Below are 72,089 nucleotides of genomic sequence, written 5' to 3'. Positions count from 1 at the left end.
ATTGAGAAATATTGTTCTTTCTTGTTGTGTCTCTTGTTGCTGCTCCCTGCGACTTTATGTCTCTTTGCTGTTGATAAAAAGGAACAATTTAAATATAGTGAGATTGACCGTTCAAATTTTAACAAAGAAAATCTGAGAATTTATCTCAGAAGTCATAATTAAACGAAGCACGCTTTTAATGACAACATTCTTGGTCGATGTTCCATCCTTAAGGGAAACTTTGGCATTTCCCTACATCTTTCCTCGGCTAAGAGCCACATATAGTTGTCCATGCTGAAATACCGGTTTGTCGAGGTAGATCAACATCTTCGGCATTGTTTGTCCTTGTGCTTTATGGATCATCATAGCATAACTTAATTGAAAGAGGAATTGGGTCTGCTGAAGGGGAATGTCTTCACCTTCTGTTAAATTGAGTGCATACACTGCTCTCTGCTCAGCATTCAGCAGTGGCCCATTCTCCTTAAGAAGTTGCTGTTATTCAGTTCGGTGAGGGATAAGATGATTAAACCACCATCAATGTGAGGGGCCGAGTGATTGTAGTCGCCGACCTTGTGATGGGCCGAGGAGCTGGAATCACCAAACTTGTGATTCGAACAAACAGTCAGACCTTCAGAGCTGTTGATAACATTGTAGAATAACAAGATGAGGTAAGGAATGTAGCTGACAACACAGAAGCTATTCTTTAGGTCAAAGGCAATTAAATCGGTTTGGCCAACAGATACTGCGCATGCTTAAACGGTTAAATGAATATTAACTTTACGCCCCTCATGACAAATAACCTAATTTAAATGTACATGCGATGTATGATGTGGGAGGAGAGGGAATGATTGATGACGCACGGAGGGGAGGGTTGGAAGATTGTGAACCTCGGTACCCTGATTGGAAGGGGTCAGAAGGGGAGGCGTCCGATCAATAAGGACGGTATACTGAATTGTATAAAACTAGACGGTTTTCCTTTGCTCGGTGTGTCTCAACTTGGAGAGGCACCCGATTCTGCAGACTCGCAAATAAAGCATTTCTTGTTTCCACGATTTAGTCTCTGAGTAGTGATTGTGAGCACAAACAATATATCTCACAAGTTGGTGGCTCGTCCGCGATCGCCACTCCGGCCGCTTGACGGAGGCACGAAAGGAAGGGAAGGTGCACCCTGCTGGTTTCAGCAGTCTCTGATCTCCTTGCTTGCCGTCAGCGGTTTGAGCGAGTGATATTCGGACAAGAGACTCTGGAAACAAGAGGGAATCCGGTGAAAGGGATCAATCAATCGAGCAATTTCTGTGCACAGGACTCGGGTAAGAATATTGACTATTAAGTATTACTCGGGCGATTGGGTTCTGTTGGACGGGAAAAGGTCTGACAGGGATGGGTAACCGGAACGGGCAACGTAAGGGCCCGGGGGAAAAGGCTCAAACTGGTGAAGAGCTGCACATTCCGCCTGATAGTCCATTGGGTCGGATGTTGCACGGATGGGGTGGGGGGGGGGGGGGGGGGTGAGGTGTGCGTCTGGCTTATTGAGACAACCGAAGAGTTGTCGGATTGAGAAATAAGTGGCGTTGGAACCCAAACCAAAGAACCCCCGTGGTCAGGGCATCTGCTCCTCCCGTGAGGGGGGGGGGGGGCGAGAACCAGGGACCCCAAACTTTCAAAGAAGAGAAAGAGGAAGGGGTGAATGGAGGGACCAATGTTGGGGTCCCCCGGGAAATAAAGAACAAGGATCAGGGGGATGGCGCACCGGGCCATCCCGGTGTTATCATCGTCACAAAGAAGGACACTTTAAAAGAGAATGTCCAAAGGTAAGGCATGAAGTACAATCGTACACACTGATGGAGGAATAGGGGGGTCAGGGATTCCCCTCCTTGGGGTGTGTAGGAAATACACGGGAACCCTTGGTAAACTTAAAATTAGGTCCCCAGGGAGAAGACACGGTATTTATGGTGGATTCGGGGGCGGAAAGATCAAGTGTAACCAGGATACCGGACGGAATGGGATTAGGGGAAAAGCAAGTCAAAATCTCTGGAGTAGGGGGAACGGTAATGACAGCTCCCGAGATAGAAGGAGTAATGGTAAGATATGAAAATCGAGAGGCCATGGAAGACTTAATCCTGGTGCCTCAGGCAGGAATAAATCTGATGGGAAGGGACTTACAAGTTCAATTAGGAATGGGCACCGCTCCCGTAGGTGGACAGATTATAGTACAACTATATAAATTGACGACCGAAGATGAAGAAAGAATAGTCTCACAGGTGTGGGCAAGAAAGGGAAATAGGGGAGGGCTAAGAATACCACCTCTGAGGATAGCCTTGCGAGAAGGAAGTGAAGTAGTACAAGTAAGACAGTATCCGATTTCAATGGAAGGAAGAAAAGGGCTGCAGCCAATTATAGAAAACTTACTGAAGGATGGAGTATTGGAGAATTGCATGTCCCCCTACAACACGCCAATACTCCCTGTAAGAAAGACTGACGGAACGTTCCGACTGGTCCAGGACCTAAGAGAATTGAATAGGGTAGTTCGGGCTCGACACCCGGTAGTCCCAAATCCTTATACCATAATGGGACGTATATCCCCTAACCATTGGTGGTTCAGTGTGGTAGATCTGAAAGGCGCCTTTTGGAGCTGCCCCCTGGCTGAGGAAAGTAGAGACCTCTTTGCATTCGAGTGGGAAAACCCAGACACACTGAGGAAGCAACAGTATTGATGGACTGTGCTCCCTCAGGGATTTACTGAATCCCCGAACCTGTGCGGGCAAATATTAGAACAAGTATTAGAGGATGTTCCCAGGACCTATGGGACACAATTACTGCAGTACGTAGATGATTTGTTACTCTCAGGCGGAGAAGAAGAGCCAGTAAGGGATGCAACCATAACCCTCTTAAACTTTTTAGGGGGAAATGGATTGAGAGTGTCCAAAAATAAACTACAATTTGTAGAACAGGAGGTTGAATATCTAGGACACCTGATTAGTGACGGGAAAAGGAGAATAAACCCCGAAAGAATAGCTGGGATCACCGGGCTGCCGATGCCAAGGAACAAAAAAGAAATCAGGAAGTTTCTCCGGTTAATTGGATACTGTAGATTATGGATAGACAATTACACCCGACAAGTCAAGTTCTTGTATGATAAATTGTGTGAGGAGACTGATAAAGTACAATGGGATTCTGAGGACGAACTGTTTGGAGAAATAAAGAATAGCCTGATCACCGCACCGGTACTGACCCTCCCGTCCATCGATCAACCATTCCATCTCTTTGTTAATGCGGAGAATGGAATTGCGTTGGGGGTACTGACACAAAAGAGAGGAGGGAAGCGACAGCCAGTCGCATTCCTTTCTAAACTCTTGGATCCGGTATCACGAGGGTGACCTGTATGTATTCAAGCGGTCGCAGCAACAGCAATATTAGTGGAAGAACGTAGAAAATTTACATTTTGAGGTGACCTGGTAGTATCTACTCCCCACACGGTCCGGACAATACTAACTCAGAAGTCCAACCGGTGGTTGACTGACTCCAGGATCCTAAAGTACGAAGTGATACTTATGGAAAAAGACGATTTGACCATTCTGACCGATAAGAATTTAAACCCTTCCCAGTTTTTATACTCGGCGGACGACGAGCAGGTAGGGCAGAGACCAGAACACCACTGTAGCGAAGTTATAGAACTACAGACCAAGAGCAGGGAGGATATGGAGGAGCAGCCTCTGGTAGAGGGAGAAAGGTGGTTTATAGACGGTTCTTCCCGCTGTATAAATGGAACAAGATATAGTGGGTATGCAATAATAGGAGGAGAAGGATTTGAAGGAGTGGAGGCGGGCAGGTTGCCAGGCAGTTGGTCGGCTCAGTCATGTGAATTGTATGCCTTAATACGGGCGTTAGAATTGTTGGAGGGGAAGGAAGGAACGGTGTACACCGACTCCAAATATGCATTTGGAGTAGTGCACACGTTTGGGAGAATGGAAAGAAAGGGGGATGATTACAGCAAGAGGAAAGGAGTTGGCACATGAGCAACTAATTGAGAAGGCGCTGGAAGCATTACATTTGCCAGAAAGGATAGCGGTGGTCCATGTGGCGGGACACCAAAAGGGGAACTCATTAGAAGCAAGGGGAAATGGAGCGGCAGACGGAGCCGCCAAAAAGGCAGCGACAGAAGGAACAGTGAGGATGTTGTCTTTAATACCATTAAGGGAAGGAGTAGGAAAGATACCTGTATTCTCACAGGAGGAGGAGGATATGAATGAGTTAGGGGCTCGGCGTTCCACTGACGGGAGGTGGTGGACGACGGATGGGAAACAAATGTTAACCAAAGGATTAACTCGGGCTTTGATGACACAACTGCACTCCCAGTAACATTGGGGAGCGCAGGCCCTGTGTGACACACTACTACGGACCTACGCTTGCCGAGGTATCTATACTTTGGCTAAGCAGACAGTCTCCGGTTGTGTGTTATGTCAGAGGGTTAACAAGAAGGTAATGAGAGCTGTCCCTGGTGGAGGACAACAATTGGCTATGACAGGTAAATTTTACAGAACTTCCAATAATACAAAGGTGGAAGTACCTCCTAGTAGTTGTAGACCATTTCACCAGGTGGGTGGAAGCATTTCCCACGATAAATGCCACCGCTCAGGCAGTAACCCGGATATTATTAGAACAAATCATTCCCCGATACGGGGTCATCGAATCCATAGATTCCAACCGAGGAACACATTTTGCCTCTAAGGTTCACCTGTTGGTTTGCAGTACCTTGGGAATAAATTGGAAATTGCATACACCCTGGCACCCCCAGAGTTCTGGTCGAGTGGAAAGGATGAATGCAACCCTTAAAACACAGATAATTAAGTTAATGGAGGAAACCAGACTACCCTGGACTAAGTGTTTACCAATTGCATTATTAAGAATACGAACGGCACCCCGTAAAGATATTGCGGTGTCTCCCTACGAAATGTTGTTTGGGCTGCCCTATCTTGGAAAGGTAGAGGGCACGCCGACCTTCGAAGGCAGCGATGTGTTCCTGAGGAACTATTTACTGGCAGTGTCTCGTTCCCTTGCAGAATTAAAAATAAAAGGACTGTTGGCACAAAGTCCACCACTCGACTTTCCAATACACGCTATAAAGGCCGGTGACTGGGTACTGATTAAAAGTTGGAAGGAGGAGAAAATGCAGCCCCGGTGGACTGGCCCATACCTGGCATTGCTGACAACGGAGACAGCAGTACGAACAAAAGAAAAAGGGCGGACACATGCGACCCGGGTTAAAGGACCCGTTGACCCGCCGTCAGTTCCCGAGAAAGACGATCAGTGGACGGTAAAACCAGGGAATAATCCCCTGGCATTAACTTTCAGTAAGAAATAAGTGTATGAAACTAACAGCATGAAAGGAGCAGTTGTAGTATTACTAACTATGTATGTAACCATTATAAGAAGTGTTAATAACTGTGATAAGTGCTACCATCCTATCAGATATGGAGGGCGAACAACCAGATCATTTACCTATTATTCCCATGTAAGTGATGATTGCTACGACCTAAGGACTAGAGCTGTTTGTCAGGACGGGGGGAGGGGGTATTATGTAGTAGAAAATAAGGGACATGTAGGAAGTGTTGGGCACATTACCTGCCCAAAAGGGGAGAAATGGGTCTGCATGACCAAGTTAGGCATCCCTTTCCGAGCCAGGGAGGAAACATTAGACAAGATTAAGGAGGTAGTGATAGGGAAGTTAGCAGAAGCAGTAGTCAACAAACCTCCCCCACCTTCCCAGCCTCAACTGCACCAGACTATGTATGATGAAATAAAGCAGCAGATTGAGATCCCCGAAGTGGGGAGAAACCTGTTTGTGGACTTGGCCCTCCGGATAGCCAGAACCCTGAATGTGACTAACTGTTGGGTTTGTGGAGGACCGCTGATGAGCTCACGCTGGCCATGGAGAGGAACTATCATTGAGGTATGGGACCTGATAAAGTGGAATTTGACGGTGGGAAGAGATCAAAGTCCCAAGGAATGGGTCCTGACACACACCCCGGTTGGAACTGAGTGTATCGCCAGGCCCTGGGCAAAGGATGCCATCCTAGTAGGCAGCAGCCCCTGCCAGCGCATCATCACCCAGTGGCCAAATCAATCCCGAGTGTGGTGGCCAGAGGAACCTCAATCGTATCCCACTGTAAAGGATGAAGGAAACTACTATCTGGATGAAGACTGATGGAAGCGAATCGACTGGATTATGCAGGACATATGGGACAATGTTACCTCTAGTGGACCGGCCCCTGAAGGACTGCTATGGATATGCGGACACAAGGCATACTCGGTATTGCCAGAAAAATGGAGTGGCTTGTTTAATTGGACTGGTACAACCAGGGGTTTTTCTGTTGACCCCTGAGGAGGGGCGGTCGCTAGGAACACCCATATTTGACGATCTACACCGAACGAAGAGAGGAATGGACATCGGAAAATGGGAAAATGATGAGTGGGCACCTGCAAGAATCATCTCATATTATGGACCAGCCACTTGGGCACAGGACGGATCCTGGGGCTACCCAGTGTATATGTTAAATCGGATCATAAGACTACAGGCAGTGCTGGAAGTAATTACTAACCAGACTGCATCTGCACTAGAGATGTTGGCAAAGCAGCAGACGCAGATGAGAACAGCGATATACCAAAACCGTTTGGCCTTAGACTACTTACTAGCCGAAGAGGGAGGAGTATGCGGAAAATTCAAGCTCTCCAATTGCTGCCTAAACATAGATGACAACGGGCAAGCAGTAATGGATATATCAGAAGGAATCAGAAAAATAGCACATGTCCCGGTACAGAGATGGAACACAATCATGGGAGCAGGATGGTGGGATTACATCTTAGGAGGAGCCTGGTGGAAAACGGTGGGACTGGTGATTTTATGGGCATTAGCTGCATTGATCATTATCCCCTGTTGTATACCATGTCTCAGGGTTCTTATAACTAGAAGTATAAGCCAAATGCAGGCAGTTGTAGTCCCCATGGGGGAGAAAGGGGCGTCCAGAAGATAATGATAATGAGGCCGAGAGAGGACCCAGAGGAAAGAGAGATAAGAAGAATGTTATTAGCTTTGGAACAGCAGGAAGTCTAGGAATGGGGTTTAATACAGGATGCGTAGCAAAAGTAAAAGGGAGGATTGTGAGGGATAAGATGATTAAACCACCATCATTGTGAGGGGCCGAATAATTGAAGTCACCGACCTTGTGATGGGCCGAGTAGCTGGAATCACCAACCATGTGATTGGAACAAACAGTCAGACCTTCAGAGCTGTTGATAACATTGTAGAATAACAAGATGAGGTAAGGAATGTAGCTGACAACACAGACGCTATTCTTTAGGTCAAAGGCAATTAAATAGGTTAGGCCAACAGATACTGCGCATGCTTAAAAGGTTAATGAATATTAACTTTACGCCCCTCATGACAAAGAACCTAATTTAAATGTGCATGCTATGTATGATGTGGGAGGAGAGGGAATGATTGATGACGCACGGAGGGGAGGGTTGGAAGATTGTGAACCTCGGTACCCTGATTGGAAGGGGTCAGAAGGGGAGGCGTCCGATCAATAAGGACGGTATACTGAATTGTATAAAACTAGACGGTTTTCCTTTGCTCGGTGTGTCTCAACTTGGAGAGGCACCCGATTCTGCAGACTCGCAAATAAAGCATTTCTTGTTTCCACGATTTAGTCTCTGAGTAGTGATTGTGAGCACAAACAATATATCTCACAGTTCTATCACACTACAAATCCTGCAGCAATTCTGGAATGGCATCATCAAGGGGGGGGGGGGGGGGTGAGGGCGGTGAGCGCCCTCCTCATGTCCTCTGGACTCACTCAATGCCTTGGGACTAACTCATGGTCTCTAGACTGACTCACTCATGGTCTCTGGACTGACAGACTGAATCACGGCTTGTGGACTGACTTACTTATGCTCGACTTCTGGAGTCACCTAGCCTTTATAAATCAGTGCATTGAGTATAGAAGCTGGGATGTAATGTTAAAATTGTACAAGGCATTGGTGAGACCAAATCTGGAGTATGGTGTACAATTTTGGTCGCCCAATTATAGGAAGGATGTCAACAAAATAGAGAGAGTACAGAGGAGATTTACTAGAATGTTGCCTGGGTTTCAACAACTAAGTTACAGAGATAGGTTGAATAAGTTAGGTCTTTATTCTCTGGAGCGCAGAAGGTTAAGGGGGGACTTGATAGAGGTCTTTAAAATGATGAGAGGGATAGACAGAGTTGATGTGAGCAAGCTTTTCCCTTTGAGAATAGGGAAGATTCAAACAAGAGGACATGACTTCAGAATTAAGGGACAGAAGTTTAGGGGTAACATGAGGGGGAACTTCTTTACTCAGAGAGTGGTAGCGGTGTGGAATGAGCTTCCAGTGGAAGTGGTGGCGGCAGGTTCGTTGGTATCATTTAAGAATAAATTGGATAGGCATATGGATGAGAAGGGAATGGAGGGTTATGGTATGAGTGCAGGCAGGTGGGACTAAGGGAAAAAAATTGTTCGGCGCGGACTTGTAGGGCCGAGATGGCCTGTTTCCGTGCTGTAATTGTTATATGGTTATATGGTTATAAGGTGCATCCTTCCGTTTCTTGGTGAAAGAATTCCATTGTTTTGTTGTAATTCTCAATCATCTGGATTCACTGAAGAATTTGTGCTAAACATTTTCTTGAGGCGGGGGTTGTCGAGGTGGGGGTGGCATACGTCCTGCAGCCAAGGGATGGGGACGGCTGCAGGCGGGGGCTCTCGTGGGCTGATGAGGGAGATGGGGGTGTCCTGCAGCGGGGATGGGGTCGGCTTCAGGAGGGGGACATCCTATGGTCAGGAGGATGGCAGCGTCTTGAGGTGGGGGATGTCAGTGGGGGGGGGGGGGGGGGGGGGGGGGGGGGGGGGGGGGGGTGAGGGCGGTGAGCGCCCTCCTCATATCCTCTGGACTCACTCAATGCCTTGGGACTAACTCATGGTCTCTAGACTGACTCACTCATGGTATCTGGACTGACAGACTGAATCACGGCTTGTGGACTGACTGACTTATGCTCGACTTCTGGAGTCACCTCTGACTTTTGTAAACTGAAAACTGTAACATCCGCATTAAGGAACAGCTTCTTCCTGACAGCCATCAGGCTATTTAACACAACTCACACACTCACACACAAACACACACACACACACACACACACACACACACACACACACACACACACACACACACACACACACACACACACACACACACACACACACACACACACACACAGCCACACATATACGCACACACACATACACATACACACATACGCAGACACATACACACAGGCTCGCACACACACAGGCTCCCACATACACACAGACGCACACACACACACACACACACACACACACACACACACACACACACACACACACACACACACACACACACACACACACACACACACACTCAGTCACACACACACACAGAAACACTCATACTTACACACACACATTCACACAGAAACACTAACACTAAAGGGCTTGTCCCACTTACATGCGACTGCATGCGTTTGGCGCGACCAAACGGAAGCGAAATTCGCGCTAAGTCCGCGGTAAGTACACGCCACGTACGAGGTAAGTACGCGCTGTTCGCGCGTGACTTAATTTACGTCATACTAATCAGCTGGGCAGGAGGCGGGCCGACTGAATGTGGGAGTCGCACGACGCCGGGCGGTGACGTCATCGCGCAACGCCACGCGCTAGGCGTCAAGACGCTGCGTACGCCATCAATGCGTCTGCGGGCCGACAAGCCGTTGGTGCGCGAATTTTCGGACAGGGCTGGATTTTCGGAGCCTCGCGCGATTGCGGGGCCAACTCCGCACAACTACATACGCCTCCACGCTTCGAAGTGGGACCGGCCCCGCGCGGCCCGCACGCCTCATGCGACCACGTTTGGTCGCGCCAGGCTCTCACACACAGTCAGGGGCCTATCCCAACAGCATGCGACTGCATGCGGCTAGCGCGACCAAACGTGGCCGTTGAGCCGTACGGCCTCGCGGGGCCGGTCCCACTTCGATCGCCGGAGGCGTATGGAGTTGTGCGGGGCAGGTCTCGACGGGCGTACACGGCGTCTCGACATCATACGCAACGTCTTAACGCCGTATGCAGCGTCTTGACGCGGTACGCAGTGTCTTGACGGCGTAGGCCTCGCCCGTGGAGTTGCGCGATGACGTCACCACCCGGCGTGCCGTTGCGTGATGACATAACCGACCGACGCCGTGCGACGTTCAAATTCAGTCGGCCCGCCTCCTGCCCAGCTGATTGGTGAGTATGATGTCGGGACAAGCCCCGCACAACTCCAGACGGCTCCGTGGTTGGAAGTGGGACCGGCCCGCACGCCTCAAGCCGCCACGTTTGGTCGCGCGAGACGCATGCAATCGCATGCTGGTGGGACATGCCCTTCACACAGACACAGACACAAACACACAGAGACTCTCCCTCGCGCGCTCTCTCTCTCTCTTTCTCTCTCTCTCTCTCTCTCTCTCTCTCTCTCTCTCTCTCTCCTCTCTCTCTCTCTCTCTCTCTCTCTCTCTCTCTCTCTCTCTCTCTCTCTCTCTCTCTCTCTCTCTCTCTCTCTCTCTCACTCTCTCTCTCACACACACACACGGTTTTACTACCACACAGGCTCACTCACACACACATACACACACACAGACTCACTCACACAGACATACACACACACACACAGACTTAATCACACAGACACGCACGCACAGAGACTCACTCACACACACCACCAATACTAAAATGCCAAGTAACCAAGCATACAGTGTGTAAACCGAATGATTCACACGTTTAAAGCCTTCTGTAGAGGCTACTGCTGAAGCAAACACGTGCTTTAAATAACGTCCAACAAACACACTCACCATATACAGAGAATTATTCAACGGCGTCTTCATTCTGGGCCTCCTGCAATCAACGCCATCTTGCCACAAACCGGAAATGAAGCATTTGGCGCCATCTTGCCACTAACCGGAAATGGCTTCATCGGCGCCATCTTGCCACTAAGCGGAAGTCATAGAATGAGCTCCAATTTTGCAATTAAACACATATTTAGATTCAGATTCAGATTCAGATTCAACTTTAATTGTCATTGTCAGTGTACAGTACAGATTCACGAAATGCAGTTAGCATCTCCCTGGAAGAGCGACATAGAATATGATTTCAATTAATAATTCTATTTACATGCATACAGTCATAGTGTTTTTCCCGTGGGGGGGTGGATGATTGGCAGTCACCGAGGTACAGTGTTGAATAGTGTGACAGCCGCAGGAATGAAGCTTTTCCTGGACCTGCTGGTCCGGCAACCGAGAGACTTATAGCACCTCCCGGATGTTATGAATGTAAACAGTCCATGGTTGGGGTGAGAGCAGTCCTTGGCGATGCTGAACGCCCTTCACAGCCAACGCTTGCTTTGGACAGAATCAATGGAGGGGAGCGAGGAACCGGTGATGCGTAATGCAATTTCACCACCCTCTGCAGTGCTTTCCGGTCGGAGACAGAGCAGTTGCCGTAACATACTGTGATACAGTTGGTAAGTGTGAGGGATAAGATGATTAAACCACCATCATTGCGAGGGGCCGAGTGATTGAAGTCACCGACCTTGTGATGGGCCGAGTAGCTGGAATCACCAACCTTGTGATTCGAACAAACAGTCAGACCTTCAGAGCTGTTGATAACATTGTAGAATAACAAGATGAGGTAAGGAATGTAGCTGACAACACAGACGCTATTCTTTAGGTCAAAGGCAATTAAATAGGTTAGGCCAACAGATACTGCGCATGCTTAATAAGTTAAATGAATATTAACTTTACGCCCCTCATGACAAAGAACCTAATTTAAATGTACATGCGATGTATGATGTGGGAGGAGAGGGAATGATTGATGACGCACGGAGGGGAGGGTTGGAAGATTGTGAACCTCGGTATCCTGATTGGAAGGGGTCAGAAGGGGAGGCGTCCGATCAATAAAGACTGTATACTGAATTGTATAAAAATAGACGTTTTTCCTTAGCTCGGTGTGTCTCAACTTGGAGAGGCATCCGATTCTGCAGACTCGCAAATAAAGCATTTCTTGTTTCCACGATTTAGTCTCTGAGTAGTGATTGTGAGCACAAACAATATATCTCACAAGTTGGGGGCTCGTCCGCGATCGCCACTCCGGCCGCTTGACGGAGGCACGAAAGGAAGGGAAGGTGCACCCTGCTGATTTCAGCAGTCTCTGATCTCCTTGCTTGCCGTCAGCGGTTTGAGCGAGTGATATTCGGACAAGAGACTCTGGAAACAAGAGGGAATCCGGTGAAAGGGATCAATCAATCGAGCAATTTCTGTGCACAGGACTCGGGTAAGAATATTGACTATTAAGTATTACTCGGGCGATTGGGTTCTGTTGGACGGGAAAAGGTCTGACAGGGATGGGTAACCGGAACGGGCAAAGTAAGGGCCCGGGGAAAAAGGCTCAAACTGGTGAAGAGCCGCACATTCCGCCTGATAGTCCATTGGGGCGGATGTTGCACGGATGGGGTGAGGGGGGGGGGGGGGGGGGGTGAGGTGTGCGTCTGGCTTATTGAGACATCCGAAGAGTTGTCGGATTGAGAAATAAGTGGCGTTGGAACCCAACCCAAAGAACCCCCGTGGTCAGGGCATCTGCTCCTCCCGTGAGGGGGGGGGGGGGGGGGGCGAGAACCAGGGACCCCAAACTTTCAAAGAAGAGAAAGAGGAAGGGGTGAATGGTGGGACCAAGGTTGGGGTCCTCCGGGAAATAAAGAACAAGGATCAGGGGGATGGCGCACCGGGCCATCCCGGTGTTATCATTGTCACAAAGAAGGACACTTTAAAAGAGAATGTCCAAAGATATGGCATGAAGGACAATCGTACACACTGATGGAGGAATAGGGGGGTCAGGGGTTCCACTCCTTGGGGTGTGTAGGAAATACACGGGAACCCTTGGTAAACTTAAAATTAGGTCCCCAAGGAGAAGACACGGTATTGCAGTATTGAAATATAAATTGAACAAGATTTATTCAGACCAAGTTATAAAACTTTATCAACATACAAAACAATTAAATTTTGAATTTGGTGACAAACCACAAAAACTATTAGCGCGTCAACTTCGCAAATTGGACGGGGAAAAAACAATATACAAAATTAGAACAAAATTAGAACAGATAAGGGAGAAACATTAACACTGCCTAAAGATATTAATGATAGATTTCTACAATACTACCAAAAATTGTATTCATCTAAAATAACAGAACAATCAACGGGAATGGAAACATTTTTACAGAATTGTAAGTTTGCAGGTCTCGATCAGAAAGAGAGAGAATTGCTAGGGGCTGAAATTACGATAAAAGACATTGAAGAATCAATAAAGTCCTTAAAAAACGGAAAGTCGGCAGGACCCGATGGTCTAAATACGGAATTTTATAATTTACAGACAATGTACAAATACGCTTATACTCAACAGAAACTCCCAGAAACTCTAAATTAATCTACAATCATACTTATACCAAAAACGGACAAGGATCTTGAAGACCCAGGTTCATACGGAGCTATAGCCCTCTTAAATCTGATCAGAAAATATTAACTAAGATTCTATCTAATAGATTGAGCTTAGTGATCAGCAAATTAATACATCCCGACCAAACAGGGTTTATCCCCAAACGGTATTCATTTTATAATCTGAGAAGATTATTTAATATTATATACTCCAATAGAATCCCTAACGCAGAGCTAGCAATTATCTCGTTAGATGCTGAAAAAGCATTTGACCAGGTAGAATGGCCATATTTATTTTCGGTGATGGAAAAATTTCAACTAGGAGAGAAGGGTGCAGCGGTAGAAGTTCACCAGAATCTGAGGAGATAGATGGACCTTCTTCAGTCTGCTCAGGAAGAAGAGACGATGGTGAGCCTTCTTGACCAGAGTAGGAGGTATTGTGGGTCCAAGAGAGGTAATCGGAGATGTTGACCCCGATGAATCTGATGCTGCAGGCACGTTCCACCTCCGTCCCGTTAATGTGGATGGGGGTGTGCGTGCCGCCTGTAGACTTCCTGAAGTCTACAATGAGCTCCTTGGTCTTCTTGAGTTAAGGGCCTGGTTGTTGTCAGCGCACCATGCCGCTAGGAGCTGGACCTCCTCCCTATAGGCCGACTCATCGTTGTTGCTGACGAGGCCAATCACCATTGTATCATTTGCATACTTGATGATGATGTTAGTACCATGTACAGATGTGCAGTCGTAGGTGAAGAGGAAGTAGAGGAGGGGGCTCAGCACACAACCCTGTGAAACGCCGGTGTTCAGGGTGAGGGTTGAAGAAGTATGTTTGTCTAACAGACTGGGTTCTGTTGGTTAGAAAGTCCAGTATCCAGTTGCAGAGGGAGGGGTCGATGCCCAGGTCACCGAGTTTGGTGATCAGTTTAGAGGGTATAATGGTGTTGAATGCTGAGGTGTAATCGATGAACAGCATTCTTACGTAAGTGTCTCTTGTCGAGGTGAGAGAGGGCGGAGCGAAGTGCCGTTGAGATGGCATCCTCCGTACTCCTGTTCTTGCGATAGGCAAACTGATAGGGATCCAATGTGGGGGGTCGACAGCCTTTGAGGTGTGCCAGGACCAGCCTCTCGAAGCACTTGGGATGATGGGAGTAAGTGCAACTGGGCGGAAGTCCTTGAGGCTTGCCGCAGTGGAGTGTTGTGGTACCGGCACGATGGAGGTGGTTTTAAGGCACGTGGGGCCAACTGCTTGGGCAAGTGACAGGTTGAAGATGTCAGTCCAGACGTCTGTCAGCTGCGCAGTACAGGCCCTGAGGACGCGCCCGGGGATGCCGTCAGTGCCAGCAGCCTTACGTGCATTAGTCCTACTCAGTGCCACGTACACGTCGTAGGGGGTGAGTGTGAGGGATTGGTGATCAGCAGGGAGCACAGCCTTGATGGCTGTCTCTAGATTGTCTCTGTCGTAGCGGCCATAGAAGTGGTTAAGCTCCTCAAGGAAGGAGGCATTGCTGGATGTGGGGGCGGTGTTGGTGGGTCTATAGTCCGTGATGGCCTGGATGCCTTGCCACATGCGTCGGGGGTCGGAGTTATTGTTGAAGTGCTCCTCGATCCTGAGCTCATGGCAGTGATTGGCCTTATTGATGCCCCTCTTCAGGTTAACCCTGGATGAACTGTAGGCTCGAGCATCGCCTGACCTGAAAGCGGTGTCCCGTGCGTTCAGCAGTAGCCTGACCTCGCTGTTCATCCATGGCTTCTGATTCGGGAATATGGTCACCCGTTTGAGGGAGGTAACACTATTGATGGTGGAGTTTATAAAGTCCAGAACAGAGGATGTGTAGGAATCAATGTCCGTGTGGGGGTCAAGGGTGGCCTGGGCTGCAAACGCCTTCCAGTCAGTGTTTCCAAATCACTGCTGAAGTGTGGATTCCGCTTTCTCTGACCAGACTTTAACTGGCCTCACAATGGGTTTAACCCTCTGATGAGTGGGGAGTACTTAGCGAGCAGGAACAATGAGAGGTGATCAGACTGACCAAGGTGGGGGAGGGGGACGGCTTTGTAAGCTTCAGCCATGTTAGTGTAGACTGTGTCCAGTGTCTTGTCTACTCTAGTGGGAGTATGTTGGGAAGGAGACATGTTGGTGGAATTGGGGGGGAACAGTCTTCAGGTTAGAGTGATTGAAGTCACCCGCAACAATGAAGGCTGCCTCGGGGTTGTGAGTCTGCTGTTTGCCAATGGCAGTATGCAGCTCTTTCATTGCAAGCTTGGCATTAGCATCAGGAGGGAACTGGGCTGCAGTCACAACAGTGGAGGTGAATTCTCTGGGCGGATAGAACGGTCTGCATCTAACCAAGAGGAACTCTAGGTTAGCTGAGCAGTGACTCTCGATGATGGCGGAGTCCGTGTACCATGCTTTAATTACATAAATGCACAGACCCCCCACCTCTGGTCTTACCGGAGTCTGTTGTCCTGTCCGCTCGGGGTAAATGACTCCTGGATGGCGCTATCAGGAACATCGATATTGAGCCAAGTTTCCGTGAAGATCAGGATGTTGCAGTCTTTGATCCAGTTGTGGGAGGGGATCCTTAGCCGGAGTTCGTCCATTTTGTTTGCCAGTGATCTCGCGTTGGCGAGGAAAAGGCTAGGAATCGCTAGCCTGTGTGGGGCTAGCTCTAACCTGGCCTTTAACTCACCTCTGCGTCCCGGCGGTGCTTTCGTACGCGTCGCCGTCTGTTGGTGCTTCCGGTCGGCCGAGCTGGCTTGGCGCGCGCTGGTGTTCTGCCGCTCCGTTGCTCCGCGCCTCCGTGGCCCCGGTGACGGGCTCCAGCCCCGCGGTTCCGCTGGCGTTCTCCAGCCCCGCGGCTCCGCTGGCGTTCTCCAGCCCTGCGGCTCCATTGGCGTTCTCCAGCCCCGCGGCTCTGCTGGCGTTCACCAGCCCCGCGGCTCCGGTGGAGTTCTGCCGCCCCGCGGCTCTGCTGGCGTTCTCCAGCTCCGCGGCTTCGCTGGCGGTCTCCAGCCCCGCGGCTCTGCTGACCGACACGGGGAATAGGTATACACTCCATACAGACAGCACCAGATCGAACCCGTGTCTCTGGCGGTTCATCGCAATGGCAGCAACTCTACCGCACCGCCCTTTTAACGCACGGATAGATAGACTCTCGATTAGAACGGTTGTCATGGGTTATGGGGAGAAGACAGGTGACTGGGCTTAGGAGGGAGAGATGGATCAGCCATGATTGAATGGCGGAGTATACTTGACGGGCCGAATGGCCTAATTCTTCTCTTATCACGTATGAACTTTTGAATCTATATGTCAATAAACTAAACTAAACTAATCTATACTGGGAGATAATTGTGTTTAAATGTATCCAGCAGTATAAAATAACCTTTGTCCTCAGCTTACTGCCAATGACGGCAGTAAACGAATTGGACTTTATATTTTCTCCTGATATCATTTTTATGCAGTGATCGCTGTGGGTATCATGATCGCTGTACGGGAAGGTGTAATAAACTCACAAGGATTTTGATCTCAAACATGACATCTTAGAATAAAGGGGAGATCAATTAAGACTGAGGTGAGAAAAAAACTTTTTAGAAAATAGGTGCATGAAGAGGACATTCGGCTCTTCGAGCCAGCACCGCCATTCATTGTGATCATGGCTGATCGTCCCCTATCAATAACTCGTGCCTGTCAGAACTGAACGAGGAGGAGGAGGACACAAATGCAGGCTCAGACACAGGGCAGATCAGTCTTCGGCGTTTAATCGGTCCAAGTCAGTACACAGGTAGGCAAAACAGAGGCAACAGTACCATATAGGAGCAGGCAAGAAACAGTGGTCGAAAATACAGGCAAAGGTCGAGATCACAAGGTCACAAGATTTCGAGAGCAGGAACGAGGTGATACCAAGTAGCATACACCACGAACTGGCAATGGGAACTAAAACACAAAAGGCTTAAATACAGACTAGCAGGGGATAACGAGACACAGGTGAAACACATCAGGGCGTGGCCAACAGACTAGCAGGGGATAACGAGACACAGGTGAAACACATCAGGGCGTGGCCAACAATCACATGAGGGTAAACGACCTGACAGGAAATGGGACCTGAAACAAGAGGAGATGTGAGACACCAAAATAAAACAAGAATGCAAACTCTAATACTAAAAACCAATAAGAAACAGAAACTAGATCAAACGCGAGACCTGACAGTACCCCCCCCCCCCCCCCCCCCCTCCACGGTCGGCTCCTGACGGCCCAGGATCTTCAGGATGTTGGCGCCGATAGTCCCTGATAAGTTCCGGGTCGCATATGTTGCGAGCTGGCACCCAAGACCGCTCCTCAGGTCCATACCCCTCCCAATCCACAAGATACTGACAACCACGACCACGCCGGCGCATCCCCAACAACCGGCTGACCGTAAACACTGGACCCCCATCAAGGAACCGGGGGGGCGGAGGGAGTGTGGAGGCAGGGACCAGAGGACTCTCCTTAAATGGCTTCAGACGGGAGACATGGAAAGTAGGGTGGACCCTCATGGCACGGGGGAGTTTGAGACGAACCGCCATAGGATTGATGACCTTCGATATGGGGAAAGGACCAACAAAACGAGGAGCCAACTTCCGGGATTCCACCCTCAGCGGTAAGTCTCGAGTGGAGAGCCACACCCTTTGACCAGGCGAGTATACTGGAGCCGGCGTTCTTCCACGGTCAGCCATCCTCTTGTAACGCGCAGAACTGCGCAACAGCATCTGACGAGCCCCATTCCAAACCTTGCGACAGCGACGGACGAGAGCCTGAGCGGAGGGCACACTGGACTCCTTCTCCACAGCAGGGAACAATGGCGGTTGATAACCATAGGCACACTGGAATGGAGAGAGACCAGAGGATGAGCAAGGAAGTGTGTTGTGTGCATACTCCACCCAAATAAGGTGTTTGCTCCAAGTTGAAGGGTTCTGTGCCACCAAGCACCGCAGTCCTGTCTCCAATTCCTGGTTAAGACGTTCAGTCTGTCCATTGGATTCCGGGTGATACCCAGATGTAAGGCTGACCGTGGCGTCCAACAGAGAACAAAACTCCTTCCAAAACCTGGACACGAACTGAGGCCCCCGGTCAGACACAATGTCTCTGGGAAATCCATGAATGCGAAAAACATGAGACAGCATGACCTCTGCCGTCTTCTTGGCGGAGGGAAGCTTGTGCAACGCAATGAAATGGACCATCTTAGAAAATCTGTCCACTACAGTCATGACTGAGGTGTTACCTTCAGAAGAGGGCAAGCCCGTGACAAAGTCCATGGAGATGTCTGACCAGGGGCGTGAGGGGACAGGCAGCGGATTCAGGAGGCCAAAGGCGGCCCGACGGGAGGTCTTGTTCTGAGCACAAATACTGCAGGCGGCGACGTACTCCTTAATCCCCCTCTCCATGGAAGGCCACCAAAACCGTTGTTTGGCCACAAACAGGGTTCGGCGGACACCGGGATGACAGGAGATCCGAGACGTATGAGCCCAGTGAATCACCTGTGAACGAAGAGACTCGGGAACAAACAGACGATTAGAAGGACACCCTAGCGGAGACTGAACACCAGCAGTTGCCTCGGAAACTCTCTTCTCAATCTCCCAAGTAACCGCCCCAACAAAACAGGAAGCAGGCAGAATGGGAGTTGAAACCTTAGGGGATGGGTCAGGATCAAACTGTCTGGAGAGAGCATCAGGTTTGCCATTCTTGGCACCAGGGCGGTAAGACAGTACAAAATCAAATCGATTAAAGAAGAGAGCCCACCTTGCTTGGCGCGAGTTGAGGCGTTTGGCTGACTTGATGTATTCCAGGTTTTTGTGGTCTGTCCAAACTAGAAACGGCTGCTTGGTACCCTCCAACCAATGTCTCCATTCCTCCAAGGCTGTTTTAACCGCTAACAGTTCACGGTTACCCACATCGTAATTTCTCTCAGCAGGAGAAAGCTTCTTTGAGAGGAAAGCGCAGGGATGTAATCGACCATCTGTGGGGGATTTCTGTGAGAGTATGGCCCCGATGCCCACACCCGAGGCGTCCACCTCAACCACGAACTGGAGTGACGGGTCAGGGTGAACCAGGATGGGGGCTGAGGAGAAGCTCCTCTTGAGTCTCAGAAATGCAGTTTCTGCTTGAGAGGACCAAGAGAAAGGCACGTGGGGTGAGGTAAGAGCATGGAGTGGTGCAGCAGTGACACTAAAGTTCCGGATAAACTTCCTATAAAAATTAGCAAACCCAAGGAACCCCTGAAGTCGCTTACGACTGGAGGGTGTAGGCCAGGTGGCCACAGCACTGACCTTGCTCGGGTCCATCTGTATACCAGCAGGTGATACAACATAACCAAGGAATTGAACAGTGTTAACATGAAATTCACATTTCTCAGCTTTCACAAACAGATCATTCATGAGCAAACGTTCTAGCACCTGGTGTACATGCTGCACATGGGAAGTCTCGTCTGGAGAAAAAATCAAAATGTCATCAAGGTACACAAACACAAATCGGTTCAGCATGTCCCGTAATACCTCATTAACCATGCCTTGAAAAACTGCTGGAGCATTAGTAAGACCAAACGGCATGACCAGATATTCATAATGACCACTGGGTGTGTTAAACGCAGTTTTCCATTCATCCCCGTCCCTTATCCTCACCAGATGATACGCATTTCTAAGATCTAACTTAGTAAATACTGCAGCGTCTTTTAACAGTTCAAATGCAGAGGAGATAAGAGGAAGAGGGTATCTGTTCTTAACAGTAATGTCATTGAGTCCTCTGTAGTCAATGCAGGGCCGAAGTGTTCCATCCTTCTTATCCACAAAGAAGAATCCAGCTCCTGCAGGTGAAGAAGAAGGTCTGATGATCCCAGCAGCAAGGGCATCGTCAATGTACTTTTCCATGGCGAGCCGCTCAGGTGAAGACAAGGAGTAGAGATGGCCCTTAGGAGGCGCTGTACCTGGCAGAAGGTCGATGCAGCAGTCGTACGGTCTATGCGGCGGAAGAGATGTGGCCTTGGCCTTGTTGAACACCTCCTTTAGGTCTAGATAATATGAGGGAACCTTGGTGAGATCTGGAAAATCCTCCTCCCTTGAACGGGGAGGCTGCCGGAGGGTGGTCCTGGAAGATCCCAGCAAACTGCTCCTTGACGGATCCTTCATAGACTCAGGAGAAGAATCATGCAGATAGATGAGTTTACAGTTATTCCCCCAAGAAATTACTTCCCCAGTACCCCAGTTCATGTGAGGATTATGGTAAGACAGCCAAGGGAGCCCGAAAACCAGAGGATGAAGAGGACAGTCGAGGAGATGAAAACTGATGGTCTCAAGGTGATTACCTGCCACGATGAGTTGAACAGGTTGAGTTCGGTGAATTACCCTGTACAGTAGGCGCCCATCCAGTGCACTAGCCTCCATAGGATCTTGAAGCTGTTCACGTTCCAGCTTCAATTCATCAGCCAAGCGAATGTCCATGAAGTTCTCATCTGCCCCAGAATCAACCAAAGCCTGCAGGGAGTGCCACTGGGAATGCACCAACAATTGTACCGTCGACAATGGACGAGAGGAACGGCTCATAGGAGTGGTACAACTCACCAATGTCCTCTCTTACATTGGTGAGCTTTGTCTTTTACTGAACAGCTGTTCAACAAATGTCCCAGTTCACCACAGTAAAAACACCTCATTTCCCTTAGGCGGCGCTGCCGTTCCTCCGGACTGAGTTTGGCTCGTCCCACCTGCATGGGCTCCTCCGAAGATGCAGGTGGCGCTGTAGGCTGACTGGACCGGCCGAGAGGGAAGAAGTCGCGACTGGAAGGTGAAGGGCGACGCTGCCGCCACTGCTGGGAGGAGGGCCGAACTGCAGCCGATCTCCTCTCTCGATCTCTTTCTCTGAGCCTAGCGTCAATTTGGATAGCCAGGGAAATCATAGACTCGACGTCGGAAGGCAGGGTTAGTGGAGCCAATTGATCTTTGATAGCTTCAGACAATCCATTGCGAAAAGCATCCAACAAAGCAGCCTCATTCCATCCACCCTTAGCAGCAACAGTTCGAAAGTCAATAGCAAAATCCATAACAGAGCGATTACCTTGTTTCATGGAGACCAGGTTCTGTGAAGCCTCTCGGCCAGGATTGGAGTGATCAAACGTGCGGGACAGAGCTTACATGAACAGGACCGATGTCTGGCAAACAGGAGAATTCCTAGACCACTCCGCCGTGTCCCAAGCCTCCGCCCTACCCGACAGGTGCGTGATGATAAAGGCTACCCTTGAGCGTTCTGATGAAAAGGAAGCCGCTTGAAGTTCGAAATGCAGTCCACACTGAATCAAAAAAGGTCTACATTTCTCCGATTCCCCCGAAAAGTGTTCCGGTCTTGCCAGGTGGACGAATGGAGATGCTGCAGCAGCCGCGGCCATCGGAGCTCCTGGAGACACAGACAAGGAAACAGACTTGGCAGGCACGGGAGCAGCAGCAGGAAACAAAGAATTCAGCCGAGTAACCAGGTCTTCAAACCGAGAACTTAAAGTGTTTACCTGTGAACCGATGTCTGCCTGGAACCCCTGCTGACGCTCGCCGAGATCCCGGAACCAGGCGACGATCGAGGAGAGTTGACCCTCGTAATGCGAGATGCGCTGCTCTTGCTTCTGGAGCGCTGCACGAAAAGGATCAGAACCCGCTGAGTCCATTGTTGGCCAGTTCGTAATGTCAGAACTGAACGAGGAGGACACAAATGCAGGCTCAGACACAGGGCAGATCAGTCTTCGGCGTTTAATCGGTCCAAGTCAGTACACAGGTAGGCAAAACAGAGGCAACAGTACCATATAGGAGCAGGCAAGAAACAGTGGTCGAAAATACAGGCAAAGGTCGAGATCACAAGGTCACAAGATTTCGAGAGCAGGAACGAGGTGATACCAAGTAGCATACACCACGAACTGGCAATGGGAACTAAAACACAAAAGGCTTAAATACAGACTAGCAGGGGATAACGAGACACAGGTGAAACACATCAGGGCGTGGCCAACAATCACATGAGGGTAAACGACCTGACAGGAAATGGGACCTGAAACAAGAGGAGATGTGAGACACCAAAATAAAACAAGAATGCAAACTCTAATACTAAAAACCAATAAGAAACAGAAACTAGATCAAACGCGAGACCTGACAGTGCCTGCTTTCTCCCCATATCCCTTAACTTCACTAGCCCCTAGAGCTCTATCTAACTCTCTCTTAAATCCCTCCGGTGACTTGGCCTCTACTGCCCTATGTGGCAGGGAATTCCACAAATTCACAACTCTCTGGGTGAAAACGTTTTTTTCTCACCTTAGTCTTAAATGACACCTTTATGCTAAGACTGTGGCCCCTGGTTCAGGACTCACCCAACATTGGGAACATTTTTCATGCATCTAGCTTCTCCAGTCCTTTTATTATTTATGTATTTCTATAAGATCCCCCCTTGTGCCAATGAAAGTCGAAGAACCCATTGTGAGACTGAGAAACACGAATAAAACTGGTAGAGACATCAGCCAAACCCGAGGCTTGCCAAAATGAACTGTTTGGAACATCATTAATATGAAAGAGAGCACTGGTGAGCTTACTAATCGCAAAGGGACTGGTAGGCCAGGGAATACCCCGACAGCCGATGACAGATGAATTATCTCTATAATAAAGAAAAATCCCCAAACACCTGTCCGACAGATCAGAAATAAACTGAAGAAGGGTTTCCTTCGCTCCATAGATGCTGATGCACCCGCTGAGTTTCTCCAGCATTTTTGTGTACCAACAAACTTCAGGAGTCAGTTGTGGATTTGTCAATGACCACTGTCCACAGTAGACTTCATGACAGAAACACAGAGGCAACACTGCAAGAGGCAAACCACCTGCTAGCCGCAAAAATAGAATGGCCAGGTTACAATTTGCCAAGTACTTAAAAGAGCAACCACAGTTCTGGCAAAAAGGTCTTGTGCACAGATAAGACGAAGATTAAGTTATATTGCGTGAAGGCAAGAAAAAAGTATGGTGGAGCGATGTAACTGCCCAAGACCCAAAGCATACCACCTCATCTGCGGAACAAGGTGATGTGGGTGTAATGGCCTGGGCAACTTTTGCTGCTGAAGGTACTGGCTCACTTATCGTCATTGGCGATACAACTGCTGAGGTATCATCAATGACGATAAGTGTGAAGAAGGGTGTCGACCCGAAAATCACATATTTCCTTCGCGCCATAGATGCTGCCTCACCCCCTGAGTTTCTTCAGTATTTTTGTCTACCTTTATTTTCCAGCATCTGCAGTTCCTTCTCAAACAATGCCTTGTCAATTGGCCAGTTGCAATGGCCTTGTCGGCTTCGATGCATTTTGAATGTCAATGCCTATTTCAATGACTAAGCAATTTCGATGGCTTGTCAAATGCAATAGCCTTGTCAATTTCGATAGCCCTGTCAATATCGATTGCTTGACAATTTCTATGCCTTGTCAAGCTCAAATCCTTGTCGATTTCCATGCCTTGTCAAACTTCAATGCCGTGTCAATTTCAATGTCTTGGTAATGTCTATGCTTTTATAACATATTCGTTTTCAACCCCTTGGACATTTCTGTGCCCTATCATGTTCGATGGCTTGTCAATTTCAATGCCTTGACAATTTCAATGCCTTGATAATTTTCAAGCCGTGACAATTTCAATGCCTCGTCAATTTATATGCCTTGTCAATTTATATGTCTTGTCAATTTTCGTAGCTTGTCAATTTCTCGGATGTGTCAATTTCATTGTCTTGTCAAGTTAACTGCCTTGCCAATTTCAATGCCTTGACAATTTCAATGCCTGGTCAATTCTAATGCCTTTTCAATCTCAATGCCTTTTCAAATTCCAATTCTTGTCCATTTCATCGCCTTTCACGAAACATTTTACAATCACTAAATAGGATGACAGTGCAGCGTGGCGGTAGAGTGGTTGCCTCACAGTGCCAGAGGCTAGGGTTCAATAATGACAACGGGTGCTGCCTGTACGGAATTTGTACGTTCTTTCTGTGACCGCATGTTTTACCATGGGGCTCCGGTTCCATTCAATTCAATTCAATTCATTTTTATTTGTCATATTTAGGTTAACACAGGGTCGGCGATACAATTAAATGTGTTTGACAAGACAACGAGTCAGCTCAGGAATAATATAACATGGATACAATAAGATAAAAGTGACATTAGGAAGGTAATAAGACAAAGTCTTATGACAAAGTTCCAAAGTCTACAGAGTGATTTAGGCTATTTGGAAAAATGGGCTGAAAGATGGCAGATGGAGTTTAATGCTGATAAATGTGAGGTGCTACACCTTGGCAGGACAAATCAAAATAGGAAGTACATGTTAAATGGTAGGGAATTGAAGAATACAGTTGAACAGAGGTATCTGGGAATAACCGTGCATAGTTCCTTGAAGGTGGAATAATAATAATAATAATAATAATAATAATAATAATAATAATAATAATAATAATAATAATAATAATAATAATAATAATAATAATAATAATAATAATAATAATAATAATAATAATAATAATAATAATAATATATTTTATTGTCATTGCACGTCAGTGCAACGAGATTTAGTGTGCAGCTCCACTGATGTACAAGAAAGGTAAATAAATACAATACATAAATAAGCAAGCTGAATTGATTGACGTGACCATCTGACGGAGACTGTCCAAAGGGGGTGGGTGGGGGGCACTCATTAGGGCCGGTTCAGAGCCGCTATAGCTCTTGGGATAAAACTGTTCCTGAGTCTGAAGGTTCGGACGTAGAAGGCCTTGTAACGTCTGCCGGAGGGAAGTAGTTGAAACAGACCGTGGCAGGGGTGTGATGAGTCCTTATGGATGCTGAGGGCCTTCCTGAGGCACCGCGTGTGGTAGATGCCCTCCAAAGCTGGTAGCTCTGTCCCGATGATCCGCTGCGCTCTGTTGACGACGTGCTGAAGAGCTCTCCTCTCCGCCTCCGTGCAGCTGAGATACCACACAGAGATGCCATACGTTGGTGTGCTCTCTGTGGTGCAGCGGTAGAACTTTGTCAGCAGCTGTTGGGGCAGACCAGTCTTTTTTAATGTCCTCAGGAAGAACAGTCGTTGCTGTGCCTTCTTGACCAGCGCAGCGGTGTTTGTGGACCATGTGAGGTCTTCTGAAATGTGAGTGCCCAGAAACTTAAAGCTGGACACTCTCTCCACACTTTCCCCGTAAATGGAGATTGGGGCGTATTCTACAGAATGGGACCTCCTGAAGTCAATGATCAGCTCCTTGGTCTTGGAGGTGTTTAGTGCCAAGTGTTATTGGCGCACCAGTCCGCCATGTTCTGCACCTCCGCTCTGTAGTTTGTTTCATCACCGTTGGTGATCAGCCCAATCACTGTTGTGTCGTCTGCAAACTTCACGATGGTGTTGGTGTCGAATGCAGGGACACAGTAGTGAGTGAAGAGGGAGTAGAGCATGGGGCTTAGTACACATCCTCGTGGTGTGCCGGTGCCCAGGGTGATGGTGGAGGACAGGTGCGCGCTCAGTCTCACTGCCTGCGGTCGCTCCGTGAGAAAGTTCAGGATCCAAGCGCATATCGGTGAGCTGAGGCCTAGCTGGTGGAGTTTGGTGGTGAGCTTGGTGGGGATGACCGTATTGAATGCAGAGCTATAGGCAATGAAGAGCATCCTCACATACGTGCCCTGTCTGTCCAGGTGAGTCAGGTCAGTGTGAAGGGCCAGAGAGATGGCATCCTCTGTCGATCTATTTGCCCTGTATGCAAATTGATGGGAGTCCAGTGAGGCAGGGATGCTGGATTTAATATGGGAGAGGACCAGCCTTTCGAAGCACTTCATAGGGATTGGAGTCAGGGCAACCGGCCGGTAGTCGTTGAGGTTGGTGATTTTGGACTTTTTCGGCACCGGCACTATGGTGGCTGTTTTCAGGCACTTGGGGACCGTTGCCAGAGATAGAGATAGATTGAAGATTCTCGTGAATACCTCCGCCAGCTGTCCAGCACAGTCCTTTAATACTCTTCCCTGGCCTCCATCCGGGCCTGCAGCCTTGCATGGATTGATCCTACGCAGAGCGCACTGTACCTCCTGAGTGCTCAGTGTTAAGGCCTGTCCCTCCGCTATGGCCGGGGTTATTCCACACCTGGTGGTGTTGCCAGTTTCGAACCGGGCAAAGAAGGTGTTTAGTTCGTTGGCCAGTGTGATATCACCGTGGGGGCAGGCGGGGCTGCTCTTGTAGTCAGTCATGTTCCTGTCACCCTGCCACATGCTTCTGGTGTCCGCGGTATTGAAGTGGTCTTCTACCCTTTGACTGTGGATGACTTTGGCCTTTTTTATGCCTCTCTTCAGGTTCGACCTGGCCGCACTGTAAGCAGAAGTGTCCCTGGATTTAAAGGCGTTGTTGCCTGCCCTTAGCAGGTCCTGAACCTCCTTGTTCATCCAGGGTTTCCGGTTTGGGAACATCTTTATTTGCTTGTCCACTGTGACAGTCTCCACACAGCAGTTGATGTAGGAGAGCACAGTGGATTTGTACTCCTCCAAGTCTATCTCTGTACCACAGGTTGTGCAACAAACCAGTCGGTGCGATCAAAGCAGTCCTGGAGTTGTAGGGTGGCGTCCTCGGGCCATATTTTGACCGTCCTTATTGCAGGTTTGGTCTTGCGGATGAGGGGTCTGTATGCAGGCAGTAGAAACAGTGAGAGGTGACCGGATTGTCCCAGGGGTGGGCGGGGAGAGCTCTGTATACGTCCTTGATGTTGGTGTACACTTTATCCAACGTGTTTGAGCCCCTGGTAGGGCACTGCACATGCTGGTGGAATTTGCGGAGTGTGGCACGTAGGTCGACCTGGTTAAAGTCCCCTGCAACAATGAAGGCACCGTCGGGGTGAGAATCCTGCTGCTTACTGATGGCCGAGTGCAGCTCTGCTAGTGCTAGGTTAGCATTAGCCTGTGGTGGGATGTATATGGCCATGATGATAACCACAATAAACTCCCGAGGCAGGTAAAACGGCCTACATTTAAGCAGTAGGTATTCCAGGTCTGGGGAACAGTAGCTCTCTATTGCAGTGTGGTTGGTGCACCAGTCATTGTTGATGTAGTTGCAGAGCCCATATAGATAGGGTGGTAAAGAACGCTTTTGGTATGCTAGCCTTTATAAATCAGAGCATTGAGTATAGAAGCTGGGATGTAATGTTAAAATTGTACAAGGCATTGGTGAGACCGAATCTGGAGTATGGTGTACAATTTTGGTCGCCCAATTATAGGAAGGATGTCAACAAAATAGAGAGAGTACAGAGGAGATTTACTAGAATGTTGCCTGGGTTTCAACAGCTAAGTTACAGAGATAGGTTGAATAAGTTAGGTCTATATTCTCTGGAGCGCAGAAGGTTAAGGGGGGACGTGATAGAGGTCTTTAAAATGATGAGAGGGATAGACAGAGTTGATGTGGATAAGCTTTTCCCTTTGAGAATAGGGAAGATTTAAACAAGAGGACATGACTTTAGAATTAAGGGACTTAAGTTTAGGGGTAACATGAGGGGGAACTTCTTTACTCAGAGAGAGGTAGCGGTGTGGAATGAGCTTCCAGTGGAAGTGGTGGCGGCAGGTTCGTTGGTATCATTTAAAAATAAATTGGATAGGCATATGGATGAGAAGGGAATGGAGGGTTATGGTATGAGTGCAGGCAGGTGGGACTAAGGGGAAAAAAGTTGTTCGGCATGGACTTGTAGGGCCGAGATGGCCTGTTTCCGTGCTGTAATTGTTATATGGTTATATGTTATATGGTTATAATAAAATAATCAACAAATATGATGTGAAATCTGTTTATGATGGCCTGATTGTAAAAACTGTTCTTAAGTCTGGTGGTACGTGCAGCCATGCTCATGTATCGTCTGCCCACGGCAACTTGAAGAACAGTCTGCGCGCTGGGTGGCTGTGGTCCTCGATGATGCCGTGTGCCTTCCGCACCCTTCTAAGCACCAATGAATACAAGTCTAGTCTTTTCAATCTTTCCTCATATGACAGTCCCGCCATCCCAGGGATCAATCTCGTGAACCTACGCTGCGCTGCCTCAATCACAAGGATGTCCTTCCTCAAATTAGGAGACTAAAACTGTACACAATACTCCAGATGTGTTCTTACCAGAGCCCTATACAACTGTAGAAGAACCTCTTTACTCTATACTGAAATCCTCTTGTTATCCTCCAAGAAACTTTGAATATGATCTCATCATTACATCATTAAATAATTGTCTTATATTTTTGTGGAAATACTGCTTGCAAATCTCGTTTCAGACGAATGAGCAAATGTTCATTCCGCGCCAGTTATATATTGAGAATACCGAGTGTAAAGATAACATTCAAATTTAGATGTTAACCTTATCAGCAATTAGTTTCGAACTTTGGCCACAATTTTTTTCCACGTGACTGTCTTCCTGCAATGGCTACATCTCCCTCATGGCTTACCAACCAGCTTCAGAAATGCTTTTAAAATCTTCGGTCTGTTTCCATTCCGAAGTGTGACTAGTTATTTAAAGTTACTTAACCCAGAGAGGGCGAGGAAGAATTATTTACTGGGCAGAAGGGCCGGAGGGAACCATGTTGAATTGTCAAGTCTCTGTGTGCAAAGTTAACTCTTTGCCGTGAATCGTCCATTGATGTTTGATTGTCGCTATATTCCGAATTAAACTCCGCTCTATTGAAATGGACATCACATTTTCTATGAAGCAGATTTTCAAGGAAACTTTTATTGCGGTCCGACAAGTGTAGAGGAGGTAAGCCGATATTTATTAACTGACGTTTAGTGCACAACTAGTAAACATAAGATCGTGTTTAAGAAGGAACTGCAGATGCTGGAAAATCGAAGGTAGACAAAAATGCTGGAGAAACTCAGCGGGTGCAGCAGCACCTATGGAGCGAAGGAAATAGGCAGCGTTTCGGGTCTGAATAAGGGTTTCGGCCCGTAACGTTGCCTATGTCCTTCGCTCCATAGATGCTGCTGCACCCGCTGAGTTTCTCCAGCATTTTTGTCTACCAAACATAAGATGGTGTATGTTTCGAGTAGAGTAAGTGGAATTATAGAGGAGGTGTACACAATCAAAGATGAGAGGAATATATAGGGTAAACGCATGGAATATTTTCTGTCGGGAAGATCTACAGATGTTGGTTTAAACCGAAGAAATGTCCAGAAAGTTGGAGTAACTCAGTGGGTCGGGCTGCAATTCTGGAGAAAAAGAATAGTAAGATTAAACGAGCACTTACCAGTTTGAAGTTTGATCGTTATTTTATGAGGAGTAACGTTGAGGGAATACGTGAAGATCCCCGCCAGGACGCATGCGTGTCATTCTTCGAAGCAGCGGTGTGAAATCACAGATAACTGTAATGACTAACCATAGTAAGATTAGAGAAGAGATACCAGTTGAGTATATGATCAAGGGTGGGAGCGGAGGGTACGTATTCCCTCAACGTTCCTCCTCATAAAATAACGATCAAACTTCAAACTGGTAAGTTCTCGTTTAATCTTACTATTTTACTTCGGAGTAACGTGAGTGACTACGTGAAGATTTTAAAGCTCTGTGATTTCATGCCGTGGAAACGAGTCCATGCATCTCATCTGCCTTGATTATGGGGAGAATAGAGTTAACATCATTAGACATCAATACGATATTGAAACCCAACGATAAAAATATTAACCAATTATTGCCCCTATTTATGGGGTAAATGATATTACAGAACTTAAATTTGTTTCTGCAAATGTTCCAGGTTCAATGACTGGTGCGTTATAAAGTCGTTGGAAAAATTCCTCCGTTGACCATCCTGCTGTCTTGAGGATTTGGTCCATAGGAAAGTCCAACTTCATAGCTGCCGATGTAGCTGCAGCCCTGGTGGAGTGAGAGTTAAAAATGCTAGTGTCTACTCCAGCCTTTATTAGGACTTGTTTTAGCCATCTAGAGATGGTCTGGACTGGCACTGTTTTGAGTGGCTGTGTGTAGCTGATTAAGTGACATATCTTCCCTCTGATGATCTTAGTATACTCCATATTTAATAGTAAGTGTGTTACAATACAGAGACGACCATCTGTCGGGTAGGCCTGGAATTCTGTTTTTAGGCCTGCTGACCCCTGTCTGTTCTGTTTGACTATTTCATTGATGTGAAAAGTTAAATTTCCAGATGAATAATCATGTTGTCCAACCTTTGTTTAAGTTGTGACTGGACCCTTAGTGCCGTGACCAAGGCCATCGGCATGACTGTTTTCATAGTCAGTTTCTGGAGGGACAGAGCTGTAGCTGAAGACCAGTTTCTTAACATGGTCAGTCCAATGCTCACATCCCATATATGGGAGTACCTGGTTCTTGGGGGATAAAATATTAAAATGCCCCTCATGAATTTGGTTACCAGGGTGTGTCCCAACAGAATGCCGCTCTGTTCCTTGCGACAGGTATGTTGACAGAGCACTTCTGGCGCAGTTGATGGCACTATGACTGAGCCTCTCATCGTAATGGAGGCTTGCCAGGAATTTCAGAACAGACGGGATGTTCTGTGGGTGATGTTTATTGTTGTGACAGTACTTCCCATTTCTTGATGACACCAAGCACTGATTTTTTGGTGGACTGTCTGTGGCCCGCTGAAATAATTCCACATTCGGTCCGTCAGCCCCAGGTGTAGTAGAGGTGCTTTCAACTCTATAAATTAATAGGTTTATATAATTATGACATGGGTAACTCCCCTTGTTGCGGGAAGAACCAGTAAATTAGGTCTATGATGGATGGTGATGCATGGTTCTAAAACCATGTCGATATCACCGGGACCCATGGTTGAGTTGGCCAATCAGGTACTATCAAAATACCAGACGCGGAGTCTACTGTTTATTCCTAAATACCCGACTGATGAGGCAGAAGGAGGGAATGCATAAATAATCTTCCAATGCAGCGAAGATGCATCTGTACCACTGCCCCATGTTCTGGTTGCCAAGAACATAATTCGATAACTGGTGCGAGCATGGATGTGAATAGAAACATAGAAACATAGAAATTAGGTGCAGGAGTAGGCCATTCTGCTCTTCGAGCCTGCACCGCCATTCAATATGATCATGGCTGATCATCCAACTCAGTATCACGTACCTGCCTTCTCTCCATACCCTCTGATCCCCTTAGGCACAAGGGCCACATCTAACTCCCTCTTAAATATAGCCAATGAACCTCGACTACCCTCTGTGGCAGAGAGTTCCAGAGATTCACCACTCCCTGTGTGAAAAAAGTTCTTCTCATCTCGGTTTTAAAGGATTTCCCCCTGATCCTTAAGCTGTGACCCCTTGTCCTGGACGTCCCCAACATCGGGAGCAATCTTCCTGCATCTAGCCTGTCCAACCCCTTAAGAATTTTATAAGTTTCTATAAGTTCCCCTCTCAATCTCCTAAATTCTAGAGAGTATAAACCAAGTGTATCCAGTCTTTCTTCATAAGACAGTCCTGACATCCCAGGAATCAGTCTGGTGAACCTTCTCTGCACTCCCTCTAGGGCAATAATGTCCTTCCTCAGATTTGGAGACCAAAACTGTACGCAATACTCCAGGTGTGGTCTCACCAAGACCGTGTACAACTGCAGTAGAACCTCCCTGCTCCTATACTCAAATCCTTTTGCTATGAAAGCTAACATACCATTCGCTTTCTTCACTGCCTGCTGCACCTGCATGCCTACTTTCAATGACTGGTGTGCCATGACACCCAGGACTCGCTGCATCTCCCCTTTTCCTAGTCGGCCACCATTTAGATAATAGTCTGCTTTCCTGTTTTTGCCACAAAAATGGATAACCTCACATTTATCCACATTATACTGCATCTACCAAACATTTGCCCACTCACGCAGCCTATCCAAGTCACCTTGCAGTCTCCTAGCATCCTCCTCACAGCTAACACTGCCCCCTAGCTTAGTGTCGTCCGCAAACTTGGAGATATTGCCTTCAATTCCCTCATCCAGATCATTAATATATATATTGTAAATAGCTGGGGTCCCAGCACTGAGCCTTGCGGTACCCCACTAGTCACTGCCTGCCATTGTGAAAAGGACCCGTTTACTCCTACTCTTTGCTTCCTGTTTGCCAGCCAGTTCTCTATCCACGTCAATACTGAACCCCCAATGCCGTGTGCTTTAAGTTTGTATAATAATCTCTTATGTGGGACCTTGTAGAAAGCCTTCTGGAAGTCCAGATACACCACATCCACTGCTTATCCTCTATCCACGCTACTAGTTACATCCTCGAAAATTTTTATAAGATTCGTCAGACATGATTTACCTTTTGTAAATCCATGCTGACTTTGTCCAATGATTTCACCACTTTCCAAATGTGCTGATATCCCATCTTTAATAACTGACTCTAGTAGTTTCCTCTCTACCGATGTTACTGGTCTGTATTTCCCCGTTTTCTCTCCCTCCCTTCTTAAAAAGTGGGGTTACGTTTGCTACCCGCCAATCCTCAGGAACTACTCCAGAATCTAAAGAGTTTTGAAAGATTATTACTAATGCATCCACTATTTCTGGAGCTACTTCCTTGAGTACTCTGGGATGCAGCCTATCTGGCCCTGGGGATTTATCATGCTTTAATCCATTCAATTTACCCAACACCACTGCCCGGCTAACCTGGATTTCACTCAATTCCTCCAACTCCTTTGACTCGCGGTCCCCTGCTATTTCCGGCAGATTATTTATGTCTTCCTTAGTGAAGACGGAACCAAAGTAGCTGTTCCATACCGTGCTGTAATTCCAGCAATACATTTTTTATCCAACATCCATACAGTGTTTTCCTAGACTTAGCGTGACCTGTTGTCTGCCACTAAATTCAGTTTACCTGGTAAGTTGTTAGCTGATATCCAAATATCTTTCTGGATACACTATTGCCAAATTGTGTTGGCCAGATAGTCACTTGATGTCGATATGTGTCCACCCATATGGTTGACATATTCTACCACGGTGGTGTTCTCAATTTGTAGTCTAACATACTGGTGATAACCCAGAACAATATGACTTAAAGCCATGGCATGCACTCAACCTCCCCAGATATTTATGCCCAGCGTTTGTATTGATGCCTCCTGTGCATTCCCACTTCCCCACAGCTGGAGATGGAATTGGTAGCATCCCAATCCAAGTGCCCATCAGTATGTAGTTCCATAGACGGGTAGCTGTTAATGTTTGGATTGGAACAATGCCTAATGTTATGTTTCCACCATTTTAGTACCATGGTGGCCTCTGATGGTAGCTTCATTGGTCTGTCAGGATGACCCCCATAATTATTGAGTGCACGCATGATCGCGCTCAGTAATTTGATAATGTAAATGTCCGATTTATGTGGCTGGAACACAGCCACTAAAATGCCAATTATTCTACTACCAGTCTGATGGATGGTTTAGTTTACTGCAAGCCTCCATTAAGGCTGTACCATTTCTTACGGCAAAGTCACTGCCATGTGAACTGTGTTAAGAGTGAACCGCAGATGATCCATTGTGTTAAATACATCTGTGGTCACCTCCAATAAATACTGTATAGCAAGCATATTTTAATACGATGCTTGCCATGTAGTACCCTAGGATCAATACCTTTGCAGTAACAAAGGTTCCCATCTAGTAATGAATATAAAGTACGAAAGTATTCAAATTAGTCAAATCTATGATGATGTGGCAACCACCATCTATATTATGATAAAGATTTTTGACACGAATTCCTGTGGTTCGTGTTGGATGTCCTCCATTACTATTTTATTTGGGCACTGAAGTTCAGCAAGTGCTTTTGATTATTTCTTTGCCTGTAAGCATGAACATTCAGTTCGGTACATGCTGAACTGGAGGATTATGTTTTGAATAATTCTATGGTATAACCCTATACTTCTGAAATATAAGTGTCGGTAGTAATTTATTCTATGCATCCAGATAGAACTGTAATCTCCCACCAACCTCGTAAGAAGCCAGACCCACCTTCCTCCATAGTTACTATTAGTAGGTTTGTTTCTATTTCGGCATCCTCCGTGATCGTTGAGGTGCCGGTGTCTGGATCTGTAGTTGGGTCTGTGTTGAGGGTTAGCGCATTCCCCAGGAAGTAGTTTTTAGATGTTGCTTTAATGTGCCCCAGGGTTCCCTCTATGTCAAGTTCTTTACCTGTTAATATAAGATGCCTCCAAATTTTAATATTGGTGGTATGGAGGTTCCAGGTTAGCATAGGCCTGCAAATTAGGGTCTAAAGCCGGTTGGATGGACTTCTTCCTAATGCTGTTTACTCGTATTGGTAGTTTGCAAATTAAGGCCAGTGCATCCTGGTGATCTAGTGTCATGTCTTTTTGTTTATTGTGCGGGCGAACCCGTCCCGCTGTTAGGACTTTTAGAACTTTCTTTCGTTTCAATTCCCTGCCCTGCCATGTTTTCAAATACACTGGTTGATACTGGGAACATTCAGTGTTTTGCAGTTCCCTGATGGTAAGTGTCTTCCAATAGGGTTTCTGCACCCCATGTGCACTAGGGGTATGTTCTGCACCCCTGTTCAGGTGCAGCCCAGAATTGACCCCCTATACTCCCCTCTGATGAGGGAGAACACTGTGCAGCCCTACAAGAGGTACTGCTGTAGGACTTACTACCTGCCCCCTGTGACTAGTCTCCATCTCCCGGAGCCTGCCACTTACCTGCTCCTACAGCCGCTCCAGCTGGCTCCGATGCTCTCGGGCACCCAACCGGCTCCAATGCACATGGTCACTGGCCATCGCGGCTGCTCCTGAAGCCGCTACACCTGAGGCCGCTCCTGCTCCAGTTCCTGCAGCCACTCCACCCGGCTCCAATGCTCACGGGCACTGGCCGTCGCGGCTGCTCCTGAAGCCGCTCCTGCTCCAGCGCCTGCAGCCAGCCCAGGATTGACCCTCGGTGTTCCTTTCTGATGAGGGAGAAACACTGTGCAGCCCTACACGAGGTACTGCTGTGGGGCTTACTAACTGCCCACTGTGGCTAGACTCCATCTCCCGCTGCCTGCCACTTTGGGGTATTTCCTCCAGCAGCCGTTCCAACTGGTTCTCATGCTCTCGGGCATAGGCCACTCCCGGCTGCTGCAGCCGCTCAAACCGGGTCCAATGCGCACGGGCACTGGCCGCTCGCGGCTGCTCCTAAAGCCGCTCCAACCGGCCCCAATGCGCACGGGCACTGGCCGCTCGCGGCTATTCAGAGTCGGACTCCTCGGAGTCAACGACCCTGTTTGTTTTTGCTTCCCTATCCCGCCGGCCGGGGCCGGTGCGGGAGCGAAGTCGGCAGCGAAGATTACGGGAGATTAGCGTGCATTTGGCTGCTGCTGTCGGCTGCCCGCTACTCCGCGGTTCTCCCCCGCCAGCTTTCCCGCAGCCTTCGTGGATCTGGTCCATGTCTCCACCTGAACGGTAAGTAGAAGGAACGCAGAGTCTTCTTACCTGTTGTTCCCGACTTTCAAATTCTGGAACGCAGAGTCTCCTTACCTGCTGTTCCCGGCTTTCAAATTTTGCCGCTAAGGGAACGTCGTTCCCCCTGCTGTGACTCGTTGCAATGCGTGTAGCGATAAGGCACGCTTGCGTCCTGGCGGGGTTCTTCACGTAGTCACTCACGTGACTCCGAAGTAAAACGGGTGATGTTTCACGTTGAGGTTCAGCCCTTCAGTTTTCTCTTCAGCATATGTAATGGCAATCTGAGCGGTAATTTTTCCACACAAAGGGTGGCGGGTGTATGGAACGAGCTGCCAGCGGAGGTAGCTGAGGAAGGTACTATCATAACGTGTAAGACACATTTAGCCATGTACATGGATACGGCAGGTTTGGATTGATATGGGCCAAACGCAGGCAGGTGAGATTATTGTAGATGCGGCATGTTGGGTGGTGTGGACAAGTTGGGCCGAAGGAACATGTTTTCATACTGCATAACTCTATGACTCTATTACTGAAATTATTACCTCAGGACGTTTTCATTTCACAGAGCATTAAATATAGAATGGCAGTATACAGAAACGGGCTCTTCAGCCCACAATGTTTAGGAGTTTTTAGATTTTAGATTTTAAAGATACAACATAGAAAGAGGCCTTCAGCCCACCGAATCCGTAACGACCCGTTCACACAAGTTTAGCTTAGAGATACAGCGCAGAAACAGGCCCTTCGGTCCATCGAGTCTGCGGCGGCCAGCGATCACCCGCTCACACACTAGTTTAAACTAAGTTTAGTTTAGAGATACAGCGCGGAAAAACGCCGACCATCGATCACCCGCTCAAAGCATTTCTGTGGTATCCCACTTTCTCATCTAATCGCTACATGTTGGGGCAATGTACAGAACACAATTAAAATACAAAACTACACGTCTTTGGAGTGTGGAAGGAGACCAGAGCACGCAGAGAATCCCCACGCGGTCACAGGGGGGAACGTACAGAGTCCGTACAGACAGCACTCGAGGTCGGGATCGAACGCGGGTCTCTGGCGCCGTGAGGCAGCGGCTCTCATTGCGCTGCGCCATGATTTGACACTAAACTCTCAATTGAATAAACTGTGACTGCAAAGGATGTTTTGAACAAGAGATAAAAACGGTATTACATCAATGTGCCCTTTAATTTAGTTTAGTTTGGTTTAGTTTGGTTTAGTTTAGTTTAGTTTAGTTTAGTTTAGTTTAGTTTTGTTTAGTTTAGTTTAGTTCGCTTATATTAGCCTAGTTTAGTTTAGTTTAGTGTCACGTGTACCGTGGGACAGTGAAAATCTCTTTTATCGCGTGCTATCCCGTCACTGGAAAGGCAATACATGATTACAATCGTGCCGTCCACAGTATACAGATACAGGATAAAGCGAATAACGTTTTAGTGCAAGATGAAGTCCAATAAAGTCAGATTAAAAATAGTCCGTGGGTCTCCCATCAAGTAGATGGGTGTACAGAACCGCCCTCTAGATGGTGAGTGGATGATTCCTGATAACATCTGGGAAGAGTTTAAGAAGGAACTGCAGATGCTGGAAAATCGAAGGTACACAAAAATGCTGGAGAAACTCAGCGGGTGCAGCAGCATCTACGGAGCGAAGGAAATAGGCAACGTTTCGGGCTGAAACCCTTCTTCAGACATCTGGGAAGAAACTGTCCCTGAATCTGGAGGTGTGCGTTTTTATACTTCTGTACCTCTTGCCCGATGGGAGAGGGGAAAAGAGGGAGTGACCGTGGGGTGAGGCTGCTCCTTGATTATGCTGGTGGTCTTGCCGAGGCAGCCTGAAGTGTAGATGGAGTTGATGGAAGGGAGGTTGGTTTGATGGTCTGTGCTGCGTCCACACCTCACCGCCAATTTCCTGCTGCGGTCATAGAGTGATTCAGTGTGGAAACAGGCCATTCAGCCCAACTTGCCCACACCAGCCCATATATCCCTGCTACACAAGTCCGCGTTTGGTCAATATCCCTCCAAACCTCCCCTATCCACGTACCCGTATAACTGGTTCATAAAATTTCGGATAGTCCCTGCCTCAACTACCTCCCCCGGCAGCTCGTTCCATACACCCACCACCCTTTCTATGTGAAAAATTTACCCCTCAGATTCCTATTAAATCTTTTCCGCTTCGCCTGAAAATGTTCAATGTTTCAAAACCAATCTATGATGTAACTGATGATGACACGCTTCCTACAGCGCAGCTGCAGAAGATGGTGTGAGTTTTGTGGGGATTTCCCGATGTTCGTAAGCCTTCTAAAGCGTTAATGTGCTTTCTTGGCCATTGGTTCGCTGTGTCACGTCCAGGACAAGTTGCTGTTGATTTAGATTCGCGGTGATATTTAGAATTCCTATATTTTGTTCTGACCGTGTTTTTTTGTGTGTTTAGAACTTTTCACAGATACCACAAAGATGGGAAAATGTGTCCCCCTGATATCTGTAATGTCTGTGCTACTGATGGTAACCTTTTATGAAAGTCGTGGGGCCTGACAACGCGTCCTATCAAGATACGACAGGAACCACAAGGAATCAACAGCCCAGAAATCGCCGCAGGCTCTAAAGGAAACGGGTAAGTTCAGCTGAGAACGCAAAGAGATGTTGTAGGAGACGAATTAGACCATTCGGCCATCGAGTATACCCCGCCATTCAATCATGGCTGTTGTATCTTTCCACCTCAACCCCTTTCGCCTTCTCCCAATCATCCCTGACATCCATACTAGTCATTACCTTGTTTAAGAAGGAACTGCAGATGCTGGAAAATCGAAGGTAGACAAAAATGCTGGAGAATCTTAGCAGGTGAGGCAGCGTCTACGGAGCGAAGGAAATAGGCAACTTTTCGGGTCGAAACGTTGTCTGAAGAAGGGGTTCGACCCGAAACGTTGCATATTTCCTTCGCTCCATAGATGCTGCCTCATCCGCTAAGTTTGTCCAGCATTTTTGTCCACCCAGTCATTAACCTGTCAAGCTCCGCTTCAAAATTCATCGTACAGATTCACCACCCTCTGGCTAAATAAATTCCTCCTCATCTCCTTTCTAAAGGTACGTTATTTTAACCTGAGTTTGCGGCTTCTGGTTCTAGACTCTCACATTCGTGGTAACATCCTCTCCACATCCGCTCTATCCAGGCCATTCACGGGCAGCAGAAAAGCCAATTTAAATCTTCTAATACTCTCCCACGCCTTGCAGAGCTGGTCCTTACCCTCAACAACTTCTCCTTCGTCTATTCCCACCTCCTCCAAATCCAAGGCTTAGCTATGAACACCCGCATGAGCCCCAGCTATGGCCGCCTCTTTGTAGGGTACGTCGAAATATCACTGTCCCATGAGTACACTGGCCCTATGCCCGAACTCTACCTCCGCTACATTGACGACTGTATCAGTGCTGTTTCCTGCACCCATGCAGAACTCACCGACTTCATCAACCTCACGACTAATTTCCATTCCGCACTCAAATTCACTAGGACCATCTTCAAGATCTCCCGACCGTTTCTGGATCTCACCGTCTTCATCACAGGAGACGGATTATTGACCGTCATCTACTAACTAGACAACACTCCTTCCCTCCCTGCTTCCTATGAAGACTCTATCCCCTACTCCTAAATATACCCAATGGCGGAACTGCCATGTGAGGAATGATTGAAAAGTCTAGGCTTGTATTCACTGGAGTTTTGAAGGATGAGCGTGGATCTTATAGAAACATATTAAATCATAAAAGGACTGGCCAAGCTAGATGCAGGAAACATGTTCCCAATGTTGGGCGAGTCCAGAACGGGCCACAGTCTTAGAATAAAGGGGAGGCCATTTAAGACTGAGGTGGGAAAACACTTTTTCACCCAGAGAGTTGTGAATTTGTGGAATTTCCTGCCACAGAGGGCAGTGGAGGCCAAATCACTGGATGGAATAAAGAAAGAGTTAGATAGAGCTCTAGCGGCAAGTGAAGTCAAGGCATGTGGGGAGAAGCAGGCACGGGTTATTGATTGGGGACGATCAGCCATGATCACAACGAATGGCGGTGCTGGCTCGAAGGGCCGAATGGCCTCCACCTGCATCTATTTTCTATGTTTCTATGTAATTCCTCCGCCTACGTCACATATGCGCCCAGGATGAAATTGTTTATATTAAATCACTGGAGACATTCTCATTCTTTAGGAAACGGGGATTCCTCTCTTCCATTATAGGTGACGCTCTAGGGCCTCCTCGATATCACGCAGCTCCGCTCTGGCTCCCCCTCCCGCCATTCGCAACAAGTCACCCTTTCCCTCGCCTACCACCCCATCAGCCGTCGCATACAGCATATAATCCTCCAACATTTTCGCCATCTCCAACGGGAACTCACTACTGGCCACATCTTCCCACCTCCACCCCTTTCTGCTTTCCGCAGAGGCCGTTCTCTCCGTAACTCCCTGGTCAACTCGTCCCTTCCCACCCAAATCACCCCCTCCTCAGGCACTTTCCCCTGCAACCACAGGAGATTCAACACCTGTCCATTTACCTCCCCCCTCGACTCCATCCATGAACACCGACAGTTTTTTCAGATGAGGCAGAGGTTCACTTGCATCTCCTGCAAATTCATCTACTGTACCTGCTGTTCCATCTGTCAAGTTCTGTACATCGGAGAGACCAAGCGCAGGCCCGGCGATCGTTTCGCTGAACGCATCCGCTCAGTCCGCTTCAACATACCTGATCTCCCAGTTGCTCATCACTTTAACTACCCCTCTCATTCCCAATCTGACTTTTCTGTTCTGGACCTCGTTCATTGTCAGGATGAGTCCCAGCGCAATTTGGACGAACAGCACCACATATTTCGCTTCGGAATGTTGCAATCCGGCGGTATAAACATTGACTTCTCTAACATCAAGTAGCCCTTGCTCTACCTCTTTCTTCATCCCTTGCCAGTCCCCCCACTAGTCTTTCTGTCTCCAACTACATTCTATCTCTGTCCCGCCCACAACCCTGACATCAGTCTGAAGAAGGGTCTCGACCCGAATCGTCACCCATTCCTTCTCTCCAGAGATACTGCCTGCCCCGCTGAGTTACTCCTGCATTTTGTGTCAACCAGCATCTGCTGTTCTCTCCTACATATAATCGGGTTTCTGTAAGTTTCTCGTCCTTCTATTGCCGCCATCATTCTCATCAAGCAGTTTAGAAACAAGCCCACCGAGTCCTTCTTTGAAGTGTGGGAGAAACCGAAGATCTCGGAGAAAATCCACGCGGTCACGGGAGAACGGACAAAGTCGGTAGCAACAGCACTCGTAGGCAAGGTCGAACCCGTGTCTCCGGCGCTGCAAGCGCTGTAAGGTAGCACCTCTAACGCTGCGCCACCGTGCAACCACAAAAATATGGCATTCAGAAAAAATTAACGGCCAAATATTTGGTGCACATCATACCACCACATCAACACTCATCCATATAACTCTGATCTTGGATGTGTGTGTGTGTATGTGTGTTTGTAATCACATCTTCTTGAAAAAAAGACGAGCTAACGGTAACATTTTAACATATTCCGATCGCAATTTATCCCGTGCAGTACAAAATCGCCTTCTCTCAAAATTCCATGCATTATTCCTCGAGTTATTAATCAAAATGTTCAAAAACGTAAAAACATTGGGGAAAAAATAACTGCTTATTCCCTGTGCTTAGAGTTGTGACGTCACAATGGGATTCTAGCACTGCTCGCAGCATTGCTGCTGTCCAAATACACTGAGTCCTGTTAGCCCTAGCAAGTGCAAATGCATGTTTTTAAAGTCACAGTACACTGAGTTCTGCTAGCCCTAGCGAGTCCAAATGCAATTTTTAAAGTTACATTACACTGACTCCTGCTAGCCTTAGCAGGTGCAAATGCATTTTATTACGTCTCAGTACACTGAGTTCTGCGAGCTAGCAAGTGCAATTGCATTTTTTTCTTAAGTTTAAAAATGAGGGAGGATGAATGAGGCGAAATGAACAGCCCCTGCGCAGTTGTCGGCTATGGGTAAGTGGTGGAATATTGCTTTGAGGAGCGGGTTGCGTTCGGGGACCAGGCCTCCCGTGGGGGCTACGGGTGAGTGGTGGAATATTGCGTTGGGGAGCGGTTTGCGTTGGGGGAATCAGGCCTCCCGTGTGACAGGAACCCAATGGGTTCCACTTGGTCTACTTATCTATAAAACTCTTGCCGCAGGTGTACATTCTGAAGGACAAGGAGCTGAATTCAATGTGACTACCCGACGGGAATTAGAGATGTTCGCAGGAAGTCCAAGCAGCATTTTGCAACTTTTGGCAAAACTTTGCAAGGCCATCATCGAAAATACATGCAAGTAAACCCTCGTTTATACGGACCTCTTTATAAAGGACTCCGGTTATAGCGTTCTGTCTCCTTAAAAACACATACTGGTAGTTACACTGCAGAGTTCAAGAAATTGACAATACATTGACATTGACAAGGCATTGAAATTGACAAGGCATTGAAATTGACAAGGCGTGAAATTGGCAAGGCATTGAAATTGACAAAACATAGAAATTGACAAGGGGATCAATTTTTTTAGTTTTGTTTAGAGAAACGGCGCGGGAATAGGCCCTTCTGCCCACCGAGTCCACGCCGAGAAGCGAACACACGTTCAGACTAGTTTAATTTAGAGACACAACACGGAAACTTTGGCTCAACGAATCCGTGCCGAACAACAATCACACCACACACCACACAACTGTACACACTCCGGATAATTTAGTGATTCATCGAAGCCAATTAACTTACATACCTGTACTTCTTTGGAATATGGTGGGAACCCGGTGTATCGGTAGAAAACCCGCGCGGTCACGGGGAACGTACAAACTCCGTGCAGACAACACCCGTGGTTAGGATCGAACTCGGGCCTCTGGCGCTGTGATTGAGGCAGCAACTCTACTGCTGCGCCACCATGACACCCAATTGACAAGGCGTTGAAATTTACATGACAAAAATTGACAAGGCGATGAAATTGACAAGGCGTTGACATTGACAACTCATTGAAATGGATGAGGCATTGACATGGAGAAGGCGTTGAAATTGATAAGGCATTGACAAGGAGTGTGAGATGAAAACAGAGCACCCGTGGTCACTCGAAAAACATGCAAACCCCCTACAGAGAGCACCAGTAGTTAGGATCGAACCCGGGTCTCTGGCGCTATGAGGCAGCAACTTTACCGCTGTGCCACCGTGTTGTCCTATTTAGTGAAATAAAAATATTTTTGAAACATAATGGCCAATTATTTGTTGTTGTTTTTTATAACCGCTACACCAACACTCGTCTATAAATCTCTTCCCGCCAGGGATGAGATTGCCCACGTTTATCACATGTGTATATTCTGAATATCGAAGAGGGGAATATACTGGGGTTATCAAATGGAATCGACAGATATCCGGAGGAAGTCGTGTTCGAAGTGGTAAGTTACGTTTGTGTAGTTTTGCCATTCGTTGCTGGCTGACGGCGGCATGTATATGGAATAAACCCCCGTCCGTACGGGCCGCTTTATCATTCAATTCAATTCAATTCAATTCAATTGTGTTTGTCATGTATAGGTTAACACTGGGTCAACGGTACAATTAAATGTGTTTGACCAGACAAAGGTTTGACAACCTCAGCAATGATATTACAAGGATAAAATAAGATAAAAATTACAATGGTAAAGGACCTGTCCCACTTGGGCGTCATTTGCGCATCACGCAGATGGCGCGCGAGGATTTTGAGAATCCAGGGGCGCCGCGCGTCACTGCCTACGCCACCACGTCTCACCACGTGCCATGCGCGCGCAATACACGCCATGCGCGGAATGCACACAATACGCATTCTCTGCAGTAATTTGCGGCTGTGGGCAGAACAGTTCCCATACCAGACTGTGTATACCGGGCTTCAGTTATGGTATCTCTCTCTATAAGAACACAGGCTGTTAGTTACACTGCGGTGGCCACGGCAATTGTCAAGGCATTGACATTGACAAGCCATTGAAATTGTTACAGTAGTGAGATTGACAAGCCAGTGAACTTCACAAGGTCTTGAAATTAACCATATAACAACCATATACCCATATAACAATTACAGCACGGAAACAGGCAATCTCGGCCCTTCCAGTCCGTGCCTATCTCTTACTCTCGCCGTGTCCCATCTACCTGCACCCAGACCATAACCCTCCATTCCTTTCCCATCCATATACCTATCCAATTTATTTTTAAATGATAACATCTAACCTGCCTCCACCACTTCCCCAGGAAGCTCATTCCACACAGCTACCACTCTCTGAGTAAAGAGGTCCCCCCCCCCCCCATGTTACCCCCAAACTTCTGTCCCTTAATTCTCAAGTCATGTCCTCTTGTTTGAATATTTACTACTCTCACTGGGACAATCTTATCCACATCAACTCTGTCTATCCTTCTCACAAGGGTTCTCAACAGGGTTTGATGCCCATGGTTTGAGTTGCAGCATTGGGCAACTCAGTCAGGAAGTTCACCGTATGTGTGAAGTTACAATAAATATTCCTTTAAAATGCGGAGATTGTGTCTGTTTTCACATAAAAAATAATTGTGAGAAGTTAAAATGGGAATACATTGCGTTCCTTCCTTGATTTGGTGCGTGTTTCAATTATCTAAATATATGATAAATTAAATATGAGATTTAAGTGATGACATGTTGGACTAATATAAAAATGCCCACCTTTCTTTTCAACTCCAGTGCTCTAGTGCTCTTCAATGCCTTTCTTTCTCTTGATAGGGTTTTCCTTTAAAAGATCGTGACTCTGTTTCGGGACTGACATTTTAAACGTGGTGTTAACTTGTTTGTGATTGAAGTGACAAAGTGAATCTAATGTGAAACTTTTCCAAACTCTGTACCTGGTTTCTTTTTAAAAAGGAAAAAAAAAGTTGCTGTAAACTGGCACAACTGTTGAGGATTTGTGGCTAAATAAAAACATTGCTAAAGGTAAATAATAAAAAAATTAAAAATGATCTTATAGAAACTTACAAAAGTCTTAAGGGGTTGGACAGGCTAGATGCAGGAAGGTTGTTTCCGACGTTGGAGAAGTCCAGGACTAGGGGTCACAGTTTAAGGATAAAGTGGAAATCCTTTAGGACCGAGATGAGAAAAACATTTTTCACACAGAGAGTGGTGAATCTCTGGAATTCTCTGCCACAGAAGGTAGTTGAGGCCAGTTCACTGGCTATATTTAAGAGGGAGTTAGATGTAGCCCTTGTGGCTAAAGGGATCAGGGGGTATGGAGAGAAGGCAGGTACAGGATACTGAGTTGGATGATCAGCCATGGTCATAATGAATCGAAGGGCTGAATGGTCTACTCCTGCACCTATTTTTCTATGTTTCGATAATGGATTTCAGACATCAATTCTAGTTTGAAAAAAAAGAATGTCCTTCATTGTGCATTAAACGTAACGAATTGTGATAAGCAAATATATTTTGAAAAAAGACTTTAACAATAAATGTTATTTAACCTTAACAATGTGAGAACTTCAAACAAAATCCAAAATGCAAACTATTAACTTTAACAAACATACACATGACATCTACATCAAAGAGAACATCAATAGGCCATGCCCAGGCCCATGCTGTAACCCCCTATTGCTGCAGATGCCGGTGTGTCTCTTGGAGGAAGAATGTAATCAACATAATCTGAAGCTAATAAAGATAACATTGATCCAGCCGGATGGAGGTCTGTGTAAGTGATGTCATTGACTGTCTCTGAAAAGAAAAGATGGATTTAAATGTGAGGTGTTACATTAGATGTGAGGTGCTACATCATGGCAGAACAAATCAAAATAGGACGTACATGGTAAATGGTAGCGAATTTAGGAATGCAGTTGAACAGAGGGATCTAGGAATAACTGTGCATAATCCACTGAAGGTGGAATCTCATGTAGATAGGGTGGTAAAGAAAGCTTTTGGTGTGCTGGCCTTTATAAATCAGAGCATGAGGTATAAAAGTTGGAATGGGTTGCACTTGAACCCGAGGGGGACCAACATCCTGGCGGGGAAATTTGCAAATGTCACTGGGGAGACTAAACTAGAATGGTTGGGGCGAGGGACTCAAATAGAAAAAGCTAGTAGACAGAATGGGAGGCAGGAAGCAGAAAAGGGAAGCACTCGGACACAAGAGGAGAAAGAAAAAAAAGGAAATAAACAGAGAAGAAGAGACGTTTCTTAAATGTGCATATTTTAATGCTAGGAGCATTGTAAGAAAGGTGGATGAGCTTAGAGTCTGGATAGACACCTGGAAGTATGATGTTGTGGCGATCAGTGAAACATGGTTGCAGGAGGGCTGTGATTGGAAACTAAATATTCCAGGATTTCGTTGCTTCAGGTGTGATAGAATTGGAGGGGCAAGAGGTGGTGGTGTTGCATTGCTAGTCAGGGAAGATATTACAGCAGTGCTTTGGCAGGATAGATTGGAGGGCTCATCTAGGGAGGCTATTTGGGTGGAACTGAGAAGTGGGAAAGGTGTAGCAACACTTATAGGGGTGTATTATAGACCGTCAAATGGGGAACGAGAATTGGAAGAGCAAATATGTAAGGAGATAGCAGATATTAGTAGTAAGCACAAGGTAGTGATTGTGGGAGATTTCAACTTTCCACACATAGACTGGGAAACACATTCTGTAAATGGGCTGGATGGTTTGGAGTTTGTAAAATGTGTGCAGGATAGTTTTTTGCAGCAATACATAGAGGTACCTACTAGAGGAGGGGCAGTGCTGGACCTCCTGTTAGGAAATGAGACGGGACAGGTGGCGGAGGTATGCGTTGGGGAGCACTTCGGGTCCAGTGATCACAATACCATTAGTTTCAATATAATTATGGAGAAGGTCAGAACTGGACCTACGGTTGAGATTTTTGATTGGAGAAAGGCTAACTTTGATGAGATGCGAGATGATTTAAAAGGAGTGGACTGGGACATTTTGTTTTATGGGAAAGATGTAGAAGAGAAATGATGGACATTTAAAGGGGAAATTTTAAGAGTACAGAATCTTTATGTTCCTGTTCGGTTGAAAGGAAACAGTAAAAATTGGAAAGAGCCCTGGTTTTCAATCCAAAGGGTTTCTACAGCTATATTAATAGCAAAAGGATAACGAGGGATAAAATTGGTCCATTGGAGAAACAGAGTGGGCAGCTATCTGCAGAGCCAAAAGAGATGGGGGAGATATTGAACAATTTATTTTCTTCGGTATTCACCAAGGAGAAGGATATTGAATTATGTGAGGTAAGGGAAACGAGTAGAGTAGTTATGGATACTATGAGTTTCAAAGTAAAAGAAGAACTGACACTTTAAAAAAATATAAAAGTGGATAAGTCTCCAGGTCCTGCAAGGATATTCCCTAGGACATTGAGGGAAGTTAGTGTAGAAATAGCCGGGGCTATGACAGAAATATTTCAAATGTCATTAGAAACGGGAATAGTCCCCGAGGATTGGCGTACTGCGCATGTTGTTCCATTGTTTAAAAAGGGTTCTAAGAGTAAACCTAGCAATTATAGACCTGTTAGTTTGACTTCAGTGGTGGGCAAATTAATGGAAAAGATACTTAGAGATAATATATATAAGCATCTGGATAAACAGGGTCTGATTAGGAACAGTCAACATGGATTTGTGCCTGGAAGGTCATGTTTGACTAATCTTCTTGAATTTTTTGAAGAGGTTACTAGGGAAATTGACGAGGGTAAAGCAGTGGATGTTGTCTATATGGACTTTAGTAAGGCCTTTGACAAGGTTCCTCATGGAAGGTTGGTTAAGAAGGTTAAACTGTTGGGTATAAATGCAGGAATAGCAAGATGGATTCGGCAGTGGCTGAATGGGAGAAGCCAGAGGGTAATGGTGGATGGCTGTTTGTCGGGTTGGAGGCAGGTGACTAGTGGGGTGCCTCAGGGATCTGTGTTGGGTCCTTTGTTGTTTGTCATGTACATCAATGATCTGGATGAAGGGGTGGTAAATTGGATTAGTAAGTATGCAGATGATACCAAGATAGGGGGTGTTGTGGATAATGACGAGGATTTCCAAAGTCTACAGAGTGATTTAGGCCATTTGGAAAAATGGGCTGAAAGATGGCAGATGGAGTTTAATGCTGATAAATGTGAGGTGTTACACCTTGGCAGGACAAATCAAAATAGGACGTACATGATAAATGGTAGGGAATTGAAGAATACAATTGAACAGAGGGATCTGGGAATAACCGTGCATAGTTCCTTGAAGGTGGAATCTCATATAGATAGGGTGGTAAAGAAAGCTTTTGGTATGCTAGCCTTTATAAATCAGAGCATTGAGTATAGAAGCTGGGATGTAATGTTAAAATTGTACAAGGCATTGGTGAGACCAAATCTGGAGTATGGTGTACAATTTTGGTCGCCCAATTATAGGAAGGATGTCAACAAAATAGAGAGAGTACAGAGGAGATTTACTAGAATGTTGCCTGGGTTTCAACAACTAAGTTACAGAGATAGGTTGAATAAGTTAGGTCTTTATTCTCTGGAGCGCAGAAGGTTAAGGGGGGACTTGATAGAGGTCTTTAAAATGATGAGAGGGATAGACAGAGTTGATGTGATCAAGCTTTTCCCTTTGAGAATAGGGAAGATTCAAACAAGAGGACATGACTTCAGAATTAAGGGACAGAAGTTTAGGGGTAACATGAGGGGGGACTTCTTTACTCAGAGAGTGGTAGCGGTGTGGAATGAGCTTCCAGTGGAAGTGGTGGCGGCAGGTTCGTTGGTATTAAGAAAGAAATTAGAAAAGCTAAAAGAAGATATGAGGTTGCTTTGGCAAGTAAGGTAAAAGTAAATCCGAAGGGTTTCTACCGCTATATTAATAGTAAAAGGATAACGGGGGATAAAATTGGTCCATTAGAGAGTCAGAGTGGCCAACTATCTGCAGAGCCAAAAGAGATGGGGGAGATATTGAACAGTTTCTTTTCTTCGGTATTCACCAAGGAGAAGGATATTGAATTGTGTGAGGTAAGGGAAACAAGTAGAGTAGCTATGGAAACTATGAGGGTCAATGAAGAGGAAGTACTGACACTTTTGAGAAATATAAAAGTGGATAAGTCTCCAGGTCCGGACAGGATATTCCCTAGGACATTGAGGGAAGTTAGTGTAGAAATAGCAGGGGCTATGGCAGAAATATTTCAAATGTCATTAGAAACGGGAATAGTGCCGGAGGATTGGCGTACTGCGCATGTTGTTCCATTGTTTAAAAAGGGGTCTAAGAGTAAACCTAGCAATTATAGACCTATTAGTTTGACGTCAGTGGTGGGCAAATTAATGGAAAGAATACTTAGAGATAATATATATAAGCATCTGGATAAACAGGGTCTGATTAGGAACAGTCAACATGGATTTGTGCCTGGAAGGTCATGTTTAACTAATCTTCTTGAATTTTTTGAAGATGTTACTCGGGAAATTGATGAGGGTAAAGCAGTGGATGTTGTGTATATGGACTTCAGTAAGGCCTTTGACAAGGTTCCTCATGGAAGGTTGGTTAAGAAGGTTCAATGGTTGGGTATTAATGGTGGAGTAGCAAGATGGATTCAACAGTGGCTGAATGGGAGATGCCAGAGAGTAATGGTGGATGGTTGTTTGTCAGGTTGGAGGCCAGTGACGAGTGGGGTGCCACAGGGATCTGTGTTGGGTCCACTGTTGTTTGTCATGTACATCAATGATCTGGACGATGGTGTGGTAAATTGGATTAGTAAGTATGCAGATGATACTAAGATAGGTGGGGTTGCGGGTAATGAAGAAGAGTTTCAAAGTCTACAGAGAGATTTATGCCAGTTGGAAGAGTGGGCTGAAAGATGGCAGATGGAGTTTAATGCTGATAAGTGTGAGGTGCTACATCTTGGCAGGACAAATCAAAATAGGACGTACATGGTAAATGGTAGGGAATTGAAGAATGTAGGTGAACAGAGGGATCTGGGAATAACTGTGCACAGTTCCATGAAAGTGGAATCTCATGTAGATAGGGTGGTAAAGAAAGCTTTTGGTGTGCTGGCCTTTATAAATCAGAGCATTGAGTATAGAAGTTGGGATGTAATGTTAAAATTGTACAAGGCATTGGTGAGGCCAATTCTGGAGTATGGTGTACAATTTTGGTCGCCTAATTATAGGAAGGATGTCAACAAAATAGAGAGAGTACAGAGGAGATTTACTAGAATGTTGCCTGGGTTTCAGCAACTAAGTTACAGAGAAAGGTTGAACAAGTTAGGGCTTTATTCTTTGGAGCGCAGAAGGTTAAGGGGGGACTTGATAGAGGTTTTTAAAATGATGAGAGGGATAGACAGAGTTGACGTGGAAAAGCTTTTCCCACTGAGAGTAGGGAAGATTCAAACAAGGGGACATGACTTGAGAATTAAGGGACTGAAGTTTAGGGGTAACATGAGGGGGAACTTCTTTACTCAGAGAGTGGTAGCTGTGTGGAATGAGCTTCCAGTGAAGGTGGTGGAGGCAGGTTCGTTTTTATCATTTAAAAATAAATTGGATAGTTATATGGATGGGAAAGGAATGGAGGGTTATGGTCTGAGCGCAGGTATATGGGACTAGGGGAGATTATGTGTTCGGCACGGACTACAGGGGTCGAGATGGCCTGTTTCCGTGCTGTAATTGTTATATGGTTATTATATGGTTATATCATTTGAGAATAAATTGGATAGGCATATGGATGAGAAGGGAATGGAGGGTTATGGTATGAGTGCAGGCAGGTGGGACTAAGGGAAAAAAATTGTTCGGCGCGGACTTGTAGGGCCGAGATGGCCTGTTTCCGTGCTGTAATTGTTATATGGTTATATGGTTATATGGTAATGTTAAAATTGTACAAGACATTGGTGAGGCCAATTCTGGAATATGGTGTACAATGTTGGTTGCCAAATTATAGGAAAGATGTCAATAAAATAGAGAGAGTGCAGAGGAGATTTACTAGAATGTTGCCTGGGTTTCTGCACCTAAGTTGCTGAGAAAGGTTGAACAAGTTAGGTCTTTATTCTTTGGAGCGCAGAAGTTAAGGGGGGACTCAATAAAGGTCTTTAAAATGTTGAGAGGGTTAGGCAGAGTTGACGTGGATAAGCTTTTCCTATTGAGATTAGGAAAGATTCAAACAAGAGGACATGTCTTGGGAATTAAGGGGCAGAAGTTTAGGGGCGCTGCACTGGCAGCAGCTTCTACCTACAGCCTGTCTGTCATTTCTATATTTTTTTAAATTTTCAGTTAGTCCAATGTCTGTTTTGGGGGGGAATACTTTTCTATGTGGGGGAGGGGGGCAGGGTAAGGGGGAAACCGTCTCCCAGTCTCTTCTTGGCGGGGACGCGACTATTTCTCGAGTCACGTCCTCGCCCCCCACCTCGCGGCCTACCAGCTGGATCGGAGTGGCCTTTCCTGCCGGGGACCGGGAACCAGACCAGAGCTGCTACAGCGGCAGCGCAGCGCTGGAGTCACCGCGGAGCGGGCGATGCCTACCTGGGTCGCCGTTTGGAGCTCCGGAGCGTTGAGCCGTTGCTCCAACATCGTGGAGCTCTGGTGCGGAGAGCTTCCAACGCGGGCAGCGCTTACCGTCATCGTGGAGTCCTGGGGCGCCTTGCAGAAGGTCTCCAGCAGCAGTCTCCACCCGGCGCGGCCTGCGGACACCGGAAGCCGCCGACTCCGGTAGGAGGGGGCCGACTCTGTGCCCACGCCGCTGAGGACGTCCCGCAGCCCCTACGTCGGACTTGCAACACCCCAGCGAGCGGTCCTGAACATCGGGCCGCCCGTAGCGGCAACTGCGGAGGGCACGGGGAGGCCCTGACCACGAGAAACAGTGGAGGAAGAGACTGACTTTGGTGCCTTCCCGCACAGTGGGAAACTTTGATTCTGCTGTGTGGGGATGTTTTATGTCAAACCCTATAGTGTGTTGTGTCCCTTATTTTTATTGTATGGCTGTATGGGAATTTCATTTCACTGTGCCATCTATCTTGATCTTGTATCTTGTAACATGAGGGGGAACTTCTTTACTCAGAGAGTGGTAGCTGTGTGGAACGACCTTCCAGTGGAAGTGGCGGAGGCCGGTTCGATTTTATCATTTAAAAATAAATTGGATAGGTATATGGACGGGAAAGGAATGGAGGGTTATGGTTTGAGTGCAGGTGGATGGGACTAGCGGAGAATAAGTGTTCGGCACGGACTAGAAGTGCCGAGATGACCTGTTTCCGTGCTGTAATTGTTATATGGTTATATAAGATGGGTCTTTAGTCGTTGGAGTGCAGAAGGCTAAGGGAGGACTTGATAGAGGTCTTTAAAATTATGAGAGGGATAGACAGAGGTGACGTGGATAAGTTTTTTCCATTGAGTGTAGGGAAGGTTCAAACAAGAGGACATGATTTGAGAATTAATGGACAGAGGTTTAGGGGTAACGTGAGGGGGAACTTCTTTACTCAGAGAGGTAGCTGAGTGGAATGAGCTTCCAGTGGAAGTGGTGGAGGCAGGTTCGATTTTCTATCTATCTATAATATATTAAAACTGTGTGTGTGTGTGTGCCTGACTTGTGGCTGCCAGCCTTTAATTCATCGCTACGCCAACATCAGATGCAGAATCGCCGAGATGTTTTCCATATCGGTAGAGATTTCACTTTTCATTCCAAGTATCCACTCCTGATTAAATTTCGTCGTGTTTTAAAAAAATATATTTTATTTTATTAGAAGTAAGTACAATCATATGGCACCAAAGTGCCTAATATATATTTGCATAATACATTTTATTCTTATTTTTTTTGTTATATTAAAGAAAGATTAGAAAAAGAAATTAGATAGTAAAGGATAGGAAAGTGTGAGATATATAGTGTATGAAGAAAAAGAAGAAAGACGAATGAGTGAAGAAAGTTGAGGAAAAGATAATAGAAAAAAGAGAATAAGACATAAAGAAACAGGAAAAAAGGAGATCATTGTTTATAATCTTGACCAACCCTCGTCCAGTCCTGAAACAGTTAGTTTTTACAATTGTGTTGCACCATATGATTCCAAGAAGACGACAAATGGAGACCAACTCGTTATGAATTGGTCTGATTTATCCATTAGGAGGAATCGCATTTCCTCAAGATGTGCGGTGTCCAACATATTTGCAATCACATTTTAAGCGTTGGAATTGATGTATTTTTCCAAAATTTAAGTATTCATTTTTTTGCTATTATTAAACCATAGTTAAAAAATAAATTTTGAGATGTGTTCAATTTATTCACAACTTCCATTACTCCAAATATAATCATTTCAGTATTAGGTTCCATTCTTATCTTGAATAATTTAATAAATATTTCGAAAATATCACTCCAAAATCTATAACGTTTTGTGCAGGAGACTATGGAGTGTGTTATAGTTGCATTTTGGGATGGACATTTATCACAAATGGGGGATATATTTGGATAAAATTTGTTCAATCTTGTTTTTGAATAATATAATCTATGTAAAATTTTAAATTGAATTAAATTATATCTTACATTAATCGAACATTTGTGAATATATATCAAATATTTTCCCATGTAACCTTCGTGATTTTTATCATTGGTTCCCGTTCCCACTCTTCTCTAAGTACCTCTGTCGAGGATAGGTCTTTATTTAGAATACTATTATATAAATATGATATTAATTTTTTGTGTCAGCTTCAATATTCATTGCTTCTTCCAATAATTCATGAGTTACTTTTTGATATCCTTGTATATATTTTTTCATGAAATTGCAAATTTGAAGATATTTAAAATATTGGTTGTTTTCCAGTTTAAAATTTAATTGTAATTGTTGGTATGATAGTAAGTTTCCCATTTCGTACATATCCCCGATCCTTCTAATTCCGAGGCTTTCCCATTGGTTATATGTTCTATCAATGAGATGGTTTAAATAAAGGGTTATTCGCTATTGGCATTAACAATGATACATTTCTTAATTTTAAAGATAATTGTATTTGTTTCCAAATTCTTATTGTACCATATATAATTGGGTTCTTCTTATATATTGTGTTATTCAGTTTCTTCGGGTAGAAGAGGTTCGTTCCTATATTACAAGGATGACAATCCTCTTTCTCCATTTTATCCATTCTGTCTGTTTGGTAGAACTACCCAGCCAATAAATTATATTCTTAATAAGCACTGCCCGGAAGTTAAAGTCCCCTGACCTCTTTTGATTTACATAAGTGTTTTTTTGTAATTCTATGTAACCATATAACATATAACCATATAACAATTACAGCACGGAAACAGGCCATCTCGGCCCTACAAGTCCGTGCCGAACATCTTTTTTCCCTTAGTCCCACCTGCCTGCACTCATTCCATAACCCTCCATTCCCTTCTCATCCATATGCCTATCCAATTTATTTTTAAATGAAACCAACGAACCTGCCTCCACCACTGCCACTGGAAGCTCATTCCACACGGCTACCACTCTCTGAGTAAAGAAGTTCCCCCTCATGTTACCCCTAAACTTCTGTCCCTTAATTCTGAAGTCATGTCCTCTTGTTTGAATCTTCCCTATTCTCAAAGGGTAAAGCTGATCCACATGAACTCTGTCTATCCCTCTCATCATTTAAAGACCTCTATCAAGTCCCCCCTTAACCTTCTGCGCTCCAGAGAATAAAGACCTAACTTATTCAACCTTTCTCTGTAACTTAGTTGTTGAAAGGCAAAAGGCAAAGGCAAAGGCAAAGGCAAATTTATTTGTATAGCACCATTCGTGCAAACAGCAATTCAAGGTGCTTTACAGGAAAGAAAAAATAAAATAGTCAATAATTAAAAATTGCAAAATAAGCAATACGCCAAATGTATGAATAATAAAATAACGTCAATGAAACAATAAAACGATTTTAAAAAGCACATAAAAGGGTTAAAATTAGACGGTTAAGATTACCCACTTACATTACAAAGCCACTGACTCACATGGCTATCTGAACTACACGTCTTCCCACCCTGCCCCCTGTAAAGACTCCATCCCCTACTCCCAATTCCTCCGCCTACGCCGCATCTGTTCCCAGGATGAGACATTCCATATCAGGGCATCGGAAATGTCCTCGTTCTTCAGGGAACGGGGATTCCCCTCCGCCACCATAGATGAGGCTCACACCAGGGTCTCATCCATACCCCGTAACACTGCTCTCTCTCCCCATCCCCGCACTCGCAACAAGGGCAGAGTCCCTCTGGTCCTCACCTTTCACCCCACCAGCCGGCAAATACAACACATAATCCTCCGCCATTTCCGCCACCTCCAACGTGACCCCACCACTCGCCACATCTTCCCATCTCCCCCCATGTCTGCCTTCCGCAAAGACCGCTCCCTCCGCAACTCCCTCGTCAATTCTTCCCTTCCCTCCCGCACCACCCCCTCCCCGGGCACTTTCCGTTGCAACCGCAAGAAATGCAACACCTCTCACTTCACCCCCCCCCCCCTCGACTCCATTCAAGGACCCAAGCAGTCGTTCCAGGTGCGACAAAGGTTCACCTGTATCTCCTCCAACCTCATCTAGATTCAGATTGTACACAAATGTCAGCTGATTTACATCGGGGAGACTAAGCGTAGGTTGGGCGATCGTTTCGCCGAACACCTCCGCTCAGTCCGCAATAACCTACCTGAACTCCCGGTGGCTCAGCACTTCAACTCCCCTCCCATTCCCAATCCGACCTCTCTGTCCTGGGTCTCATCCATTGCCAGAGTGAGCAACAGCGGAAATTGGAGGAACAGCACCTCATATTCCGTCTGGGGACCTTGCGTCCGGATGGCATTAACATTGAATTCTCCCAATTTTGCTAGCCCTTGCTGTCTTCTCCCCTTCCTTAACCCTCTAGCTGTCTCCTCCCACCCTCCCATCTGCCCGCCCTCGGGCTCCTCCTCCTCCTCCCCTTTTCCTTCATTCTCCCCCCCCCCCTCCAACCCCATCAGTCTGAAGAAGGGTTTCGGCCCGAAACGTCGCCTATTTCCTTCGCTCCATAGATGCTGCTGCACCCGCTGAGTTTCCCCAGCAATTTTGTGTACCTTCGATCTTCCAGCATCTGCAGTTCCTTTTTGAACAAGATTACCTGCATGTCGGGTTACGGAAAAGCTATAGTAAACAACAGTGTTTTTAGGCCTGATTTAAATGCGCTTACAGTCTGTGCACACCTCAGGTGTTCAGGGAGCTTGTTCCACAGGTGTGGTGCATAAAAACCGAATGCTTCTTTCTCCATTTTTATCCATTCTGTCTGTTGGGTAGAACTATCCAGCCAATAAATTATATTCTTAATAAGCACTGCCCGGAAGTTAAAGTCCCCTGACCTCTTTTGATTTACATAAGTGTTTTTTTGTAATTCTATGTAACCATATAACATATAACCATATAACAATTACAGCACGGAAACAGGCCATCTCGGCCCTACAAGTCCGTGCCGAACATGTTTTTTCCCTTAGTCCCACCTGCCTGCACTCATACCATAACCCTCCATTCCCTTCTCATTCATATGCCTATCCAATTTATTTTAAAATGATACCAACGAACCTGCCTCCACCACTTCCACTGGAAGCTCATTCCACACCGCTACCACTCTCTGAGTAAAGAAGTTCCCCCTCATGTTACCCCTAAACTTCTGTCCCTTAATTCTGAAGTCATGTCCTCTTGTTTGAATCTTCCCTATTCTCAAAGGGTAAAGCTGATCCACATCAACTTTTTAGTTCTGACCCTGGGACCACAGAGTAAACCTGTCCCTGAAGACCTGAGGAGTCTAGGCGCCTCAAATACAAGAAGTAGGTCAGAGATGTATTTTGGACCTAGACCATTCAGTGCCTTGTAGGTCAGTAACATAATTTTAAAATCTATCCTCTTACACACAGGGAGCCAGTGCAAAGATTTAAGGACAGGTGTAATGTGGTCCATTTTCTTGGTGTTGGTCAAGACTCTGGCAGCGGCATTTTGGATAAGCTGCAGTTGTTTAATTGATTTTTTTATTGAGACCTGTAAAGATGCCATTACAATAATCGAACCTATTAAAAATATATGCATGAACAAGTTTTTCAGTGTCTTCTTTGGACAGAAATCCCTTGATTCTTGCAATATTATATTTTGCAATAGGCAGATCTGGCAATGGTCTTTATATGGCTGTTAAAATTCAAATCCGAGTCCATAACTACACCAAGGTTTCTGGCTTTGTCTGTGGTTTTCAGTGCAATTGAGTCGAGTTGAGCACTCACCTCTAGCCCTGTTTTTTTGGGACCAAAGACAATAATTTCTGTCTTATTTGCATTGAGCTGGAGGAAGTTCTGGTTCATCCACTCATTGATATGTTTGACACACTGGCTCAGTGAGTGTAGGGGACTATGGTCATGTGGTGACACTGCGATATATAGTTGTGTGTAGGATATGTTAAAATGCTCTATGATCTGAGCTAGGGGGAGCATATAAATGTTGAACAAAATGGGTCCAAGAATGGAGCCCTGAGGAACCCCGCGTGTGAGTTTTGTACGTTCTGATTCAAAATTACCAAGGGAAACTAAATAATCCCGATCATTCAAGTAAGATTTGAACCAGTCCAGCACAGAACCAGAGAGTCCCACCCACTTCTCCAGTCTGTCAAGCAGTATGTTGTGGTCCACCGTATCAAAAGCAGCACTGAGATCTAGAAGTACCAAAACTGCAGCTTTTGATGCATCACTGTTTAGATGTATGTCGTTTAGGACCTTAGTGAGTGCAGTCTCAGTGCTGTGATGTGGCCGAAATCCCGACTGGAAAACATAAAAAATTGTGTTTTGGTTCAAAAAGCAGTAAATTTGTTGGTAAACTACCCTTTCAATAATCTTTGCCAAAAATGCTAAATTAGATATGGGCATGTAGTTGCTCATAGCTGAGGCATCCAAATTAGGCTTCTTCAATAGATCACTGCTGTTTTTAAGGCTTCGGGGAAATGACCCGATTGAAGGGAAGTGTTCAGTACTTCTGGTGCAACATTGTTAAAAATATTTTTAAAGAAGCTTGTGGGCAGCAGATCAAGACAGCAGGTAGTGGACTTTAGCTGTTGAACAGTTTCAGTCAAACATGCACAATCTAAAAGTTTAAAATGTTGTAGATTCATTAGTGAATCTGGAGGCATTGGTGACAAAGCCATGTTCCCTGAGGCGGAGCTCGTGGAGGTGGGCACGTCTCCCACAACAGCTGCTGGTGAGCTTCTACAGGTCAGCCATCGAGTCAGTTCTCACATACTGCATCACAGTATGGTACTCTGGCTGCACCGCAGAGAACAGGAAAGCTCTCCAACGCGTCATTAAGACTACTGAGAGGATCACTGGCACCCAGCTCCCCAGACTGGAGGACATTTACCGGTCCCGCTGCATCCGGAGGGTCAATGGCATCATTAGAGACAGCACACACCCTGGACACTGCCTCTTCACCCCCCTGCCCTCAGGAAGACGATACGTGACACTGAGCGCCCGCACGACAAGACTAAAAAACAGCTTCTACCATAGAGCTGTGACACTACTGAACTCTATCCCCCTCCCACAATGATCACCCCCCCCTCCCTTTCACGCACCCGCCCATACTCCTATATATTTATAGTCTAATTTTTTAATAGTTCTTTTTTTAAACGTATTTTTATACATATTCCTGTGCAGCTGGAGGACTGCTCCAACAAAATGTCGTTGTCTTGTACAATGACAATAAAGATTATTATTATTATTATTAATATTATTATTATTATTATTATTATTATTATTATTATTATTATTATTATTATTATTATTATTATTATTATTGTTATTGTTATTATTATTATTATTATTGTTATTCTTATTAGCTAGACATTGTTTGTCTTATCTTCAGAATTTTATCGGTGAAGAAATCTGCAAAGTCATTGCACGACTTGCTGGACAGGAGCTCAGGAGGGACTGATGATGAGGGGTTTGTCAGTCTATCGACAACGGCAAACAGGGTGCGGGAATTAATATTTTTGCTGATAACCTCTGAGAAAAAGGACTGCCTTGCCCCTTTCAATTCCTGATTATAGATACGGAGGTTGTCTTTGTAGATGTCGTAGTGGACCTGTAGTTTGGTTTGTCGCCACCTACGTTCGGCCTGTCTACACTTTGTTCTTTGGGATCTCACTGCTGTGGTATTTCTCATGGTGACTTTTTCCTTCCAGATAAAACCTTGGTCTTTAGTGGTGCAATAGCATCCATAAGAGTCATAACATTGGAGCTAAAACCATCCACAAGGTCATCGACAGAGGCCGAGGGCAGAGTTGGTGGTGGTGTATATAGGCCTGAGTAAACAATGCGTTGGTGTTTTCATTGATACAGCGCCTTTCGATCACCTCTGGTTCTTTTCTGATACTGCTAGCAGAGATGGTCGTTTAAAAAAATACACAGTGGTGATCGGAAAGAGCAACATCAGTCACCATAACATCAGAAATGTCGAGACCCTTGGAAATAATCAGATCCAATATATTGTGAGTTGGCTCTGTAACGTGCTGATTAATTCCAAAGTTGTCCAAAATGTTAAGCTCTTTAGTACCTCCATCCTCTGCATTATCTATGTGAATATTAAAATCACCCACTAAGACAACACAATCGAAATCAATGCATACAATGGACAGTAATTTGGCAATCTCATCAAAAAAATGTGCATCATATTTTGGTGGCCTGTAAATAGTTAAAAGTATTGTTCGCTGGTGAGAACTCAGCTGAGCAGCGACATATTCGAAGGAGTTGAAATTTTCACAGGACATTTTCTTGCATTGTAAAGTCTCTTTATATAAAATGGCGACTCCACCTACTTTTCTGTGTATTCTGGCTTCATTTATAAAAATAAGACCGGGAGGTGCTGATTCAATCAAAACTGTGTCACTTTTATTTACACTTAACCATGTTTCTGTTAAAAAGATAAAGTCAAGATTGTGCTTAATAATAAAATCATTGATTAAAAATGACTTGCCTACTAGTGATCTAATGTTCAATAATGGCATGTATTAAAAGCATGATTTGCAACAGTTGGTAGAGTTGGTAGAGGTGTGTAGTCCACCGACCGCAGATTGTCCACACAGAATCCAGCGTCCCTGTTCCTCCTCTCTCGGGTACATTGCAGCTGGCATGCCGGGCAAACTCGGTCAGGGACGGCCAGCTGACGCGACAGGTCTGGGAAGAGTGGATGTGAGGTGCCCCGGGGAGCCAGCCGGAGGAATGACAGCCCCGCACCGGGAGTAGCCGCCAGCCAGAGTGGAGGCGAAGGGTCTGGGTAAACCAACCGGAGGCACGACGGCCTCGCAGCGGGACCAGGAAGCGCTAACAGCCATGGTGCTGGAGATGTGCATGCCTATCTATATGAGATTCCACCTTCAAGGAACTATGCACGGTTATTCCCAGATCCCTCTGTTCAACTGTATTCTTCAATTCCCTACCATTTACCGTGTACGTCCTATTTTGATTGTCCTGCACCTCACATTTATCAGCATTAAACTCCATCTGCCATCTTTCAGCCCATTCTTCCAAATGGCCTAAATCACTCTGTAGACTTTGGAAATCCTCTTCATTATCCACAACTTGGTATCATCTGCATACTTACTAATCCAATTTACCACACCTTCATCCAGATCATTGATGTACATGAGAAACAACAAAGGACCCAACATCGATCCCTGAGGCACCCCACTAGGCACCTGCCTCCAACCCGACAAACAACCATCCACCATTACCCTCTGGCTGGACTATGTGATCTATAGTCCCAAATAAAATTAGTAATATTAGTCTAATTTGAAAATTATATATTTTGGTATATATACCGGTATAGACTGAAATAGGTATAGTAATTGTGGTAAAAAGATCATTTTTATTGCATTTATTCTACCTAATAATGATAAAGGAAGTGTTTTCCAAAATTTAATCAGCGTATTAAGTTTAATTAATAAAGGTATGAAATTAGCGTTGAATAATGCTTTATATTTTCTAGTAATCTGAATACCCAAATATTTAAAGTTTTCTGTTGCGATTTTAATGGGGAACTTCAATAAGTGTGTATGTTCTTCAGGTTTTAACGTCATGATTTCACTTTTATTCCAGGTTATTCGATATCAGAAAAGACCCAAATTCCTCTCTTAAATTTAATAAATTTGGTATGCTCGTTTGTGACTTTGTAATATATAAAAGTTTATCGTCTGCATATAATGAGATTTTATTCTTCCCTGGTATTATAGCCCTGAATATTTGGATGAATTCGGATGAATTCTTATACTTTCAGCCAGGGGTTCTATCATAAGGGCAAATAGCAGGGGTGATAACGCACTTCCCTGCCTATTACCTCTTGATAAATTTCGTCGTGTTTATGTACACATTTTTAATAAAATCCTTCTCCCCCGCCCCCCCCCTAAATTTAATGAACGTTAAATAGTGTGATGTCACTATGCCCAATGCTCACATATGTCCAATCGGAATGGAACCATTTACATATGCCTTTGCAGCAGCCACTTCCCCCATCTCTGCAGCCTGTGTCGAAACGCGTCACCCCGTGTGTGGGAATAGAGAAAGAGGATTGGGGGTGATAGGGAATGGGGAACAGATGGACTGTCCCTCCCCCTTTCACTCTCCCTCCCCACTATTTCCCCTCTCCCTCCACCCCTCTCCCCCTCACTCCACACTCTTCCCCCTCCCTCCCCTACCCCATCTCTCTCCCCATCCCTCTCTCCCCCTCCCCATCCCTCTCTCCTCCCCTTCTCCATCTCCCTCTCCTCACCTCTCTATCTCTCCCCCTCCTCCTCCCTCCCCACCCCCCTTCCCTCTCCCCCTTCCCACTCTCTCCCACCCCCTTCCGTCCCCACCCCCTTCCCTCTCTCCCCATCCCCTTCCCCCTCCCCGCTCTTTCCCCCTCCATCCACTTCCCCCTCCACCCCCTACCCCATCTCCCTCCTCGCCCTCTCCCCCACACGTCTCTCCCCCTTCTCCTCCCACCCCATCCCTTCCTCCCCCACCCCTTCCCTCTATACCCCACTCCCTTCCCTCTCTCCCCCTGCCCCTTCCCCCTACCCCCTACCCCCTCTTCCAGCACGCCCCCTACCCCTCCCTCCCCACTTCCACTTATCTCCCCCTTACCCCACCCCTCTTCCTTTCCCACCCCTCTCCCGCCTCAGCCCGTTGAACGTTCCATCGTGTGATGTCACAATGCCCAATGCTCACAGATGTCCAATCGGAATGGATACATTTACATATGCATTTGCAGCAGCCCCAGCTCCTCCCTCCCCACCCCCGCAGCTTGTGTCGAAGCACGTCATCGCGTGTGTGGGAATAGAGAAAAAGGATTGGGGGTGATAGGGAATGGGGAACAGATGGACGGTACCTCCCCCTCCCCCTCCCCCTTCCACTCTCCCTCCCCACTATTTCCCCTCTCTCTCCCCACCTTTTCCCACTATTTCCCCTCTCTCCCCCCACCCCACCCCCACTTCCTCCACACCCTTCCCCCTCACTCCCCTAACCCATCTACCTCTCCCCCTCCCCCAAACCTCTCCAACGCCCCAAACATCTCCCCCTCCCCATCCCTCTCTCCCCCTCCCATCCATCTCTCCCCCTCCCCACCCCTCTCTCCTCCCCTTCTCCATCTCCCTCTCCTCACCCCTCTACCTCTCCCTGCAACGGGTATAGCTTGGACCCAATAGCAGCACAGAATCAGGCAGGTATTGTTGGTAATGAACTTTATTACAATACTGTAACACAGAGTAGTAACACAGGAATGGGTACACCGTACTCACACAGAGGCTCAGGATTGAGCGAGGGTTCCGAAGAGGGGCAGGCAGGAGACGTAGTCGGGGTAGCATTCGGGAAATCGCTGGAGAGTCTTGCATGAATGCTGAGAACAATCTGGCACTTTGTGAACGGTGAGGAGAGTATATATACCGGGTTAATTGGTGATCAGATGCAAGTGAGTGCAACAGGTGAGGAGAGTTGGGCTGATGAGAGGGGAGTGGCAGGCAGGCAGGTGAGGAGAAGGAGGGACCGGTTGAAAAGTACTGGGAGGTGAAGTGGATGAGAATGAGGAGAAGGCAGACTGTGACAGAACCCCCCTCCCCCCTCAAGGGACGGCTCCTGACGTCCAAAACAAAAACAAAAAAACAATAAAGAAAATAAACCCAATCCCCACGCAGAGTTGGGTGGGAGTATGGGGACCGGAGGAGGGCTAATATTCGTCCGAGACATCCATGCCACATCCTCCTCCATAGCATCAGAGGACAGCTCCGTCTCTCGGCGCCTCAGGCGGAAGAGGGGACAGAGTCTCAGGGGCGGCGGCCCCTCTAGGAGTGGCGGACTTGGACGGCTGGTCGGGATGACGCCGGTGAAACTCCCTGATGAGGGAGGCGTCCAGGATGTGTCGAGCAGGAACCCAGGACCTCTCCTCTGGACCGTAACCCTCCCAATCGACCAGGTATTGGAGACCCCTCCCACGACGGCGGGAGCGCAGGAGGCGGTGCACCGTAAAGGCGGGGCCTCCGTCGATGAGACGAGGAGCTGGAGGAGGAGGGACTGCGGTGACCAGGGAGCTCTCCCGGACTGGCTTTACTCTGGACACGTGGAACGTAGGACGGACCCGTATGGAACGAGGCAACTTGAGCCTCACGGCCGCTGGATCTCAAAGGGACCGATGAACTTGGGTGCCAACTTCTTGGACTCCACCCTCAAGGGAAGGTCCCGGGTCGACAGCCACACCTTCTGGCCCGCGAGGTAGGTGGCAGTCTGGGTGCGGTGACGGTTGGCAGACGTGGCGTAACGGTCCACGGAGCGGAGAAGAGCCGCCATGGCTTGGGTCCACGTCCTGCGGCAGCGACGAATGAAGGCCTGGACGGACGGGCAGGAAACCTCTTTCTCCAGCGCCGGGAACAGTGGAGGCTGGAACCCGTAGGCACACTGGAAAGGGGAGAGCCCAGTGACCGAGCTTGTCAGGGTGTTGTGGGCGTACTCCACCCACAACAACAGCTGGGACCAGGAGGAGGGATGCTTGGACACCATACACCGCAGCGCCGTCTCCATTTCCCGATTCTTCTTTTCAGTTTGGCAGTTGGACTGGGGAATCCGGACGTCAGACTCACGGTGGCCACCACAAGCGTGCAGAACTCCCTCCAGAACACAGAGGCAAATTGGGTTCCCCGGTCGGAGACCACATCGACGGCGAGACCATGGAGCCTGAAGACGTGGAGTAACATGAGCTCAGCAGTTTCCTTGGCTGACGGAAGCTTGGGCAGGGGTACGAAGTGAGCCATCTTGCTAAATCTATCGACCACGGTCAGGATGGTGGTGTGACCACTGGATGGGGGCAGGCCGGTAACGAAGTCCAGGGAGATGTGGGACCATGGTCGATGGGGGACAGGCAGTGGAAGCAGATGACCCACAGGAGCTTTGTGTGAGACCTTGTGCTGGTTGCAAACGGGACAGGCGTTGACAAACTCCCAAGTGTCCTCCTCCAGCGATGCCCACCAGAACCTCCGTAGCACCATCTCCTCGGTCCGCTGAATGCCGAGATGACAGGTGAGTCGAGAGCTGTGGGCCCACTGGAGGACGTCGGACCGCAGGGCAGAAACCACAAACAGGCGATCAGGAGGGCATGCGCTGGGTCCCGGCTGGTTCTCCAAGGCCGCCTTGACCTGCTCCTCTACTTCCCAGGTGAGAGAGGCAACCCTGTGCGAGGACGGGAGGATGGTCTTTGGGCCAGAGGCAGGCTCCTCCTTCGCCAAGAACTGTCGAGAGAGGGCATCGGGCTTCACGTTACGGGACCCAGGTCGGTAGGAGAGGGAGAAGTTGAAGCGGGTGAGGAAGAGAGACCAGCGGGACTGACGAGAGTTGAGCCTCTTGGCTGACTGGAGGTATTTAAGGTTCTTGTGGTCAGTCCAAACCAAGAAAGGCTGCTCGGTTCCCTCCAGCCAGTGACGCCATTCCTGCAACGCCAACTTAACCGCCAACAGTTCTCGGTTGCCAATGTCATAATTCCTCTCAACAGGGGTCAGGCGTCAGGAGAAGAAAGCGCATGGATGGAGCTTCTGGTCCCCGGCAGCATACTGGGACAGAACAGTTCCCACCCCCACGTCGGAGGCGTCCACCTCCACCACGAACTGTCTCTCTGAGTCCGGAACTTGGAGGATGGGGGCCGATGTAAACCGTGTCTTGAGTGTCTGAAAAGCTTCGTCGGCCGCGGCAGACCACCGGAACGGAACCTTGGAGGAGGTGAGTGCCGTGGGGGGTGCGGCCATAGTACTGTAGCCACGGATGAACCGTCGGTAAAAATTGGCGAACCCCAGGAACCTTTGGAGCTGGTTGCGGGAGTCAGGAACAGGCCAGGTGATAGCAGAGACCTTGGCGGGGTCCATCTTGATGTTCCCTTGGCCAACGATGTATCCTAGGAAGGAGTTCAAAAGGGAACTGCAGATGCTGGAATATCGAAGGTACACAAAATTGCTGGGGAAACTCAGCGGGTGCAGCAGCATCTATGGAGCGAAGGAAATAGGCGACGTTTCGGGCCGAAACCCTTCTTCAGACTGCTGAGGGGTGGGGAAAGAAAGAAGGAAAAAGGGAGGAGGAGGAGGAGCCCGAGGGCGGGCGGATGGGAGGGTGGGAGGAGACAGCTAGAGGGTGAAGGAAGGGGAGGAGACAGCACTGGCTAGCCAAATTGGGGGAATTCAATGTTGATGCCATAAGGACGCAAGGACCCCAGACGGAATATGAGGTGCTGTTCCTCCAATTTCCGCTGTTGCTCACTCTGGCAATGGATGAGACCCAGGAAAGAGAGGTCGGATGGGGAATGGGAGGGGGAGTTGAAGTGCTGAGCCACCGGGAGGTCAGGTAGGTTATTGCGGACTGAGCGGAGGTGTTCGGCGAAACGATCGCCCAACCTACGCTTGGTCTCACCGATGTAAATCAGCTGACATCTAGAGCAGCGGATGCAGTAGATGAGGTTGGAGGAGATACAGGTGAACCTTTGTCGCACCTGGAACGACTGCTTGGGACCTTGAATGGAGTCGAGGGGGGAGGTGAAGGGACAGGTGTTGCATTTCTTGCGGTTGCAACGGAAAGTGCCCGGGGAGGGGGTGGTGCGGGAGGGAAGGGAAGAATTGACGAGGGAGTTGCGGAGGGAGCGGTCTTTGCGGAAGGCAGACATGGGGGGAGATGGGAAGATGTGGCGAGTGGTGGGGTCACGTTGGAGGTGGCGGAAATGGCGGAGGATTATGTGTTGTAGATTATGCGTTGGCGGGAACAGGTTCAGGCAGGGGAACACAACTGATCCTAGGAAGGAGACTGACGGGGAGTGAAACTCACACTTCTCAGCTTTAACGAAGAGCGAGTTCTCCAGGAGCCGATGTAGAACTGCCTGGACGTGGTGTACGTGTTCCTCCTTGGTCCGTGAAAAGATGAGGATGTCATCAAGATAGACGAACACGTACTTGTTCAACATGTCTCTGAGAACGTCATTGACCAATGCCTGGAAGACGGCCAAAAGGCATCACCAGGTATTCATAATGTCCCGTGGGAGTTTTGAAGGCGGTCTTCCACTCATCTCCCTCTTTGATGCGGACCAAGTGGTAGGCGTTGCGTAGTTGGTGATTACCAGACAGGAGCATGCGCACTGGGACCGTCGGGTGAGAAACAGTCCCCAGGAGATGGCCGTCGAGGGCGTTGGCAGGAACAGGTTCAGGCAGGGGAACACAACTGATGCCTAGCTGGCGGGCTAGTTCCTTGTCCATAAGATTAATGTCACAACCAGAGTCTATGAAGGTGGCGAGGGTGTGAGAAGCATCAGACAACAGCAGACGGGCATGACAAAGAGGGCGTCGGGCAGAGGAAAGTTCAGAGGTTCGACTCACCAGTAATTCCTCCGCTACTGGTGAGTCTGGCCATTTACTGGACACTTGGAGATGTAATGACCCGCCAGGCCACAGTAGAGACAGAGGTTCCCCCGACGCCGACGTTCCCGTTCCTCGGGGGTGAGACTGGTGCGACCCACCTGCATGGGTTCGGGTTGCCTTGACGGTTGCCCTGACGAGGGTAGTCCAGTCTCCGGAGGAAAACGAGCTTGGGTGGATAGCTGGCGGTCCGCCTGTCCCTGTCGCCTCTCCCGCCGTCTCGTCAGGATGCGTCGGTCCAGACGGGTCGTTAGCTCGATAAGCCCATCCAGAGAAGAAGGAAGGTCGTGGGACACCAACTCATCCTTGATATAGTCATTCAAGCCCAGCAAGAAAGCGTCACATTGGGCCGGGGCGTTCCAATCACTCTGACGGGCCCTGGTGCGAAAGTCTATGGCGAAGTCAGCGACGCTCTGGCTCCCCTGGCTCAACCCCAGCTGACCTCCCGCAGCGTCCGGACCCATCGAAACCTCACCGAACACCTTGCGAAGCTCCGCGGCGAAGGCTTGGAAAGAGGAGCAAGCGGGCGTGCATCGCTCCCATTCAGCCGTTCCCCACAGCCGAGTTCTGCCAGTCAGGTGCTTAATGGTAAACGCCACTCTCGCCGCTTCCTGGGCGAAGGTGTAGGGCTGTAGGGCGAAAAGAATGGAACAGTTCGTGATGAATGGGTTGCAGCCCTCCGGGTCTCCAGCGTAGCGCTCCGGGGTTCCCACCCGGGGCTCAGGTGATGGTCCTGGCGGACCGGGAGCTGGTGCTGTCGGAGCCGGAGGCGAAGCATAGGGTGTAGCCTGGGCGAGGGTGGTCGTCAGCTGTTGGACCTGGGTGCTAGTGCAACCAATGCTTGCTCTTGGGTTGACACAGCCTGTCGAACCTCGGAGTTGGAGGCAGTGAGCATAGATTCGTGCTGCAGGAGCGTGTGCTCAATCCTCTCGACGCGGTTTGACGGAGACGGTGTGTGCGCTAGGTCCATTGTTGGCCAGATTGTACTGTAACGGGTATAGCTTGGACCCAATAGCAGCACAGAATCAGGCAGGTATAGTTGGTAATGAACTTTATTAAGATACTGTAACACAGAGTAGTAACACAGGAATGGGTACACCGTACTCACACAGAGGCTCAGAATTGAGCGAGGGTTCTGAAGAGGGGCAGGCAGGAGACATAGTCGGGGTAGCAGTCGGGAAATCGCTGTAGTCTTGCATGAATGCTGAGAACAATCTGGCACTATGAACGGTGAGGAGAGTCTATATACCGGGTTAATTGGTGATCAGAGGCAACTGAGTGCAACAGGTGAGGAGAGTTGGGCTGATGAGAGGGGAGTGGCAGGCGAGGAGAAGGAGGGACCGGTGGAAAAGTACTGGTAGGTGAAGTGGATGAGAATGAGGAGAGGGCAGAATGTGACACTCCCGCCCTCCTTCTCCCACCCCCTTCTCTCCCTCACCCCTTCCCTCTCTCCCCCACCCCCTCCCTCTTCCATCCCACACCTCCTTACCCCTCCCCTCCAACCCCACTCTTCCCCTTACCCCATCTCCCTCCTCGCCCCCTCACCTTTCCCCACACCTCTCCCCACCCCCACCCCTCTCTCCCCCTCTCCTCACCCCTCACCCTCCACCTCCTCATCCCACCCGCATGCCTCCCTCCCCCACTCCCGTTCCTCTCTACCCCACCCCCTTCCCTCTCCCCCCGCCCCCCTCCCCTCTTCCACTTCTCTCCCCCTTACCCCATCCCTCTCCCTCTCTGTCCCACCCCTCTCTCCCCCTCCCTTCTTCCTCGCCCCCCCCACCCCTTCCCCCTTCCTCTCCCACTTCCACCACTGCCCCCCCCCACACCTCTCCCCCTCCCTCCCCATTCTTCCACTTATCTCCCTCCAACCCCATCCCTCCCCATCGTCCTCCCCCACCCACCCCCCTCCCCCTACCCCTCCCTCCACACTCTTTTTAGATTTCACTCTTCATTTGAAGTATCCACTACTGAGTAAATTTTGTCGTGTTTATGTACCCATTTTAAATAAAATCGTTCTCCCCTCCCCAAAATATCAACCAAAAAAACCCAGCCCTCAGCCATAGAATGTTGGTGAACGTTCCATCATGTGATGTCACAATGCCCAATGCTCACAGATGTCCAATCGGAATGGATCCATTTACATATGCCTTTGCAGCAGCCCCAGCTCCCCCCCCCCCCCACCCCCGCAATCTGTGTCGAAGCGCGCCATCACGTGTGTGGGAATGGAGAGAGGATTGGGGGTGATAGGGAATGCGGAACAGATGGACTGTCCCTTCCACTCTCCGTCCCCACCCCTCTTCCCCTCCCTCCATACTCTTCCCCCTCCCTCCTCTACCCCATCTCCCTCCTTCTCCACAACTCTCTCCTGCTCCCTCCACACTCTTCCTCCTCCCTCCCCTACCCCATCTCCCTCCCCCTCACACCTCTCTCCCCCTCCCCCTCCCCCTCTCTCTACCCTCCCCATCTCTCTCTCCTCCCCTCTCCATACCCCTCCTCCTCCCACCCATCTCCTCTCCCACCTCCTCCCACCCCATCCCTCTCTCCCCCACCTCCTTCCCTCTCCGCCACCTCCTTCCCTCTCCCCCCACCCCTTCCATCTCTCCCCACCCCCTTCCCTCTCTCCCCCAGCCCCCTTCCCTCCCCCACCCCCTTCCCCTCCGCACTCTTCCAACTCCATCCACACTCTTCCCTCTCTACCACATACCCCATATCCCTCCTCGCCTCCCCCCTCCCCCACACCTCTCTCCTCCCCTCCCCCATCCTCTCTCCTCCCCTCCCCAACCTCTCTCCTCACAATCTCCATCTCCCTCTCCCCTCCCTCCTCCTCCCACCCCCAACCCTCCCTCCCCCACCCCATTCCCTCTCTACTCCACCCCTCCGATCTCTCCCCCCGCCCCTACCCCTCTGTCCCTCTTCCACCACTCCCCCTACCCCTCTCTCCCCACAACCACTTCTCACCCCCTGATACCACCCCTCACCGTCAGCCACCCCTCTCTCCCCTCCCTTCTCCATCCCTCCCCTCTCCGCTTTCCCTCTGTCCTTCTTCCACCACTCCCCCTACCCCTCTCCCCCTCACTCTTCCACGTCTCTCCCCCTCCCCTCTCCCTCCCCACTCTTTCTCCTCTCTCCCACCACCCTCCACAATCTTCCCCTCTCTCCCTCGCCTCATTCCTCTCTCCTCCCCATCCCTCCCTCCTCCCCCTCTCCACCTCCCTCTCCTCGCCTCTCTCCTCCCCCACTCCATCCCTCTCTCCCGCACCCCCCCTTCTACCTCCCTACTTTACCCCCTCTCTCTACTACCTCATCTCCATCCTCCCCTCCCTCCGCCACACCCCTACCCCGCTCCCCTCTCTCTTCCCCTCCCCTCTCTCTTCCCATCCCCCACCCCTCTCCCCTCCCCCCTCTCCATCTCCCTTGCCAAAGACATTCTTGCCATAGAGGGAGTACAGAGAAGGTTAACCAGACTGATTCCTGGGATGTCAGGACTTTTATATGAAGAAAGACTCGGCTTGTACTCGCTAGAATTTGAGGGGGGATCTTATAGAAACGTACATAATTCTTAAGGGGTTGGACAGGCTAGATGCAGGAAGATCGTTCCCGATGTTGGGGAAGTCCAGAACAAGGGGTCACATTTTAAGGATAAGGGGGAAATCTTTTAGGACCGAGATGAGAAAAACATTTTTCACACAGAGAGTGGTGAATCTCTGGAATTCTCTGCCACAGAAGGTAGTTGAGGCCAGTCATTGGCTATATTTAAGAGGGAGTTAGATGTGGCCCTTGTGGCTAAAGGAATCAGGGGGTATGGAGAGAAGACAGGTACAGGATACTGAGTTGGATGATCAGCTATGATCATATTGAATGGCGGTGCAGGCTCGAAGGGCCGAATGGCCTACTCCTGCAACTAATTTCTATGTTTGTGTTTCCCTCTCCTCACCCCTCTCCCTCTCCTCGCCCTCCTCCTCCCACTCATTTCCCTCTCTCCCCCACCCCTTTCCCTCTCTACCCCACCCCCTTCCCTCTTTCCCCCGCCCAGTTCCCCCTACCCCTCTGTCCCTCTCCCACCACTCCCAGTACCCCTCCTTCCCCACTCTTCCACTATCCCCCTTACCCCACCCCTCCCACCTCATCCCTCTCTCCCTCAACCCCCTTCTCCCTTCCTCCACTCTTCCTCCTCCCCCACACCTTTCGCCCTCCCCTCCTCCTCTCACCCCCTTATCCCTCCCCACTCTTCCCCCTCCCTCCCCACTCTTCCCCCTCCCTCCACACTCTTCCCCCTCCTCCCACCCCATCCCTCTCTCTCCCACCCCATTCCCTCTCTCCACACCCCCTCCATCTCTCCCCCGCCGCTACCCCAGTCCCTCTTCCACCAACCCCCCTATCCCTCACTCCCCACTCTTCCCCTTCTCTCCCCCTTACCCCACTCCTCCCTCTCTCCCACCCCTCTCTCCCCCTCGCTCCCCTCTCTCCCCAACCCCTTCCCCTACCCCTCTTCCACCACTCCCCTTACCCCTCCCCCACTGCCACCACTACCCCCTACACCTCCCCCCCTTCCTCCCCATTTCCCCACTTATCTCCCCATCCCTCCCCATCTCCCTCCCCACCCCTCTCTCCCCACTCTTCTCCCTCTCTCCGCCCCCCCCTCCCTCCAAACTCTTCCCCTCTTACCCCTTCCCTTCCCTCCACACACTTCCCCCTCTCCCTCCCCTCCCTCTCTCCTGTCTCCCCCTCCCTCTTCCCCCCTCCCCCCACCCTCTCTTACCCTCTCCCGCACCCTTCTTTCGTCCTCCCTTTCCCCCTCTACCCTCTCCCTAGCTCCTCACCCCTCTCCCTCCTCCGCCCCCACGCCAACCCCAACCCCTCTCTCCCCCCACCTCTCCCCTACACATCTCTGCCTCTTCCACCACTCCCCCTACCCCTCTTCCGACCTCTTATCCTCCCCTCTCCCTCACCACTATTTCCCTTCTCTCCCCCCTGCCCCTCTCCACCTCCCATTCCACTCTTCCCCCGCCGCATACCACTCACCCCCTCCACTGTACCCCCTCTCCCTCCTCCCTCCTCCCTCTCTCCCCTTCCCCCACCCCTCTCTCCTCCCTCCACCACCCCTCTCTCATCTCCTCCCCACCTCTCTCCTCTTCCCCTCCCACCCCCTCCACCCCTCTTCATCCCATCTCCCCCCCTTTCCCTCTCTCTTGCACCACTCCCCGCTACCCCACTCCCACCCCCTACCCGTCTCCCCCCTTCCTGCCCTCCCCGCTCTCCAACCACTCCCCACTCTCCTCCCCTTCCCATCCGCCTCGCTCTACCCCTACCCCG

The 72,089-nt window shown here is 48.0% G+C and overlaps 1 long non-coding RNA gene across 2 annotated transcripts; it reads right to left on the bottom strand.

Moving 5' to 3' along the window:
• Positions 1–17,195: 17,195 nt before the first annotated feature.
• On the bottom strand, positions 17,196–44,164 carry LOC116967374. 2 transcript variants are annotated; one of them, XR_004410206.1, is made up of 3 exons: positions 43,985–44,164; positions 31,645–31,653; positions 17,196–17,219 (listed from the first exon to the last, which is right to left on the bottom strand). It is a non-coding gene; the product is annotated as an uncharacterized LOC116967374 (long non-coding RNA). The 2 variants fall into 2 exon arrangements; XR_004410205.1 differs by lacking the exons at positions 17,196–17,219; positions 31,645–31,653 and adding exons at positions 40,533–40,805; positions 41,415–41,416.
• Positions 44,165–72,089: the final 27,925 nt, after the last annotated feature.

This window comes from Amblyraja radiata, chromosome 39 (genome assembly GCF_010909765.2).
Source record: "Amblyraja radiata isolate CabotCenter1 chromosome 39, sAmbRad1.1.pri, whole genome shotgun sequence".
Lineage (NCBI taxonomy): Eukaryota > Metazoa > Chordata > Chondrichthyes > Rajiformes > Rajidae > Amblyraja > Amblyraja radiata.
The sequence above is the reverse complement of the archived record's forward strand: the minus strand, read 5'-3'. Positions and strand labels throughout refer to the sequence as shown.